Source organism: Taudactylus pleione, unplaced genomic scaffold (assembly GCF_031769625.1).
Source record: "Taudactylus pleione unplaced genomic scaffold, aTauple2 ptg001661l, whole genome shotgun sequence".
NCBI classification, from domain to species: domain Eukaryota; kingdom Metazoa; phylum Chordata; class Amphibia; order Anura; family Myobatrachidae; genus Taudactylus; species Taudactylus pleione.
Genome location: NW_028286058.1, coordinates 543,480 through 615,568, shown reverse-complemented (window position 1 = coordinate 615,568; position 72,089 = coordinate 543,480). Strand labels below are relative to the sequence as shown.

General features: G+C 48.3%; 1 protein-coding gene across 1 annotated transcript; it reads left to right on the top strand.

Annotated features, from left to right (window-relative positions):
- Nucleotides 1–33,236: 33,236 nt before the first annotated feature.
- On the top strand, nt 33,237–64,999 carry LOC148441998 (alpha-1-antiproteinase-like). The gene is made up of 5 exons (XM_088464342.1): nt 33,237–33,254; nt 52,873–53,537; nt 54,784–55,048; nt 57,735–57,882; nt 64,755–64,999. The coding sequence occupies exons 2-5, from the start codon at nt 52,877–52,879 to the stop codon at nt 64,941–64,943; spliced, it is 1,263 nt and encodes a 420-aa protein (XP_088320468.1). The 5' UTR covers nt 33,237–33,254; nt 52,873–52,876; the 3' UTR covers nt 64,944–64,999.
- Nucleotides 65,000–72,089: the final 7,090 nt, after the last annotated feature.

The following is a 72,089-nucleotide window of genomic DNA, read 5'->3' as shown; positions in this document are numbered from 1 at the left end:
TTTGTTGAAGGAAACGGGGGAGTGGTGGTGTGAACGCAGGCGTGCCTGAGCGTCTCAACGCCATTTTAGAGGCATGCATAATTAAGACGCAGCCTCACAGTACACGTCACTTGGCTGAATTTTATACTAACGCGCTCGCAGTGCTTGCAGTAGGGTATGGTCAGCCTCAAGTGCTGCGTATGCATCCGAAGGTCCTCGGTGTTACTGATGGTTGCATGATACATTCCTGGAGATGACATGTAGAAGTGGGCATCTTAATACAGGCTAGTGGGCGTCTAAATACACACCGCAATTGCACGCTAAGACATAGTGGGCGTACTAATGCCTTGCCGTGCAATCGCAGGATTTGCATACGCTGGCTGCATGCGAACGCATCTAGCGAGCGGGTCTGAACCGAGCCCTCAGCTCAGATAACAGACATAAGGGGCCTAACCATTAGCAGATGTATTTCTGAGCAGTGGCGTAACTACCGTGGGTGCAGGGGGTGCGGCTGCTATGGGGCCCGGACCAACCCGGGGCCCGGCCTTCCCCCTGCACCTACGGTGCCAGGCACTGTCCGCTGCCCTTCCCTCCGCACCCTCCTCACTCCCCTATCAGACTCCTCACTCCCCTCTACTGCACTTACCTGCTCCTTGGTTGCGTGCCCCCCCGCTCCGTGGTTGCGTCTTCCCAGTCAGCTCCGGCTCTCCCCATTGGCTGATACTGGGAGAAGGTGTGACCACCTCCTCCCAACATCAGTCAGTGAGATGGAGCCGACCGGGACGGAAGGTGGGTCTGCCCTGCACAGCGCGACCATGGATCAGGTAAGCCGGGGTGCGGGGTGCGGGGGGCCTCAGACCGGGGGGGGCAAGAGCAGGACAAGATTGGGGGCCGCGGGCTGAGAGGGGGGCCCATACATTTTTTTGCTATGGGGCCCCTGTAGGTATAGTTACGCCCCTGTTTCTGAGCGATGAAAGACAAAAGATATCCCTTGAAAATCCCGGTGGCTGTGCTGAACGATATCTCATGTACATGACAGATTTAGGCAAACGATGAACGATATCGCGTGACATCATTCAGGGCGTGGATTTTTTTTCTCTCCAGCTGCTGCTAATATCTTTCGTCGTTCGTCGATTACCGCATATAAACTGCCAGATATTTCTAATATCGTACAGCTATATGCGATAATTGACCAACATGTTGGAGGGATGATAAATGCGATTTATCGGCCGCGAGAGTGCGCATCTGTCATCATTCAGGGCCTCTCCATTAGCAGATACAATGAATGATTGAAGGATATATTGTTCAGTCGTTCATTTTATCTGCTAATGGAGAGGCCCCTTTACTTACTTTCTATTATAATTTCTTGCCAATTATCGCCATTGTCATGCATCCAATGAAAACAAAAGAACACCCAGAAAATGGTCAAAAGACTGTGAATAAGCTTTCTAGGAAATAAGACATTGATAACAACCAGTGGCGGATCTTACCTAGGGGCTGCAAGGCCGCAGCCCCCCCAGTAAAATCCGCCACTTCAGTGAGCCAGTGCAGTCCGTGACTGCACGGGCTTCACTGTGACTGGAGGTGGCTTCCGATTGGAAGCGCCACCTGCCAGTCACGCTGAAGACAGGCAGCCAGGGGGAGGTGTCTCCTCCCCCTGGGACTGCCTGTCTTTCAAACAGCTTCTCGGGGCTGCAAACAATGCAGCCCGAGAAGCTGGTGTTAAGAGTGGGCATGCACTTGTCCCGACGCCTGCCAGATTCATTCAGCAGGCGCTGGGCCCCAAGCCAGCAGCAGCGGTAGCCCTCCTCAGGTAAGAGAGCAGGAGCCGATGCTGGTTACAACTGATAAAGGCTGAAGTTATTTTGACCTTCAATTGTCCATCAGGTCAGCATGCGATGTGTCAGTGACGTCACCTTGAGAAATGGAACCATAAGTCCAGTCCCCTATGCATCACTGTCCTTAACAGCAGCAGAGGAAAATTATGCACGGCAAGTGTGGAGAAAGTGCAGCAAAGTAAGAATGCTTCCAAAAATAGAAGCGTTAATACTGTAGTTTATTTTTTATCAATTAGCAAAAAGCAAAGTGAATGAACAGTAAAGAAATCTAAATCACATCAATATTTGGCTTCAAAACAGCATCAATTCTTCTAGGTACACTTGCACACAGTTTTTGAAGGAACTCGGCAGTGAGGTTGTTCCATACATCTTGGAGAACTAACCACAGATTAGTAATACTGACCAAATCCCCAACTCCATTTGCTGGAATGCAGCCCCAAACTTGCAAGGAACCTCCACCATGCTTCACCGTTGTCTGCAGACATTATTGTACCGGTCTCCAGCCCTTCGGCGAACAACTGCCTTCTGTTACAGCCAAATATTTCAGATTTTAACTCATCAGTCCACAGTACCCCTATTTTTTAAAGCATTCTTATTTTGCAGCATGTTTTCCACACCTGCCTACAACTTTTACACAGTACTGTATATATATTATGGGCAGATGGTGTAATGGTAGCATTACTGCCTCACAGCACTGAGGTCGTTGGTTCGATACCCACTACGGCCCTAACTGTGTGGAGTTTGTATATTCTCCCTGTGCTTGCGTGGGTTTCCTCCGGGTACTCCGGTTTCCTCCCACACTCCAAAAAAATATACTGGTAGGTTAATTGGCTCCTAACAAAAATTACCCCTAGTGTGTGTGTGTGTTTATGTGAGTATGTGGTAGGGAATATAGACTGTAAGCTCCACTGGGGCAGGGACTGATGTGAATGGCCAAATATTCTCTGTAAAGCGCTGCGGAATATGGGCCTGATTCAGAGCCGGACGCAATTAGCGCTCGCTTGTCCAGAAAATAGGGGTGGATATTCAAATGAACCGTTCGCTCTTTGCGGTCTGTTCACGCCTCTAGGTCTGAACGAGCGAACAAAACTTGCGGTCGTTTTTTGGGAAACTACGCCCCCTGGCCGCTCGCATCCTACGTCATGTCCGCTATTTATTAGATTAATCGAGTACATCGACCAGCGTATGAACTGCTCGCTATTCTTGTGGTTGGTTTTTGCTACCACAATCTTGCGAGCAGTTCTGGCTATAAAATAACCCAGTGACGTTGTCAATGATGCTGCTGTTTTAATTACGCACACCCATACAACGCCCGTTTTGACCTTTAAGCACGCCTGCGATCTGATCTACACTCCCCGTATTCAAGCACCTTCCCCTGTTACCACCCACATACGCCTCCTTCTGTCACTCAAAATAGCAGGCATTCACTATTTTGCGAGCACATGAATTTCGACCGCACTGACTGGTTCGCGCATGCGTATAAAGATCCGTACGCATGCGCAGTTGGCCAAACATCGCTCGGAGCGAACAAGCTGCCGCTTACGAGTGGCTCTGAATCAGGCTCTATGTGTGCGCTATATAAATAACTGGTAATAAATAAATACTGGTAATAAATAAATATATTACACTTCTCGTCAGAGAGAAGATGCAATGCAGCAGCTCTTATTGGGGATGGGACTAGGTAAAGAATGCCATAAGGCCCCACCTTTAGTGGGTGTTTCTAGGTACTTAGGGTTCTATTTACTACAATCCGCATTGGGAATACAGATTGTAGTGTGATATTACGAATTGCGAATTCAGGCAATATCACAGGGATTTACTAAAAATCCCTTGCGGGGACAGAGCTTGCGATAAGTCCCTGCGAATCCCCTCCGCACACTTATCACGGTATTTTCACAAAAAATACAGTGACAAATGCCCACGCATGCGCCGACCGGCCACCGCTGCTACCCCCCAAGATGCTAAGCCCCACCTCCACACGATCGCAGACCCCCCTGCGACCCCCCCCCCCCTCCCTTAATTGCACTTACCTGCATGATCCGGGCTCCAGTGATGTCCTCCATGGCCCGGTCAGCTAACATCCCATACTGCACTGGGACCCGGTCACCTGATGACCAGGCCGCAGTGCAGTATGGGAGACCAGCTGACCGGAGGGAGGGCATCTCCGGAGCCCCGAACTCCGGTCCCTGGACTCAGGTAAGTACATTTTTTTTTTACTATATATTTTTTTTCACTGGGGCCAGCTCCGGGATCTACTCTGCATGTTAGAGCGGAGCAGGAGTCCGGTAACCGGGGGAGACCCTGGATAACGCCACCTCCAGGTGGTGTTATTATCACAGGGCCTCCGCAGGTATTTTTTCACAATTTATTTTTAGTAACTTGCACACAGATCGCATTTCCCATTACAATTATGGGAAATGCGATCTGCTTACTAAAAATAAGTGATAATTAGGGCTTGGAGTAGAATTTTACGAATTCTACTCCAATTGCCCTTTAGTAACTTTAGGTGATACTAAAATAATGTGAAAAGGGTGTGAGAACACCCTTTTCACTTTATTTTAGTAAAAATAATGTTAATAAATAGAGCCCATAGAAACCACCACTGTGTATGTCAGAGGGAGAGTTCAGGTTTTATGAAGGTGCAAAGGGCTCTATTTACTACAATCCGCATATTGAATGCGGATTGTAGTGTGATATTACCGAGTGAATTCGCATTGCGAATTCAGGCAATATCACAGGGATTTACTATAAATCCCTTGTGATAAAGCTCTGTCCCTGCGGATCCCATCCGCACTGTAGTCGCGGTATTTTCGGAAAAAATACCGCGACTAAGAGCCCGCGCATGCGCCGACCGACCACCGCTACTACCCCCCACCGACGCTAAGCCCTGCCCACGGCGCTAAGCCCCGCCCCCCGCGTTCGCAGACCCCCGCGACCCCACAGCTGATTACTGGGACCGACTCCCGGCTCTGCTCTCCCCGTTAGACCCTGGATAACGCCACCTCCAGGTGGCGTTATTATCACAGGGCTTCCCCCGGTATTTTTTTACAATTTATTTTTAGTAACTATGGTCGGATCACATTTCCCATTACAATTATGGGAAATGTGATCTGCTTTACTAAAAATAAGTGATACTGGGGGTTGGAGTAGAATTTTACTAATTCTACTCCAATTGCCCTATAGTAACTACAGGTGAAACTAAAATAATGTGAAAAGGATGTGAAAACACAAAACACCCTTTTTCACTTTATTTTAGTAAAAATAATGTTAATAAATAGAGCCCAAAATGAGAGCACAATGCTCCTCCAGTGACACTTTTGTACCCATGTGAATGGCCATCCTCCCTGTAGCAGAGCGTGCACATTGAATTTGCTGGACTGTTCTTGGACTGTATGTTTTTTATTGCAGTTGACACTCACTCCAAATAGCCTGAGATGATTAAAATAAAATCCACTACGTCAGAGAAAACGACATCTGTTCTTTGAACTATCTTTGCCAATATTGGGCCGCCAGAACGGATTTATAGCAATAATGGTGCATTGTTTGTGTCTGTTAACTTCCAGAGATTCAGGAAATAAATGAAATTAAACATTGATAACTTTCTGTTTATCTATTGCAACGTGGTACAATTCACTACTGGGCAATCACCCGCCATCTTGTTTCTAAAGAGGTCTCAGTGGAATTTAGGACCTGATTCAGATATTAGAATAGAGTAAAGCGACATTGTTTAGTGTGTCCCTGTCAGGGGTGTGATCAATGTCGTTATCGATATTGAGCACACACACTGAATGATATCATGAACGATATCGTTCAGTGCCGGGCACCCTCCCTCATCCCCGAACATGCAACAACCTGACAATATCATCAGGTTGGCCTGCATGGTCAGGCGATGAATGACAAAGACCAACAGTCTGTGGGAGCGCGCATCGCCGGTCATTATCATTCATCGTTTTTGCGTACACACTGGCCGATATGGTGAACGATTGAACGATAACGATATCGTTAATTCGTCTAAAATATCGCCCAGTGTGTACGTGGCTTAAGAAAGAGCAGATAACGGTGCATCTTAGTAAATCTATGCTGCACAGATATAAAATGTGCAGAGAGGTTTAGATTTGCGACGGCGTGTCCTAGTTCCAATCTAAGGGCTGTATTCAATTCGGAGCGAAAAGCCGAGATCTGCGAAAAAGTATCGCCAATTGCGACTTTTCGCCAGTCAGAAACTTATCTCCGTATTCAATTTCAAACACTTTTCGCATATGCAAAAACGCAATCCAATGTAATAGGCGAAAAAGATTCGGTGGAGAATAGGTGGAGAAAAAAAGTGCAAAATCGCTATTTTGGGGCTCAAAGGTGGGGAAACCACTCAGCACCCTTGCGACAGCCCCCCAAAGGCTGACTGCATAAAAAAAAAATATATTTTGCGGAACACCCCAAAAAAGCACTTCAAAAATGAGGGCGAAAAAGTGCAAAGTGGGGCTAAAAACTTAAAACTAGCATAAAAGACTTTTAGGGGGTCTACAAGTATGGGAGAGGTGTTTTCTGATTGCAGGTGTTCGCTGAAGGTGTGTTTTTTAAGTTTCTTATAATTTCACTTTAGCGATTTTTCTGACCACTCCCCCGTCACCACCCCCAAACGATGTAAGCCTGTCACTCACTGTGCAACGGATTCCTCTGTGCAAGCGCACTGCGATCACTGCACGCACACGCAGTGCGGCTTATACACATGTGCGATAGCAAAAAAATCGCTCGATCAGCATCCGTATTCGCTATTGCATGCGCTGCTGAAACAGCCCCTCTATTCCCAAATGTGATTCAGACCCTTAATGAGGCCGGATGTGAGGAGAGAGGTACGGGACTAAAAAATTCCATCAGGATTATACACTGATTAATATCACCTCAACATCTGGACAAAAAGTGCTTGTTCCTGATTTCAGAGCAGATGAGTAGAAAGCAGGCAGGGTGATCTCCAACGCTGGGCCCTGGATGTACAAAGTTCAGGTGGGAGGAGAATTGAGGTGATGTTAATCAGGTCATTGAATCCAGTGGGTGGGTTGAGTGCAACCTGCCCCCTAACTTTCCTAACCCAAAGGAAATTACCTTTCTGGTATATGCTTTAAATCAGTGGTTCTCAAACTCGGTCCTCAGGACCCCAAACAGTTCCCGTTTTCCGGGTCACCCAGCAGGTGCACAGGTGTAGTTATTACTCACTGACACATTTTAAAAGATCCACAGGTGGAGTTAATTATTTCACTTGTGATTCTGTGAGGAGACCTGGAAAACATGCACTGTTTGGGGTCCTAAGCACTGAGTTTGAGAACCTGTGCTTTAAATAAACCAAAGGGAACTGGCTACTGATTGGCTGTGAGTGGCCCATGGTTGCGGCCGCTGATTGGATGGTGAGGCTCCAAGTGCAGGAATACACGTGGCTCCTGTCACTTTGGCAAACAGTGCTATATGTACAGTATGCACATGTAGTCAGGGCCGGATTTCCCACTAGGCAACCTAGGCGCTCGCCTAGGCCCCTTTGCCCCAAGAAATCCGCCCGATCAAAGAGCTCCCAGATGAGCGCGGTCCCGCGCCGATGTCTGCACAGTGCTCTCTCAGAGAGTGACTGTGTGTGTACCTGCACATTTACAGAAGGGTCTCCGACATCACCTGGACCACTTCCGCGGCCCGCCGTCCAGTCCCAGCTTCTCTGGCTACCTCTGGTCGTGGCCTGCCCCAGCAGGATGTGGGGCCACTCTTCCAGGCCCACCGCCCACCAGCAGCATCAATCAGCGGCAGCACCCAGAACGGCCGCAGAGCAGAGGGACAGGCAAGGAGGATCTCAGGCCAGGAACTACTAAGCACAGCAGCCAGGCAGGTAGGGAATTCTACGGTATGCAATGAGCTGCAAGAAACTGTAAATACTGTGCTTACATCACAGGAGGTGTCACTAGGGCGAGATACACATATTCATATCATATACACATTATATATATATATATATACATACTGTATATATACTGTGTGTATATGATATGATTATGTGTATCTTGCCCTAGTGACACCTATTGTGATATATGCACAGTATTTACAACGTCACTATATGATTTTAATTATATATATAATATATATATATATATATACAAGGACAATGTGGACTGGCACTTCCTTCCACTAAGTAGCTGCTTGGTTGCCTTCAGTGTCAAACAAACACACACTAAAAGAAATCTGCGGCACTCCAAGGCTGGTAGTCAAAATCAAAAATGTATTGAAGATATGTGTAACATACACCAACGTTTCAAAGCCTCCAGGCTTCTTTATCAAGGTTAATCCATGTTATGTGGATTAACCTTGATAAAGTACAGACCCCCTCACAGCACAAATACCTTTCCTGACATCACTTACCCCACCCCCTGCTCAGACTGCTGTCCCCTTAGCACTGGGTCAGGAGCACCTTACTCCGCTCTCAGCTCCGCCCAGAGCCTGATGTCGGAAAGGCTCCAGCACAGGGGATAGGTGTCCTCTCGCCGGCCGGGCAGGTTTGTTCTCTCGCCGGGTCTAAAAAAAGACAGTGGTGGGCAGGCAGCGTGAGGGCAGGACGGCAGTGGGTGGGTCAGCGGCGGGTCTTTGAACAGTTTTGCCTATGCGGCGGTGGGTGGGCCAGCGGCAGTCACAGGGGCACAGTCACTTATTGACGGCCGGGTCCGGAATGAGGAGGAACGTAGTTTCCTTGGAAAGAGCGCAGCACACAGCGCCACCATCATTTCTAATCTGGGGCTGTCCGTTAGTTTATTAGCTGATGCACCAGCAGCCAATCAAGATCCGCCGCTGCGGCTGCTCCTGATTGGCTGTCTGTCCGCGAGCTCCAATTAGCTCGCGGATAGTCCCAGATTAATAATGATGGCTGCGCTGTGTGCTGCGCTCTTTCCAAGGAAACCGGTTTGTTCTTGCAATCTTTTCTAGTTGCAAGAACAAACATCTTCATGGCGGGCAATGGGAGGCACAGCAGGGCTCAGTGCTCGAAGGAAGTGCCGGTATATCATACCGCTGTATACCGGCACACTTCGAGCACTGGTGTGTATATATATATATATATACATACAATCAGTGTCGGAACTAGAGAGTGGTGGGCCCAGGTGAAGGAATATGTTTTGGGCCTCCCCCTCCATGTGTGTATGGTGAAGGGGATGTAACCCCGAAACATCAAAAATATCAACGTTTCTGGGTTACATCCCATCATCTTCCTCCATCCCCTGGCACCATCACCTTCCTCTGCTTCCAACTCCTGTCACCTTCTGCCCAGCCCCCCTCACCTTCCTCTGCCCCTAGCCTCCTTCACCTACCTCTGCTCCCAGCCCCCATCACCTTCCTCTGCCTCCTTCACCTTCCTCTGCCACCAGCCTCCCTCATCTTTCTCTGCCCCATCACCTTCCTCTGCCTCCCTCATCTTCCTCTGCCCCATCACCTTCCTCTGCTTCCAACCCCTGTCACCGTCTGCCCAGCCCCCTCACCTTCCTCTGCCCCTAGCCTCATTCACCTACCTCTGCCCCCAGCCCCCATCACCTTCCTCTGCCTCCTTCACCTTCCTCTGCCACCAGCCTCCCTCATCTTCCTCTGCCCCATCACCTTCCTCTGCCTCCCTCATCTTCCTCTGCCCAATCACCTTCCTCTGCTTCCAACCCCTGCCACCTTCTGCCCAGCCCCCTCACCTTCCTCTGCCCCTAGCCTCATTCACCTACCTCTGCCCCCAGCCCCATCACCTTCCCCTGCCCCATCACCTTCCTCTGCCTCCTTCACCTTCCTCTGCCCCAGCCTCATCACCTTCCTCTGCCTCCTTCACCTTCCTCTGCCTCCCTCATATTCCTCTGCCCCATCACCTTCCTCTGCTTCCAACCCCTGTCACCTTCTGCCCAGCCCCCTCACCTTCCTCTGCCCCTAGCCTCATTCACCTACCTCTGCCCCCAGCCCCCATCACCTTCCCCTGCCCCATCACCTTCCTCTGCCTCCTTCACCTTCCTCTGCCCCAGCCCCCATCACCTTCCTCTGCCTCCTTCACCTTCCTCTGCCACCAGCCTCCCTCATCTTCCTCTGCCCCCTTCTCCTTCCTCTGCCTCCTTCACCTTCCTCTGCCCCCAGCCCCCATCACCTTCCTCTGCCTCCTTCACCTTCCTCTGCCACCAGCCTCCCTCATCTTCCTCTGCCCCCTTCTCCTTCCTCTGCTTCCAGCCCGTTACCTTCTGCCCCAGCCCCCACCATCTTCCTCTGCCCCCAGGACCCATCATCTTCCTCTGCCCCTAGCCTCCTTCACCTACCTCTGCCCCCAGCCCCCATCACCTTCCTCTGCCTCCTTCACCTTCCTCTGCCACCAGCCTCCCTCATCTTCCTCTGCCCCCTTCTCCTTCCTCTACTTCCAGCCCCTGTCACCTTCTGCCCCAGCCCCCATCATCTTCCTCTGCCCCCAGCCCCCATCATCTTCCTCTGCTCCTAGCCTCCTTCACCTACTTCTGCCCCAGCCCCTATCACCTTCCTCTGCCCCTAGCCTCCTTCATCTACCTCTCCCCCCAGCCCCCATCACCTTCCTCTGCCTCCTTCACCTTCCTCTGCCACCAGCCTCCCTCATCTTCCTCTGTCCCCTTCTCCTTCCTCTGCTTCCAGCCCATCACCTTCTGCCCCAGCCCCCATAATCTTCCTCTGCCCCCAGCCTCCTTCACCTTCCTCTGCCACCAGTCTCCCTCATCTTCCTCTGCCCCCAGCCTCCTTCACCTTCCTCTCCCACCAGTCTCCCTCATCTTCCTCTGCCCCCTTCACCTTCCTCTGCTTCCAGCCCGTCACCTTCTGCCCCAGCCCCCTTCACCTTCCTCTATTTCCAGCCCCCATCATCTTCCTCTGCCCCCAGCCTCCTTCACCTTCCTCTGCCACCAGTCTCCCTCATCTTCCTCTGCCTCTTTCACCTTCCTCTGCTTCCAACCCCTGTCACCTTCTGCCCCAGCCCCGTTCACCTTCCTCTACATCCAGCCCCCATCATCTTCCTCTGCCCCCAGCCTCCTTCACCTTCCTCTGCCACCTGTCCCCCTCATCTTCCTCTGCCCCCTTCACCTTCCTCTATGTCCAGCCCCTGTCACCACTTCACACCCCAACCCCCCCCCGCCCTTTTTTTTCTCCTCTTCACACCGCAGGGTCCCGCCTGCTCTTACCGCCACTCCCTCCAGTCACGTATATTATAGTATATGAGATAAATCACAATGCAGGATGTCTCAAAGAAATCTCCGGCAAAGTTGTGGGGGTTAATGCTTTTGGCCAGGGGACCTCATCAAGTGTATCCCCTGGCTGTGGCATTCCCCCCCTCCACCCCTACTGGACACCGATACTGGTTCTAAAAGTACGGGGGATCCCTCCTGAAATTTTTCCTCGTTATTTTAGGACCAGGGCCAGATTCAAGAGCACAGTGTTGGTTCATTAAATTTAAAGGACCTCTGCACTTTTTTTACCGTATTTTTTTGAATCAGGGTCAGTTCAAAAAGCACAGGCCTGTTTATGCTTAGGGATGGGGGACCCCATGTAATTGTTTTTTTTAATTAACACTTTAAAGGCTTAAAAAAAAACTAAGAAGCATTCACAGATCATAGTGATCTGTGAATGCCTCTCCAAAGCTCCTGCTCTTCCCAAGCCATGGGAATGGAGGAAGTTATTAGACAGGTGGACTGAATGCCACCGGTTTAAATACCGATGCCTAAAGCCCGACACGGGACTTAAGATAGGCGTCCAAATACCGACGTCTATCTTAATCCCAACGCTAGAAGACAGACAGACGAAGGACCATTGGAGGAAAGTCCGGCGTGTCTTAACTGTTAGCCGCGGGGGGGGAGTGTTAAATTTAGGCACACCTGGGGGGACTAAGGGTTCGGCTCCACCGCGGGAGGGTTAGGTTTAAGATGCGGGAAGGGGGGGCTAGGATTAGGCACCCAAGGGGGGGGACTTAGGGTTAGGCACCACCCCAAGAGTTTTAGGTTTAGGCACCACCAAGGGAGGGTTAGGGAGGGGAAAGGGGAAGGTTAGAATACTTACCAGCCCCAGTCGGGCTTGTGCAGTCGGTATTTCAATCCCATTCCCATGGCAACCAGGGAGGGTTTTAAATGCATCCAAAACCCAAGTCTGGTTTTGAAATTCAAATTCTGAACTGAATGCAGAATCGAACTTTGACTCGATTCAACTCAGAACTAAGAGCCTATTTCAGACCGGGTCACAAGCGCTGAGTGCTCGCAACCGGGTCGATGGTGACCCAGAGCGCATGCGCGAGACCCGGATAGCAACAGGCAATCCGTTGCACCGGGTCTCGTACCAAAGGGGACGTGCTGTCGATGTTCAGTGACAGCATGCCCCCTTTGGTGGGCGGGCATGAGAACGCCTACCGTCTTGGGGCGGCCCCACTGACATCATGGGTGATGTCAGTGGGAGAAATTTCGGCTGTTAGAGCCGAAATATCTCTGAGGCTTGCGGCAACAAGACCCTACCACAAGGGTCTCGTCGCAAGCCCGATGGTCGCAATGGTCTTGACCATCGTGACCATCTTCCTGGCCGCTCGCTATAGCTGTGGGTGGTCACCCACAGCTTCGCGAACGGCCAGGAGGCCGTTCTATAAATAAAAAAGACCGTCCCTGATTCAGAGCGAGAGCTCTGTCAGAGCGAGCGGCTCTGAATCAGGGCCTAAGTTCAGGTGTGTTAGTATTTCAGGAAAGCTGAACCACACATCTCTACTTATTGCCAGCTTTATTAATATGCTGCTGGTATTTGACATAACTTACCTTTACAGTGAGGTCCAGAGAAGTCCTCCTCCTCGACGTCAGAGGGGGATGTGTAATTTGAATGCATGACTGACATCCTCACCCCCTGCGGGGACTCAGCAAAGCTGGAAAGGCTGGCAGCCAAAACATGTTACCTGCTCATTCGTAGTTCTTGTTACAGTATGTATCTGTTCTGTTCATAATGTGTAGTGTTTATCTCTTCTTACCCATTTGGGTGTTATATGAGACATGTACAATAAAGAAATGTTTATGGAGCCGTTTGCCTGTGGCTGGATAGAATCATGATGGGGGAACTCAAATGGTGCAGGTTCCCCTTGTATGGTTCCACCAGCGCCCAGGCTCATGTGCCCGCTGTGATCCGTAAGACAACGCTGCTGCTGGGAGCAGGTAAGACACCACTAGACGAGACCCCCATGGTTTGTTGAAAGCTATTATGTTGACATGTCATCCGTGTAGTCATAATTAGCGTCGACGTGGTCACCGTTGACATGCTGCATATCGGCATCTCAAGTCGACCTCGTGTCCACATGAAAACCATTCACCTAACATACTAGACCCTAAATATAATGTAAATCAATTCCATTAAATATTGGTCCCAACTCACAAATAGTTACGTGGATCTACAGTACGGGAGATTTGCTAGTTTCTAGAAAGCTATACCAATAATTAACACCAAATCCCAACCGTTCCTGGTCCTACAAACATTGCAGAGAGATTACACAACAGAGAGTGAGCAAAGACAGAAGGGCAAGGTTCTTACATGCGAGCATAACATTTGTCCAATATTATATAAGTGCAACGTTCAAGGCAGTGTACTCATTAAACAACTATGGCTTACACACCTGGGTTCCGTTTTTTTAGATGGGTATCAGATGTCATGTCTTCTAATATTTGATTATTTCCACAGTGACGAGAATATTCTCATTAATGATTAGCAGAAGATACACACAGAGGTTTCACATCTACAAAAGTGACTTGCAACCAAAGTTGGCAAATTTAGCTATGTGTATAAAGTATGAATCAGAGCAAATTCACTCACATAAGTACGTGTTCTAATATTACCTCTCTGTCGAACATATGCCATGCCTTGCATGTATCATTGTTGCTATTGCTGTGTGTGTGGATAAGGTGAGCCTATGGGGTATATTTACTAAAGTTCGGGTTTTTAGAAGTGGAGATGTTGCCCATAGCAACCAATCAGTTTCTAGCTATTATCTTCTAGAAGGTGCTACCGTGTTTCCCCGATAATAAGACCTACCCCGAAAATAAGCCCTACCATTACTTTTGTGACCCGGTCTAAATTAAGCCCTACCCCGAAAATAAGACCTACCAAAATCCCATTTTGAGCTGGGAACGCTTCAGAGCCCAGCGTTCCCAGTCATACAGTGCGCGGGTGACGTCATGACGTCACCCACGCGCTGAGGATCCTGTGTGGCCGCGCCTGCTGGATCATGATAGATCCAGTCAGCGCGCAAGTGAGAGGGACATCCCGGACGGCGGCGAGTCAGGTAAGTACTGTACTGGTGGCTGGGGGATCAATTACAGGGGGGCTTGCAATGCAATAAGGGACACTGCTACGGGGGGGCTGCATAAGGGGCACTTCTACAAGGGGGCCTGCAATGGGGGGCCTGCATAAGGGGCACTTCTACAAGGGGGCCTGCATAAGGGGCACTGCTGTCAGTGTTAATTAAAATAAGACCTACCCCGAAAATAAGCCCTATGGTGTTTTTTTTGAACAAAGAAAAAAATAAGACAGTGTCTTATTATCGGGGAAACACGGTAGATAAATGTTAAGCAGAATATGATTGGTTGCTATCGACCCGCTTGCGGGCACATAGGCGCTTGCGAGTGGGTCTGAATGAGGTCCTGAGTCAGTACCCGAGGGCCTGGTTCTGAGTCGGGCACAGCCGCATCTGTGTATTTGTTTATTGGCGGGCGCTCGTCTGGGCACGGAGCATAAGCTGATAGAGCCCATTATTTTACCAAAACTGCAACAATTTGGTTACATTTGTCTCCTTAGAGAACTGCTCCTGTTATTTTATTGTAACTGTTTTGTATTGGAAAGAGGATCATTATGTACAGTAAGTGGCATCTTGCATTCTGATAGTTCAATATATTTTCCTTTTATATCTATGTTTGTGCAAGGGAAAAAAAATGAACACACCCAGCACCATTATATAAATAAAGATGTTATACATATTTATCTTATAATATTATAAGTTTTACAATTCATTTTACAACTGGATAATTTGATAGGCACTCTTTTTATATATAGTACATAGGAATTTAAGGTTAAACTCATCGCCCCCCTTCTTTCCTATTTTGTACCTTTGTAACAGCTGCTCACACCCCTCATCACAGCCCCTCACAGAACCCCTCTTACTACAGCCCCCCTCATCACAGCCCCTCACAGAACCCCTCTTACCACAGCCCCCCTCATCAGAGCCCCTCACAGCACCCCTCTTACCACAGCCCCTCACAGCCCCCCTCATCACAGCTCCTCTCATCCCTCATCACAGCCCCTCACAGACCTCATCACAGCCCCTCACAGCACCCCTCATCACAGCCCCTCACAGAACCCCTCTTACCACAGCCCCCCTCATCACAGCCACTCACAGCACCCCTCTTACCACAGCCCTTCACAGCCCCCCTCATCACAGCTCCTCTCATCCCTCATCACAGCCCCTGACAGCACCCTCATCACAGACCTCATCACAGCCTCTCACAGGACCCTTCATCACAGCCCCTCACAGTACCCCTCATCACAGCCCCTCACAGCATCCCTCATCACAGCTCCTCACAGCACCCCTCATCACAGCCCCTCACATCCCTCATCACAGCCCCTCACAGCATCCCTCATCACAGCTCCTCACAGCACCCCTCATCACAGCCCCTCACAGCACCCCTCATCACAGCCCCTCACATCCCTCATCACAGCCCCTCACAGACCTCATCACAGCCCCTCACAGCACCCCTCATCACAGCCCCTCACAGCACCCCTCATCACAGCCCCTCACAGCACCCTCATCACAGCCCCTCACAGACCTCATCACAGCCCCTCACAGCACCCCTCATCACAGCCCCTCACATCCCTCATCACAGCTCCTCACAGCACCCCTCATCACAGCCCCTCACATCCCTCATCACAGCCCCTTACAGCACCCTCATCACAGCCCCTCACAGCAGCCCTCATCACAGCCCCTCACAGCACCCCTCATCACAGCCCCTCACATCCCTCATCACAGCTCCTCACAGCTCCCCTCATCACAGCCCCCTCACAGCACCCCTCATCACAGCCCCTCACATCCCTCATCACAGCTCCTCACAGCTCCCCTCATCACAGCACCCCTCATCACAGCCCCCTCACATCCCTCATCACAGCCCCTCACAGCACCCCTCATCACAGTCCCTCACAGCACCCTCATCACAGCTCCTCACATCCCTCATTACAGCCCCTCACAGCACCCCTCATCACAGCCCCTCACAGCACCCTCATCACAGCCCCTCACAGACCTCATTACAGCCCCTCACAGCTCCCTTCATCACAGCCTCTCACAGGACCCTTCATCACAGTCCCTCATAGCACCCCTCTTACCACAGCCCTTCACAGCACCCCTCATTACAGCCCTCACAATACCCCTCATCACAGTCCCTCACAGCACCCCTCAGCACAGCCCTCACAGGCCCCCATATCACAACCCCCTCCATTACAGCCCCTCACAGCCCCCACATCTCATCCCTCATAGCCCCCATATCACAACCCCTCCATTACAGCCCCTCACACCACCCCTCACCACAGCCCCCTCATCTCAGCCCTCACAGCCGCCTCCATTGCAGCCCCTCACAGCTCTCATCACAACCCTCCTCATTACAGCCCTCACAGACCACCATATCACAGCCCCCTCCATTACAGCCCCTCACAGCCCTCATCACAGGCCCTTATAGCACCCCTCATCACAGCCCCACACAGCACCCCTAATCACAGCTCAGCACCCCTCATTACAGCCCCTCGCAGCACCCCTCATCACAGCCCCTCACAGCCATCATCACAGTCCCCCACAGCCCTCTTCATCACAGCCCTCTCACCCCCCTCATCACAGCCCCTCACAGCACCCCTAATCACAGCCCTCACAGCCCCCTCCATCACAGCCCTCACAGAACCCCTCATCACAGCCCTCACATCACAGCCCCCTCCATTACAGCTCCTCACAGCCCTCATCACATGCCCTCATAGCACACATCATCACAGCACCCCTCATCACAGCCCCTCACAGCCATCATCACAGCCCCTCATGCCCCTCATCACAGCCCCCCACAGCCCTCCTCATCACAGCCCCTCCCACTCCCATCATCACAGCCCCACTTCTACCCCTCCTCGTCTCCCACTGCTGCCCAGACAGGTAAGAGGGTGGGGGAGCGGCGTCGGACCCGGGCCCCTGCCAGGTCCTTCCAGCAAGCTTGGGCCTGGGTAATTAGTACTCACTCCCCTCCTCTCGGCGTACCTGTATATTTTTTTTAGAGAAACTTGCTAAATTCTGCAGCAAGAAATGTAATTAGGCAAATATGCGAAAATAAGTTATCTCCAGTATGGCCATAAGTTTACCTCAAATTTCTAGAAAATACATGTTAAAGAAAATGTTACTAAGGGCTCTATTTATTAAAATTATTTTTACTAAAATAAAGTGAAAAAGGGTGTTTTCACACCCTTTTCACATTATTTTAGTTTCACCTGTAGTTATTACAGGGCAATTGGAGTAGAATTAGTAAAATTCTACTCCGACCCCTAGTCAGGGCCGCAACTAGAGGGGGGCTAGAGGTGCACATGCACCTGGTGCCGGAATATAGGGGGTGTAAAAGGGCTGACTCACGGTGGCTTGGGGACTGCAGATTCAGAAAACGGCCATCCAAAAATGGCCACCGCCAAGGAGGACCTCTAGTGTCTGTCTCCTCCTTGGTGGCGGCCATTTTTGGATAGGCATTTTCAGCAGATTCGATGCAGACTAGCCGTCCACATGGACTCTGCTGAAAATGGCAATCCAAAAATGGCCGCCGCCAAGGAGGAGAAAGACACTAGAGGTCCTACTGGACCTCTAGGGTCTGTAGGCCAGAGCAAGTGCCGGGAGAAGATGCTGAAAGCTGCATCTTCTCCCGTGAAACCCCCTGGCAACGAGCAATAAATCCCCTGGCAACAGGCATGAAATCCCCTGGCAACGAGCATGTAACCCCCTGGCAACTAGCATGTAACCCCCTGGCAACAAGCATGTAACCCCATGACAACAAGCATAAACCCCATGGCAACGAGCATGAAACCCCATGGCAACAAGCATGAAACCCCCTGGCAACGAGCATGGAACCCCTGGTAATGAGCATAAAACCCCAGACAATGAGCAGGTAATTTTAAAGTAATGTAGAAGCCTTACTGTGGGGTATAAAATGGTGTCGAGCAAATATGTAAGTGGCACTTTGGTAATAGGCATTACAGTGTGTTGCATAATGTAAGTCACTATACCAGGGACGTTTGACTAGTGCACTGCCTTATGGAGGAGCAAGGACAAAATCCAGGTACGGGAAGGGAGGGGGTGCAAAATTGCTGCCTTGCACCGGGTGACAGATACCCTAGTTTGGGCCCTGCCCTAGTATCACTTATTTTTAGTAAAGCAGATTGCATTTCCCATAATTGTAATGGGAAATGTGATCCGACCAGAGTTACTAAAAATAAATTGTCAAAAAATACCGGGGAAAGCCCTGTGATAATAACGCCCCTGGGTACCGGGCTCCCACTCTGCTCTAACGGGGAGAGCAGAGGCGGGAGCCGGTACCAGTAATCAGCTATGTGGTCTAAACAGACCGCAAGCTGATTGCTGTAAAAAAAAAAAATTTAAACATTTTTTTTTTACTTACCTGAATCCAGGGACAGGTGATCGGGCCTCCGGTGATGGCTCCTCTCCGGTCAGCTGGTCTCCCATAGTGCACTGTGGCCCGGTCATCAGGTGATCGGGTCCCAGTGCAGTATGGGAGATCACCTGATCGGGAAGACCGGAGAAGATCACCGGAGGCCAGGAGGATGCAGGTAAGTGTAATGAAGGGAGGGGGGGTCGCGGGGGGGGAGGGGGGTTCACGGGGGTCCGCGATCTTGGGGGGAGGGGCTTAGCATTGGTGGGGGTTAGCAGTGACGGTTGGTTGGCGCATGCGCGGGCTCTTAGTCGCAGTATTTTTTCAGAAAATACTGCGACGAGTGCGGATGGGATCCGCAGGGACAGTTTTATCAGCTTTATCACAAGCTCTGTCCCTGCAAGGGATTTATAGTAAATCCCTGTGATATTGCCTGAATTCGCAATGCGAATTCACTCGGTAATATCACACTACAATCCGCATTCAATATGCGGATTGTAGTAAATAGAGCCCTAAGAGTAGCAGAAGGCACATAATATGCTTGGCGACCATTTAAACACATAGGATGGGTCAGGCTTCAATGCTAAACGTTTTAGTATAGGTTCAGACTGAGATCTTAGAGGTTATTGGTTGTAATTTGTAGGGGTGGAGTTAGGGCGAGTTTTAAGATGTGTAACGCTGGTGGAACATTCTAGTGCGCCTTGCCTGCTTGGACGTCCTCCCTAGTTGTTGTCAGCTTTTTGGATCTTGCGGTGTCCTCTCCACCAATACACGGGCTTGGCTGATTCTACCCTACTGGGGTCAGCGGTACCACTGGAAAAAGGTGGGCCTTTGCTTTAGTGTCAGTGGGAGGGGAGTTGGATCCCTTGAGTGGAGCAGAAGGCCCCATAGCTAGGCCTGGTGTGTTGAGTTGTGTAGATGGTTTTTGTGAGTAGGGCCATTTACCACCATACTTCCCCTTACTAACATCTATTTACTAGCATTTAAATAAATAAAGCTGACCCTTTTTCCCAGCCAATATTTGCCTCTGCGTCTTTATTTTAGATATGATTTATGTTTGTCAAATGTCTGGGAAGTGTAGGCTGACATTAATTAAGTGTGAGGATATATAACCACCTGGGCTTTTACTGGATTGGATTGGATCGATAGACATTATGGGTTAAAAAGGGGTGGTTTGTTTTAGATTACCAGTTTTGAATGCCAAGGTTAGTTAGCCTATTAGGTGTTAGTGGGAGGGGTTGTTAGGCAGTCTATAAATACACAGGAAGAGCTTCCACCTTCCTCTTTTCCAGTTTTGATCCCCATCCGCTCACCCAAATTAACTTGGTTAATCACACTGATCTTTTTTTTTAAAGGGTGTGGCCACACCACCCACAATTAGGCCACACCCCCTTCCCCCGGGCCGGTTCTTAACGGCCCTGGCCACCCCATTTACTGTATATAAATATCTATATATTGGCCGTGGCCGAGTTTTCCACGCCTTTTCCTTGCCACCCTTCATAACTACAATTCTAATTCAATGAATTTGGCTGTGACCCCTTTAATGGCAATACAGTTGTCCGTGTATTTATTTCTAGTTAATTTGATAAGTTACAGTAAAGGAATAATAAAACCACTGGGTGACTTAAGGAGTAAATTGATTGATAATATTGAGTACTGCAATGGGTATATCGGAAAGCACCGTCGGGGCTGCATAGCCCCCTGTGTGTTGCCGTCTCTGCGTCCAGTTCATGTTGCTTTTCTTTCTCAGAGATGTGAAATAAGACTCTGCTTGCAATGTGTCTAATGAAAAGCTGCTGCGGCATTAGAGCGGTATTAGTCGCACCTGTTTCCCATTAACACAGGGACAGCTGACCAACAAAACTTTATGAAGCACAACAGAGACTCCTGAAAGTGCGTTACCTGCTGTTATATTTCCCCACAGACGTGGTTTGTAGAGTGTATAGGATTGGAAACTGTTGTGCAAGTAGAGGGGGCCTGTATTTACAGACAGAGTTCCGAGGTGTTATCAGTGGTAGAATTAGACTGTTATAGAGTGACAGGCAGACATTGCTTCTAGTTTACCATCTCGTAATGTCCATCATATTATAGGATTGGGAACGTCATGTGCGTTTTACTTTATAGAAGTGTCGTACATTCCAGTATTACAACAAATAAAAATGTCAGAGGCGTTCTTTGCAGGAGTTTTATTTGTCAGGTGTCAGTATGATTACTTTCAGTCTCATTTTCATGGCACAAAACTAGTGACCCAAATCTTTGTATGCAAATGCCCCATTATTATACCTTACTAATTATAGTTAAAATGTTGTCTCAGGAAACAATAAACAAAGTATTAAAATGAATAAAATACAAGATAGGCAAATTCTCACAAAATAACAAGGCCAGACAAAGACAGAGGTTCGTTCCCAAACTCGGTCCTCAAGACACCCTAACAGTCCAGGTTCTAAGAATATCCATGCTTGACCACAGATTACTTAATTAGTACCTCAGTCAATTTGATTTAACCACCTGTGCTCAACCATGGATATCTCTAAATCCTGAAGTGATGGGGAGCCTGCCACAAGCCGCTGCACTGACAATGTAGGGCGAGGCGAACGCCAGGCGATCGTTCGCTGAACTCCTCCCCATCAGCTGTCCATCATCCTTGGTCTGTCCTGGATTGGCTCCTTTGGCTATTTCCTGCTGCTCCGGTGCCGGTGACACCATTTCACGGGTTTCCGGTTGTGGTGTTGTCTCCTGTTATCCAGTCGAGTACCCAGTCCTCCTGTCAGCTTTTGTTACCTGCCGTTTGTGTCATCTAAGCGGCACTGTCCGCATATCTACTACCTGCCGTTTGTGTCATCCAGGCGGCACAGACAGCACTCAGTGCCTAGAGTGTGCAGTTCAGTGTCAACCCGGCGGCACAGGCCGCAATCCAGCATTCAAGTACGCAATCCAGCATACCACCGCTTGTGTCAACCCGTCGGCACAGGTCCTTCATCAGACCACCACAGCCAAGGCTGCTGCACGGCCCAAAGGCCGCATCTTGTTCTACGGCCCACAGGCCACAGCTTGCCAAGGTTTACCAGCCCACAAGGCTGCTGCACGGCCCAAAGGCTGCATTTTGTTCAACGGCCCACAGGCCACAGCTTGCCAAGACTGCTACACGGCCCAATGGGCGCATCTTGTTCTACGGTCCACAGGCCGCAATAAGCCAAGGCTTACTAACCCTCAAGGCTGCTACACGGCCCAAAGGCTGCATCTTGTCCTATGGCCCACAGGCCACAACAAGCCAAGGCCTACCAGCCCTCAAGGCTGTTGCACGGCCCAAAGGCCGCATCTTGTCTCACTGCCCTCGGGCCACAACTAGTTGAAAGCATACCAGCCCTCAAAGCTGCTCCACAGCCGCAGCTAGCCAAGTGTTCCAGCCCTCAAGGCTGTTGCAGGACTATATCCTCCAAAGATAATACCCGTTTCTTAACAGAGCTTTGGGGACCACGGTTGGGAACCTATGCCTTAAGACAGCACCAGGTGCATTCTCAAACATGTTGTTCTTAGTAAGGATTGCAGGATAACCCCCCCTGCCCCAACAACACTGCCAGGGATCCCTCTATAGGGTTTATAATAAGAGACATGTGGCGAGGTATGCGTTCGGCATCCCGACGGTCTGGATGCCTACGCTTACCTTACCGGTGCCAGAATACCTATGCCGAAGGTAAGTAGCGGGATGAGGGGGAGGGTTAGGCTTAGGCACTAAGGGGGAAGGGTTAGGTTTAGGGTACGGGGAGGGGAAGGTTAGGTTTAGGCACTAAGGGGGGGAGGTTAGGTTCAGGCGCCAGGGAGGGAGGGTGGGTTAGGGATAGGGGAGAGGGGGGGGGTTAGGTTTAGGGTGCGGGGAGGGGGAAGTTAGGTTTAGGCACTAAGGGGTGGAGGTTAGGTTCAGGCGCCATTAGGGATAGGGTAGGGAGAGGGGGAGGGTTAGCATACCGACCACCAAGTATCGGTATGTTAACCCTGTCGGAATCCAGGCGTCGGGATTCTGACTTCCTGGATCCCGTCTGACGGTATTACATACCGATTCCGTGCGGCAAACCCCGTGTTTTGGTTTTGGATCCGGATTCATCTTCGTGTTTTGGTTCTGGTTTTGGATCTGTATTCTTTAAAAAAAAAGCCAGCTAAAATGACGTCATTTTGACCTGTTAGCATGCAATCCAAAAACAGAGTTCGGTTTTTAAATCCGAGTTCCGAACCGCAGCAAGATCCGAACCATCGGGATTCTGACTGCCTGTATCCCGTCTGACGGTATTACGTACCGAATCCGTGCGGCAACCCTCGTGTATTGGTTTTGGATCCGGATTCATCTTCATGTTTTGGTTCTGGTTTTGGATCTGTATTCTTTAAAAAAAAAAAAAAAAAACAGCTAGAATGACGTCATTTTGACCTGTTAGACTGCAATCCAAAAACAGAGTGTGGTTTTTAAATCCGAGTTCCGAACCGCAGCAAGATCCGAACCGGGATACGGTTCAACTCGCTACCCCAAAGTGATTCCGAGCTCTGAATCGGTTCGACTCGGAAGCCTTAAATTCTGTTGTTGTCGGTTCTCTGAGAACCGGACCAGCACATCTCTATTTATTATCTTTAACCGTTCAGTAGAGTAATCACACCAGAACCTCTATGACAAAGGTTATCAGTTTGTGACAAAGGTTATCAGTTTCTTCAATAATTTCAGCGGTTCTGCTTTCTCCTCTGCTAACCTACCAACAGAGGTCTTCATGTCGACAAGCAGTAACCAGGGGTGTCCCAAACTTTACTCTGATGAGAGAGAGGTACTGTACAGGCACCCCCTTTAGTCTAGAAAAATTAAAGTGTCACTTCTGTTCCGTGGTCTGATTAAGGGGGAAGGGTAATGTTTAACACCCTGCAATGTTATCTTGTCAATGTTACCTTCAAAAAACAATGACCATTTGGAGACTTATTTGATGTTAACTGAAATTGGGCCAAATTTAGAGATGTACATAAACCCGATGGTTTACTTACTGTACATCTCCTATGGTTAGAGACCTGTGCATGTGCAGGATCTGTCCTGTGCATGTGCAGGATCTGTCCTGTGCATGTGGAGGATCTGTACTGTGCATGTGCAGGATCTGTCCTGTGCATGTGCAGGATCTGTACTGTGCAGGATCTGTACTATGCATGTGGAGGATCTGTACTGTGCATGTGAAGGATCTGTACTGTGCAGGATCTGTACTGTGCATGTGCAGGATCTGTACTGTGCATGTGGAGGATCTGTACTGTGCAGGATCTGTACTGTGCATGTGGAGGATATGTACTGTGCAGGATCTGTACTGTGCATGTGCAGGATCTGTACTGTGCAGGATCTGTACTGTGCATGTGGAGGATCTGTACTGTGCATGTGGAGGATCTGTACTGTGCAGTGCATGTGGAGGATCTGTACTGTGCATGTGCAGGATCTGTACTGTGCATGTGGAGGATCTGTACTGTGCATGTGGAGGATCTGTACTGTGCATGTGGAGGATCTGTACTTTGCATGTGGAGGATCTGTACTGTGCATGTGGAGGATCTGTACTGTGCATGTGGAGGATCTGTACTGTGCACGTGGAGGATCTGTACTTTGCATGTGGAGGATCTGTACTGTGCACGTGGGGGATCTGTACTGTGCATGTGGAGGATCTGTACTTTGCATGTGGAGGATCTGTACTGTGCATGTGGAGGATCTGTACTTTGCATGTGGAGGATCTGTACTTTGCATGTGGAGGATCTGTACTGTGCATGTGGAGGATCTGTACTGTGCATGTGGAGGATCTGTACTTTGCATGTGGAGGATCTGTACTTTGCATGTGGAGGATCTGTACTGTGCACGTGGAGGATCTGTACTGTGCACGTGGAGGATCTGTACTGTACATGTGGAGGATCTGTACTGTGCACGTGGAGGATCTGTACTGTACATGTGGAGGATTTGTACTGTACAAGGTCTCTTTCTGTGATTATGGTCACAGTGCTCCTAAACCACAGCATCATTGAAATGCTGCGGCCAGTTGGGGGTGAGATGGGCGGTGTTCCCAAAAACGGGGACGTTTTCTGGGAATGCTGAGGCCAGTGTCTTCCAATGTAGGTTTACTGGTCCAGAAGGTGAACAGCTCAGCCATCCTGAGTAACCCGCGGGTTACTCTAATGGTCAATTTTCACCGGATCACCAAAGCCGTCAGGAGACATCTATTTACACAAGACGTCTCCTGCAGGATTACCATATGTTAGCACAGTAGCTGCGTCCATCTCTGAATCAGATGTGTCCATCTCCAAATCAGGCCCATTGTACATCTCCCTACAGGTACCGACCACTAACTATATGGAGTACGGGACTTTGAGCACTAACAGTTGCCTATCCAGAACCCAAAGCCCTAGACCTATTTCTGTCATGTTTTCGGAGAAAATAAACTAAGGACCTGACTCTCGCAAACCTCAAGCAATGCCGATATTCATGTAGTTAGGTGATTGCTCCTGCGCATGCACAAAGTATTCTGAAAACCCCTTCGGTGCATGCATTACGCTAAAGACCACTGAGATCAGAAGAGGCAAAAGCAATGGGCGGTGACTGGGAGGTGGCCTGAAGTGAGGGCAAGAAAATCTATCACGTGGGCGTGTTATGGGAGTGTCGTGGGGGCATCAGTGACAGCAGCTGCGTTCTCAGATGCAGAGCCGCAGCCACAGAGGCCATGTTCAGATGGAGAAACTGCACCTGCCATAGGACTGGCGCAAGTATCAATCGTGCATATACGATTGTGCAGCGATGGTGGTGTGTCAAGAACCACTGGCGATGTTACAGAGTATATGGGTGTTGGAAGTGGGCAACCCAGGACTTGCACATTCCAGCGCACACTAGTTAGAGTGTCCTCAGTGAAGGCTACCGTTGCTGTCAGCAGTGCCAGCGGTGTCTTCAGTGCAGGTTTGCTGGCTGTGTCGGCAGTGCGGGGGTTGCTGACGGTGTCCTCAGTACATGGACTGGCGGTGCTGGCAGTGTCCTCAGTGAAGGGTACCAGCGATGTTGGCAGTGCCAGCGGTGTCTTTAGTGCAGGTTTGCTGGCTGTGTCGGCAGTGCGGCGGTTGCCAGCGGTGTCCTCAACGCAGGTTTGCTGGCTGTGGGCCTGATTCAGAGCCGCTCATAAGCGGCCGGTCATTTGCTCCGAGCGATGTTCGCACATCTGCGCATGCGTATGGGTCGTAATGCGCATGCGCCAACCAGTCAGTGCGGTCGGAAATCATGTGTTCGCAAAATAGCGAGTGCCTGCTAATTTGAGTGACAGGATGAGGCGTTCGTGGGTGGTAACAGGGGAAGGTGCTTGAAAACGGGGAGAGGAGATCCGCAGGCGTGCCAAATGGTCATCTACCACGTCACTTGGTTGTCTCTTAGCCTGAACTGTTCGCATGATTGCGGTAGGAAAATCCTACCACAAGCACTGCGAGCAGTTCAGACGCCTTTCGATGTACTGGATTAATCTAATAAATAGCGGAGATGACGTAGGATGCGAGCGGCCAGGGGTCGTCTTTACAAAATAGCGAGCGCATGTTTCGTTCGCTTGCTCAGACATAGAGGCGTCAACAGACCGCAAAGAGCGAGCGCTCAATTTAAATAGCCGGCCCCTTTTTCTGAACGAGCGAGCGCAAATAGTGTCCGGCTCTGAATCAGGCCCTGTGTTCGCAGTGCAGGAGTGTTCTCATTGCAGGGTGCCAGTGGTGTCAGCAGTGGGGTGCTGACATCTGGTGTGTCAGCAGCAGGTGTGTCGGCAGCAGGGGGTGCTGGCCTTGGGAACCAGCTCCATCTTTTCCCCTGCATTCAATGGGCTTAATGCTGATTGGCTGAGAGCCGTGACAGATGTCTCTGTCAGCCAATCAGTGGTTTGCCCATTGAAGGCAAAGGGATTTTTTAAAATGGCGCTCGAGGCAAAACCTCGAGATCCGACAGAGGATCTCGAGGTTTTGCCTCGATTAGGGATCTGGGGCAGAAGGAGAGATCCGAGGGGCGCTTCGGATCGCCCCGGATCCTCGATGGTCGGGTGGGTCTGGTTCTCAGGGAATCGGACCCGCTCATCTCTAACACTTGTACACAAGGGGACGGCTGAAAGTAACATTTGCATTATATATCACCCGCGACTCAGACTCCAGATCCTAGAACAGACACAGCAGCAACCACCTCTGAATCAGACCCTAAAGGTCTAACCTACGGCCCAGTTCAGGGACTTATTATGTTCAATCCAAATTATTGTTCAATCCAAACCCGCAAAGTTTATAAGGAGCCCTAAGAGCCGAGACTCTCATCTACATGAGGGATGGGGATCACAGACACCTCTAGAAATGTATGAACCACCAATTCTGATAATTGGGGACAGCAACTCCAGAAGTACCCCATTACACATGGACCATGGAAATCCTAGGGTGCTTGAAAAGAGCCTGTCAGGAACATCTGAGGAGCCCTCTTATTTGGCAGTACTGGCTGGAGGCTATGGGTCCTGCTGGACCGTCCAGATTCAGCACCCCTACAGGAATGGCAAATGACTTTAAGGACCTTATCATTACTTCTTCCACTTAAGGCTGAAATCACTTTTATGTTCCTTTCAATAGAAGGAGAAACAGGGAAACCCTGGAATTCCTTCTGGGGAAAGGAAAACTAATGTGTTGGTGTCCAGTGATCACCTACGTAAACACTGTAACTCTTTTACGTGCTGTACTGTTGGACACCGTGCACTGTAGGGCTCGACAAATCCCGGTCACCAGGTCGCCATGGCGACCAAGTTTTCAGACTTGGCAACTGGATTTTGCAAAGCCGTCCTGGGATGAAGTGGCTGATCCCAGCATCGGCACAGCTGCAGGGGCAGGCAAAGGAGATGTGTCCCCTGCAGGACACATCCCTGGTCGACGCTGGGATGCTGTTTCTGCTCCCAGCACCAGGTAAGCAGAAGCGAATGGTACCTGGTGAAGGGACCGCCTGGTCCCTTCCGCCAGCACCAGCGGTAAAGTAGCAGCGGGCAGGACTTGGCTTCCGGGTGCGGGCTTACTGTAGCCCGTCACCCGGTAGCCTTGATACAGCGGTGGGTGTGAGGCAGACGCGACGAGCCAATCACGGCTCGCTGCATCATAGCCCCGCCCACTCGCGGCATCTTGGATTAGACGCCGCTGAGCAGGAAAGAGCAGTGCAGCAGTGGAGGGGAAGGAGACAAGACCTCCCGAAGAAGACAGAAGCATTCCGGCGGCTGCGGAAGAGGCCAGAAGATACCGTGAAGAAGACAGAAGGCGCCGGCTGAAAGAAGAGGCAGCGCCACTGGCCAGGATAGGCTAGCGGCAGAAGAATGTGGCTGAGGACCGGAGAGGACTGCGGGGGTGGAAAGTGAAACAAAGCAGCCTTTTCCACCGTAGCAGGTAGGCACTCTGTGAGGCCTACTGTTAACCCCTCCCTAGACCACCAGGGTTGTCGGGCACTAGGCCCGAGGGGTAAATCAGACAATAGGCCTGTGTGTATATAGGCGGGCACGAGGCCCGGACTACATAGGGGGCATTAAGCCCAAAATAAGGTATCTGCCGTCCAAAATAGGTGTGAGTGACCTGGGCATTAGGCCCAGGTCACTAAAAGGCATATAGGTGGGCCACCCCAAGCATGTGGGGTAGTGTATGCAAGGTTTTGGTTTGGGATGATGGTGTGGCTCCTATATTTTTAAGCTGACTACTGGATTTTAGAAAAATTTGTCGAGCCCCGCTGTAATCAATCCTAAAGTGTGTTACAGAGGAGAGAAGAGCTCAGGTCTCAGGGCCTGATTCAGAGCCGGACGCTATTTGCGCTCGCTCGTCCAGAAAAAGGGGCTGGCTATTTAAATTGACCGTTCGCTTTTTGCGGTCTGTTGACGCCTCTATGTCTGAACGAGCGAACAAAACATGCAGACTTTTTTTGTTAAAAACGCCCCCTGGCCGCTCGCATCCTACGTCATCTCCGCTATTTATGAGATTAATCGAGTACATCGAAAGGCGTCTGAACTGCTCGCTATTCTTGTGGTTGCATTTTCCTACTGCAATCATGCGAGCAGTTCTGGCTAAAAGACACCCAACTGACGTGGTCGATGACGCTGCTTTCTTAATTATGCACACCCTTAAAACGCCCGTTTTGATCTTTTGGCACGCCTGCGTTCTGATCTCCACTCCCCGTTTTCAAGCACCTTGCCCTGTTACCACCCACAAACGCCTCATCCTGTCACTCAAATTAGCAGGCATTCGCTATTTTGCGAGCACACGATTTTCGGCAGCAATGACTGTTTCGCGCATGCGTACTAACCCATATGCATGCGCAGATGTGCGAACATCGCTCGGAGCGAACGAGCGGCCGCTTAGGAGCGGCTCTGAATCAGGCCCTACAGTACCCCTAATTCTAGCTCATCCTCACTAGGAACCCCCCAGCTACCTGTCTCCAAGAGAACCTCAATGCAGGGAATGTGATGGGGTGTGATATATTCATTCTTCATGTCGACATCAGAATGCCAACATGGTCATAATGTAGGGATGTATTGCGGAAGACGACAGTCTAAATCCCGACCGCCGGCTTCCAGACACTGTAATCCTGGTGTGGTACTAATGACAGGCGTCGAAAACTCGACGCCTGTCATTAACCAGACGTCGGAAGACCGACGCCCGGCATACCGAACGAAGGGGGGAGGGTTAGGTTTAGGGCTCCCGGGGGGACTTAGAGTTAGGCACCCCCCCAGGAGGGTTAGGGTTAGGCTAGGGAAAGCGGGGGTTAGGGTTAGGCACCCCCGGGGGGAGGTTAGGGTTAGGAACCCCCCCCAGGAGACTTAGGTTTAGCCAGCGTTGAAGGGGGGGTTAGGTTTAGACACTTACAGGGGGGATTAGGGTTAGGCACTTGGGGGGAGGTTAGGGTTAGGCACCCCTAAGGGAGGTTTAGGGTTAAGGGGTAGAATTAGGTTAGCGATACTTACCTTAAGACGATCGGGATTTTCACCCTTGCCTGGCAGCCACTGTCGGGATTTGAACCGCCGGCCGTGCGTCCAGCGGTAATACTTACCACACCCATAATGTCAACATGGCCATCAACATGATTAGAATGTCGACAGAACGTCCCTGGAGGTCTAGCGGAGATTTACCTGGTACAGCGGGTATGGCGGCTCCAGCGTTGTCTTCCGGGTCCAGCAGTCATTGGATGATGATTTCTGGAGCTTCTGGCGGTGAGTATGCCTAACCCCTAGCCTCTATCCATAATCCTCTCTCTAGTGCAGGGATGGGGAACCTCAGGCCCCGGGAACCTCAGGCCCCGGGATTCATTGGTTCTGGCCCTCGGAACATTTTTCTGCTAGCCTCATCTGGCTAGGAGGGTGCCCAGAATGGCACCCTACAGGCAGAATCTATACAGCAGTGCCAGCTGGAGCATCCTTAGGATGCTTCAGACGGTCACAACACTGCCCTTACAGCTGTAATCAGTGGCGATTGTGGCCCCGCTTTCAGCATCCCCACCCCTGCTCTAGTGCCTAACCCTAACCTCAATTTACTCAGCCTAGCCTACTCTGCTGCCGGTCCATGCAGAATGTCGGCATTTCAAATGTCGACATTGTGAACATGTTTATTTTATGCATATGCCGACATGTTCAATGTCTAAATTTTAACAATGTCAACATCACAGCTGTCGACATTGCGAGATTAGTGTTATGAATGGCGACAACAACTTGACAACATTCCGGCGCATTGCCGACCATCTATAAATGCATGGACAGGCTTCTGTAGAGCGCCATTGTGAGCCACAGGAGCCAGCTTATCATAATGATAACAGGTGCTCCATTTACCCACCCGCATGACTGAATAAAAACACATGACTAAACATGGCTACTGGGGATGACTGAAACCCGCCAGCAATCCTCACTCCCTGTACTGATGTACTCCCAGCCGCACTCCTGCTTCCACCCGTGGTCATAAACTGTCTTGTGCCTCCCAAGATGTGACGGTCGCATGAAGGGTCTGATACTGCCGATGTCAAATGCAGTTGAGAATTTATTCCTCTGCACAGGCATCTAAGTTACACTGCGCATGCTTCCAGAGTTGCAGTTGCATTTGAGGCGCACAATTGACGCAAGGTCTCAGAAATGGTTTGAAAATGTATTGGGCGCTAGTGTTACTGGGTGGTGACAGGTAGGTGGCGAAGCGGACGCACAGAGACGGTCTGTCTTTTGGGAGTGTTTTTTTTGAGCATACATAAATCTCAAACATTTGCAGATCTGCGCACGGGCAGGAGCTGCACTGAGCGCGGGCGGGAGCCGCACTGAGCGCGGGCGGGAGCCGCACTGAGCACGGGCAGATGCTGTTTCTGCGATGTCGCTCACAGTGCCCCAAAAGCAGCAACATGATTGACATGCTGCTGGCGTTTGGGGGCCAGCGTCCTGGAAAACCGGGGGCATGTCTGCCCCATTGTAAGGCCGTGCCGAAGCAAGTGGCTGCATCTTTGGACGAGGCGTCACTGGCCCCAACAGCTTGATTTCACTGGATATACTGGACGCCTGAGGGTTGCTAAGATCTCCGATGTTCGCGCTGTTGATTCGATGCTGCATCTTCAGACACAGAAGCAGATCTCAGAAGCCACAAGGTTAGTAAGAAGATGCCTCCTGCGACTTTTGCATCATTTTGCTAAGCTGCTGCGTACAAGGTTGTGCCTTTAGCGTGCATCTCTGAATAAGCCCCTCTGTACGCAGAGCCATAACTAGGGATGTGCGAGTGGTGCCAAAGCATAGGGTGCAGAGCCCTGGAATGGCACCCAGGGGTGTCGGGAGGGGAGCGGGTACTAATCACCCGGGTCCTATGTCACCACCTCCTTCCCTTATACCTGTCAGCAGCCCAGCACCACGCTGCTGTGTGCTAGGCTGCAGTGAGAGGCCAGAGGAACTGCTAGCTGGCGCTTACCAGCAGCAGCATTCTCCTCTCCCTCTGGGGTGGAGCGATCACAATGATCGCGCCCCCCTCCCCCAGGATTTGCGCTGGGCTGAGGGGCTCACAGTGCCCTCATCCCCAGCACACAGCGCCACTTCACGGCACTGCATATAGGTATTTTCTTTTTTACCTAAGGGGACGTGGCCACTCCTGCGATTAAGCCATGCCCCCTTCCCTCCGGGACCCGTCCTGATGGCACCCTGCAGCCAGTAGTGTGACTGGAGCACCACTGAGGTGCCCAAGGGATGCTCTGAACAGGTGCCCTGCAGCATGTGGAGCTGACCGGAGCATGATTAGGATGCTCTGGGCAGTGCCCTACTTTCCAGAGCCCGTGGCCCCGCCCCCTAGGTGTGGTATCATGAAATCATGGGTCTAGGGGATGGGTTGGGCACAGGGCACGCTGCTGCTGTTTTATGCTGCGGTATATATGGAGACACATACACGGTGCAACTTAATCTGCACAGACTTAAAACATCAGGCAACTGTGTGCGACATCGACACCACTTTTACCTCTGAATCAGACCCTATATTTATAGCATGTCCCAGTAAGTGAAAAGCTCTTTTAAGTTTAAAAACCGTATTAGCTGTGGCCACAGATATCTGGAATATTATTTATCCTAATTACAAATAACCTTGCATAGATGTTTGTTTTTCACCCAAATAAATAGAACAGAAAGGGGAGATTCATACTATTGGAAAGTACAGTACTTTGGGGCCCAATTATCAATGATGGCTTTTGCAACGCGATCAGGACATGCCAGTAACACCCCTAATCGCATTGCAAAAAGCAATCATATTGGCCGGATGTATCATCCGGGACATAGAGGGACACGGGCTCCAAAAGGATCGCGTCCCTGCGATGTCTCCGGAGAGCTGCCGGCCAGTGCAGGGGGTGGTGCACATGTGCAGTCCCATGGACTGTGACATGCACATCCGCCATAGCCGGGGAGGGATCCGGCGTATCCCTCCGCCGGCTAATAGTGTACGGTGTAGCCCATAGGCTACAGCGGCTAATGCCATCTTCAGGGGCCAATATCCGGAATGCATCGCATCCCGGATATTGGTAAATTTGGCAGCATCCCCCATAGAAACCTATGGGGAATGCGGCTGCTAGTGGTAATGGAAGGATCACAGCAAGTATCGGTACCTCCTGCTGTCCCTCCTTCATAAGGGGGATGCCTAGCATTTGAGGTAAACCACCAAGATTTTACCTCAAATACACTTTGATAAATGGGCCCCTTATGTCACAGAACTTCCCTTACACGCACCTCTTTGCCATCAGCTAAACACTGCCGTAGGTGCGGTTTATACAATTTCAAATCAATATTGCAATAGACGATCTTCTAATCTAATATGGGGGTTTATTTATTAACGGCCATTTTGTCAAAGCTGCCAATCACCAGCCGCTTTGAACATTAGTTTTAGAACAGCAACGGGCACCAATGATAAATCAGGCTGGTTTATCATTGATTCCAGTCGCCATTTAAAAACTATTCTTGAAAGCCAATAATGATCAGCAATTGCCCATTAGTACATAAAGGCCTTGGGGTCCAAAAGAGGCAGCAATAAAAAATTGTGACTGATTTTTTTCTGACGCTGAGACAACGTAGAAGCAAATAGATGGAACTGGTCAGTATTTACTCCCCCAGCTGTGAACCCGCAGCCGGAAGGTTATCTGGTTAATGTTTAGAGAGGTCTCAGCTTGCACAATAATGTGGATACATAATCCTATATAAGTCATCATTGCCACTGTGAGAGCCTGACCGCTCCTGTGAAATCCCTGAAAATAGTGAGTATACCGATTTATTCCTTAGAAAATAACTGCTCTTTTATAACCTCAGGTGTATTTTGGTCCTACGCTGCATTGGATGTTTAGGGGCAGATTTAATTCTCGTTCTGACTGCAGCTGTATTTCTCTGGGGAGCAAACTGAAAACAAGCGATACCTCTCTGACCAGATATCATGCAGAGCATTATGCCATAAGGTTACAACGGAACCTCAAAGCTAATTGTATTCTTCCCATAATGGCTTATTTATCAAATAATACTTGCAGGATATCCCCTGAAAATACACATTTTCTGGTGATTCCCATTGAGGGACCACAGTAGATATCTCAGTATCTTCTATGAGGGCCACTCTTGGATTTACCAAGCTTGGCCCCAGCAGCTAATGCCATCTTTAGATGGCATTAGCCGCTGTAGACTATGAGCTACAGATCGCAAAAATTACTGAAAGAGGGTTCTGTAGGAACCCCCACCCCACCCCCACATCTGGCAATGGTCACTGCCCATGTGCGCTCAGCAGTCTGCAGTGTCCTGATAGAGTAGTGAAGTGATCGCATTAACGATCACTTCATGTCTTACACATCGCAGGGACAGGAGGAGCCTCTGAGTATTTAGATACTTTCAGGCGAATAATACTTTCCTATTGCTGCTAATAGTGTTGATAGGAAATTATAATTTTGGGGCCTAAAACCTAATAATTGATGACCCATAATGACTTCCTGGGTTTCAAAAATGATTCTACATTTTGGATTGTGTCATGGTGGGTACACAAAGGGTCTTATTCAGCAGTGCACGTAAGTGTACTGCCAAACGCAGATTCCCGATCGTCTGGAATCTGCGCGGGCGCCGGATCCGTTTCCCAAAATGGAGACGTGTGGCCGCCATCTGGGGGGGGGGGAAGGGGGAAGAGGCCAGGATCTCCGTCGTCTGATGGAGATTTCCTGGCTCCTTTGTTGTATCTGCGGCAGCTGGCTTGTTTGCGTCACCTCATGGGTCACTGAACCCGGCTGATGGGAACGCATATTATTCGATGCTGCTTCTTTGGATGGAGCTTGGATAATTAATGCATGTGGGAGGTTTAGATGCCTCCTGCTGCTTTACCATATTACAGCTATCGCAGCTGCTTTAGCTCCTGCGTTCTTTGCTGAATCACCCCCAATATACGATTTTACCCAACAATACTCAATTCCAACCGAACAAAACAATCCCAAAAACAGCGACATACAGTGCACACACTACCCAATAATCCAAATGATCCTTTCTATTCCAAATTGTCTCACTGATATAGTGTCTCAGTACACCATACACCAGACAGCGGCCGAGGTCGGCACACACTGAAGGATATCAATACGACATGAACAACATAGTGAATGCAGCACTCACTATATTGGGAGCAAAAACAACCTCTTTTTGCCTGATGGTGCTGCGTAAACCCTACACAATTATTGGTCCTGTCGGCGGAGCGGCGATGATAACATATGCAATAGCACAGGAGGCGTCTGTAGTATAAAGACGACTCCTGCACACTTCAGGGATCCCCAGCTGTGTCCGAGGACGCAGCCATCGGATCACTTGCGTTACCATCGGCCACCTGAGTAACCCTCAGGTTACCCAGTATGGCCGGTGGTTTCATGCTGCCGGGACCAGGAAGTTTGTGTTGGAAGACGCAGACCATGGTCTCCGTTTTGTAGAACGGACCCGGTCGCTGCCCCCTCTCTGCCCCCAAGCAGCCGCAGACTGTCAAACAGGTTGCGGCTTAGGGGGCACTGTATGTATAATCTATTTAAGTTTATTTTATTACTATATATTTGTATTTATGTGTATATATATATATATTAAGGAAAATATATAAACATCCCATATTATCCCAAGCAATGAATACTAGAACTTCTTATGTAAAGGCCCCCAAACACGCTGCGATAAAGTAGCCGATCTGACTGATTGGTACGATTTGGCTGCTATATCGCACCGTGTATGGGCCTGATGTCGGACCGAGCGCGCACCCGTGGGGTTGTACTTCGCACCCCCTAATCTTACTGCAGGTTCAGTTGATCAGGGGATGCGATGTGCGATCCCATGCAGCGCTATGCGGGTAGAGGAAGGGGAGCCGTAATTTTGGGCGGTCGGCCACCCGATTGCACCATGTGTAGGAACCGCCTGATATGTCGGATGTCGGATCCCCCATTACATTGCACGGTGCCTATCGATCGCACCGTGTATGGCCGGCATAACTGGAAAACAAATTGTAACAACTGTAAATTGTATCTCTTCTAGCTACGGTGCTCATAATAAATACCTAATAATTTAAAAGATACTTGCAGAGTTCCACATCTATATACCAACTGGTATTATATATGAAGAAAGTATCAACTTGTTAGTATCCCTATACGTATTAGGCGGAGGCAGGGGCGCCGAGAGGGGAGGGGGGAGCAGATACTGTTTACCTGGGCACGGGCTTCCTGAGTGGCCCGGCGGGGGGCTCGGTGCCGCTCCCCCCTCCCTTCTCTCTCCCTCACAGCAGCCACAGCAGTCTCCTATGCCTGTGGGGGGGAGCAATCACACTGATCGCACCCCCCCTGGCTTTGCGCCGGGCTGAGGGGTTCACAGCACCCCCTCCCCGGCGCGCAGCGGCGCTGCAAAACTGTGTTGTTGTTTTTTTGCTCAAGGGGGCGTGGCCATGCCTCCTGCGATTAGGCCGTGCCCCCTCTGTACCTGGGACCGGCAGGGCTCTCTACGGCCCTGGGCAGAGGGGGAAATTTTAACAAACCTTTCAGTGTATATTTACCCATAGTAACCAATCAGATTCTAGCTATCATTTTATAGAATGTACAAGATCACAGGTTCTCAAACAGTGCATGTTTTCCAGGTCTCCTCACAGAATTACAAGTGACATAATTAGCTCCACCTGTGGATCTTTTAAAATGTGTCAGTGAGTAATGACTACACCTGTGCACCTGCTAGGGGACCTGGAAAATGTAAACTGTTTTGGGACCTGAGGACCGAGTTTGAGAACCACTTCAAGACCATTCCCCCTGTCTCTCTAGCCTACTCCCCTGTGTTTATTTCCAGCCATTGACTCACCCCACTGTGTCTCTCAACCTCATATCTCTTGTGTCTCTCAGTCTCATCCCTGTGTCTCCCAAGCTCACCCCACCCTGTGGGGTCTATTTACTAAGCAGTGTTAGGAGACAGAGTGAAAAGTGATAAGAAAGTGATAAGGTGACAGCCAATCAGCTCCCAACTGTCATTTTTCAAACACAGCCTGTGAGATGGCAGTTAGGAGCTGATTGGCTGGCACCTTATCACTTTTCACTCTGTCTCCTAACACTGCTTAGTAACTAGACCCCTGTGTCTCTTAGCCTCATCCCTCCCTGTGTCTCTCAGCCTTATCACATCCCCTGTGTATCCCAGCTTCCCCCTTGTGTCTCTCAGCCTCATTCCCTACTGTGTCTCCTAGCCTCAGGCTCATCCCCCTATGTATGCCAGCCTTATCCCAGCTGATGTCTCTCAGCCTCATCCTCCCTGTTTCTCTCCAGCACATCCCCCATGACTCTCAGCCTTACCACTCTTGTGTCTCTCAGTCTCACCCCAGTCTCGGGAGATTCTAGAGAGTCCCCCTTTTACCCCTCTGTCACAGAAATATTAACTATTGATTTTCAAAAACCTCCCAAATCTCTGCAACAACTTTTCTCTCCAAATTCCCCTTTCACTTATCCTGGTGATGATAACTAACCAAACTCTAGAAATAGCAGTCGCTCCAGGTACAGATTCACAATCCACTTAGACTTAGATGTGAACCATTACATTCTAAAGTAACAAGACACCTCCTAAGATTCTCACATGAAGTAGAATGTCATTGGCGTTATCCTCATGCTCCTCACATACGCAATTTACAACTCCTACTAAAAAGATCTGGACACTGCCAAAAACACACATTTCCAATGTCTCATCTTTGCTCAAGCTTCTAACCCAAAGCATCTTTTTTACTACATTTAAATCTCTGCTCACCCCTGAAACACCAAGCCCACTGGCTACTATAAGTGCCCAAGATATAACTTCCTACTTCAAAGAGAAGATTGATGAAATCTGATCTGAAATAATATCTTCTTCCTCGTCTGGCAATCTCCTCAATTCCTTCCCAGATCCACCTGGCACCTTCTCTCTATTTATTCCCACAAATGAAGATGACGTTATTTCCTCTCTTATCATCTTCCTACTCTACTAGCTCTCCCTTTCCTGTACTGTCACATATCAGCTTCCTACTCTACTAGCTCTCCCTTTCCTGTACTGTCACATATCAGCTTCCTACTCTACTAGCTCTCCCTTTCCTGTACTGTCACATATCAGCTTCCTACTCTACTAGCTCTCCCTTTCCTGTACTGTCACATATCAGCTTCCTACTCTACTAGCTCTCCCTTTCCTGTACTGTCACATATCAGCTTCCTACTCTACTAGCTCTCCCTTTCCTGTACTGTCACATATCAGCTTCCTACTCTACTAGCTCTCCCTTTCCTGTACTGTCAGATATCAGCTTCCCACTCTACTAGCTCTCCCTTTCCTGTACTGTCACATATCAGCTTCCCACTCTACTAGCTCTCCCTTTCCTGTACTGTCACATATCAGCTTCCTACTCTACTAGCTCTCCCTTTCCTGTACTGTCACATAGCTTCCTACTCTACTAGCTCTCCCTTTCCTGTACTGTCACATATCAGCTTCCTCCTCTACTAGCTCTCCCTTTCCTGTACTGTCACATATCAGCTTCCTACTCTACTAGCTCTCCCTTTCCTGTACTGTCACATATCAGCTTCCCACTCTACTAGCTCTCCCTTTCCTGTACTGTCACATATCAGTAGAGTTCTGACTCTGTTCTCATTCCAACCATAAGACCTGGGGCGGGGTGCATGACGCATCACAATTTGCAATGCATCCCGCCACTCGTTACATGCATGCCGGTGTTAATTACGCCCGTATGCAGAAAGAGAAATGGCAGCTGTCTCGGTAATAGCGACCCTTTGTGAGTGAGAGACTTCCAGGTCTATGAGCCAGAATTCTCACTGGGGTCCTTCTTCACATGCGCAGAAGGTCACACGCGCCACAGGGGTGATGTGAGGGATCCCTCCCAGGGGGGCATCATGAATAGAAGTCCATAGGCTTCTATTGGGCAAGATGGCGTTGCCAACTGCATCCAAGCCCCGGAATGTATCACATTCTTGGGCTTGGTATATATGAGAAATGTGGTCAAACCACCAACACTTCATTTTCAAGGGGTTTGACCACATTTCTGACATTGCTGCACCCTGCCCTTACAATCTCTCTTTCTCTAATGATATCTATCTGTCATTATTCCAGCATGCAGTGATTACTCCTATTTTGAAAAAAAAAAAACAATTCTGACCCTAATGGGTACATTTTCTAAGATGGGAGTTCTATTACGAGGTGATGTTGCCCATAGCAACCAATCAGATTCTACTTCTCATTTATCTAGCACCTTCCAGAAGATAATACCTGGAATCTGATTGGTTGCTATGGGCAACATCACTTCTTAATAGAACTCCCATCCAGGCCCGCCAAGAGCAACGGCAGGGGAAGGAGCGGGGTTGGACACGGACCCCAGCCAGGCCCTGCCAGCAAGCCCGGGCCCGGGTAATTAGTACCTGCTCCCCCCACCCCTCGGCGCACCTGCTCCCATCTTAGTAAATTTACCCCTCTCTCTCCCTAAAATTACTGTCTTATCTCTCAGCTCTCTTGTTCCTCAAAGATACCTGAGACACTTTCTGTACTTGCAAATCTTACTAGATCCAATTCAGTCAATCTTTTCCATCACTTCGCAGAGACTGCACTAATTAAAATGGTGAATGATTGCATCACTTCTAAGCATGGGCGCCGAGAGGGGGGGGGAGCGGGTACAGTTTACCCGGGTCCGGCGTCGCCCCCCCTCCCTCACAGCAGCTCAGCACACAACTTGTGCTGGGCTGCTGTGTGAGACTGCTTGGAGCAGTCTCCTATGGTTGTGGGGGGGGAGCGATCACACTGATCGCGCCCCCCCCTCTGCTTAATGCTGGGCTGGGGGGCTTACAGCGTCCCCCTCCCCGGCTTGCAGCGCCGCTAAGCGGCGCTGAAAAAGTTATATTTTTTCTATTTTTTTTCAAGGGGGCGTGGCCATGCCTCCCACAATTAGGCCACGCCCCCTCCTTTACCCGGGCCCAGCCAGGCTCTCTATGGCCCTGCTGCTAAGTGCAAAGGCCACTACTCACTTCTGATTCTCCTGGGTATCTCTGCTGCATATGACACCATTGACCACTCACACAAACATTACGAACCCTAGGTCTTCCGGACACAGCCTTACCTTCTTTCTTATCCTACTTATTAAATCTCTCTTTCAGTCTTACGGTCTGATCCATTAAGGATCGCTATTGCTATCGCAGCTCCGTAATTGCACGCAGGTCTGCTGCAAAAGCATGCTAATGATTGCTATCGCCCTGCCAGCATAGAGACGCCCACTGCCTCCCACTACCTCTATCTCACATCCGTAAAACCTTAAAGTCCAGAGTATACATCGGTAACATCGAGTACCATCGGCCCCTCATGTAGAATTACAGCAGCCCTGACTTAGAAATTACTAACCTCGTTGCACGCAGTAAGCACTCAAGCTGCGTACGCCGTCGCAGTGGCTAATTTATGCACGCCCATGTAACGGTGTTCAACAGGACAGACAAGCCTGCACTTCTCCAGCCACTCCCCCATCACCACCCCCAAATGCTGACTACATGTCACTCACTTTGCGATGGCTTACCGTGCTCTGCGTAATTGCAGTGCGATCGCAGTGTAGCCCTCGCACATGTGCACTGCAATGCATGCGCAGTACGCAACAACCGGCCAACTGCGTGCGCTGGTGCAGTTGTAATCCTTACTGAATCAGGCCCTTAGTTTCTCCGTATCCACCTCGTCTTCACTTCCTCTATCAGTCGGAGCAAGGCTCAGGGTTAGGTCCTCTGCTTTTCTCTATCTATACATCTCTCCGCAAATTAATCAACTCTGTTGGATTTCAGTATCATCTGTACATGAATTATACCCAACTCTACGTATACTCTCCAGATCTCGCATCATTCATATTGTCCCGCATTACTATAATGCCTATCTGACTTACGGGGTATATTTATCCATAACAACCAATCAGATTCCACTTAACATTTAACTAGCACCTTCCAGAAGATTATAGCTAGAATCTGATTGGTTGCTATGGGCAACATCTCCACTTCTAAAAACACTCACTTTAGTAAATATACCTCTACGTCTTGGATGGCATCTTGCCACCCCAAACTCAATCATTCAAAAACAGAGTTGTTAATGTTTCCACCAGCCAATAGTAGTTACCAACCTAATATCTCTATTTCTGTTGAAATGCTAATAAACCCCTCAAGCCCACTGAGTAGGTTTCATCATTCATTCTGAATTGTCCCCAATGATCAAATTTATAATGCAATATTAAGGGATATCTTTGCCTACTTACCTGCAGAAAGGTCCACTGGAATGCGTCATCTTCCTTTTCCATGATACTGTCCTGGTGATGTCTTCACTTCCAGGTTTATGACCTGAGTAAACCAGAGCCGTAACTAGACTTTTTGGTGCCCTGTGCCAGAGAGAGCATTCCCCCCCACCCCTACCCCCTCCATTTTTAAATAGGGACATGAGATAGTGCACCTAAAAAAGGGCCATGGTTTCATGGGGAAGGGCCAGGGAAGAGATAGGGGAGGCCAGGAGATGCTGGGGATGAATAGGGACATAATATAGTGCACCTGAGAGAGGGCCATGGCCTCATGGGGAAGGGCCAGGGAAAAGATAGGAGAGGCCAGGAGATGCTGGGGATAAATAGGGACATAATATAGTGCACCTGAGAGAGGGCCATGGCCTCATGGGTAAGGACCAGGGAAGAGATAGGAGAGGCCAGGAGATGCTGGGGATAAATAGGGACATAATATAGTGCACCTGAGAGAGGGCCATGGCCTCATGGGGAAGGGCCAGGGAAGAGATAGGGGAGGCCAGGAGATGCTGGGGATAAATAGGGACATAATATAGTGCACCTGAGAGAGGGCCATGGCCTCATGGGGAAGGGCCAGGGAAGAGATAGGGGAGGCCAGGAGATGCTGGGGATAAATAGGGACATAATATAGTGCACCTGAGAGAGGGCCATGGCCTCATGGGGAAGGGCCAGGGAAGAGATAGGGGAGGCCAGGAGATGCTGATGATAAATAGGGACATAATATAGTGCACCTGAGAGAGGGCCATGACCTCTTGGGGAAGGGCCAGGGAAGAGATAGGGGAGGCCAGGAGATGCTGGGGATAAATAGGGACATAATTAGTGCACCTGAGAGAGGGCCATGGCCTCATGGGGAAGGGCCAGGGAAGATATAGGGGAGGCCAGGAGATGCTGGGGATAAATAGGGACATAATATAGTGCACCTGAGAGAGGGCCATGGCCTCATGGGGAAGGGCCAGGGAAGAGATAGGGGAGGCCAGGAGATGCTGGGGATAAATAGGGACATAATATAGTGCACCTGAGAGAGGGCCATGGCCTCATGGGGAAGGGCCAGGGAAGAGATAGGGGAGGCCAGGAGATGCTGGGGATAAATAGGGACATAATATAGTGCACCTGAGAGAGGACCATGGCCTCATGGGGAAGGGCCAGGGAAGAGATAGGAGAGGCCAGGAGATGCTGGGGATAAATAGGGACATAATATAGTGCACCTGAGAGAGGGCCATGGCCTCATGGGGAAGGGCCAGGGAAGAGATAGGAGAGGCCAGGAGATGCTGGGGATAAATAGGGACATAATATAGTGCACCTGAGAGAGGGCCATGGCCTCATGGGGAAGGGTCAGGGAAGATATAGGGGAGGCCAGGAGATGCTGGGGATAAATAGGGACATAATATAGTGCACCTGAGAGAGGACCATGGCCTCATGGGGAAGGGCCAGGGAAGAGATAGGGGAGGCAGGAGATGCTGGGGATAAATAGGGACATAATATAGTGCACCTGAGAGAGGACCATGGCCTCATGGGGAAGGGCCAGGGAAGAGATAGGAGAGGCCAGGAGATGCTGGGGATAAATAGGGACATAATATAGTGCACCTGAGAGAGGGCCATGGCCTCATGGGGAAGGGCCAGGGAAGAGATAGGAGAGGCCAGGAGATGCTGGGGATAAATAGGGACATAATATAGTGCACCTGAGAGAGGGCCATGGCCTCATGGGGAAGGGCCAGGGAAGAGATAGGGGAGGCCAGGAGATGCTGGGGATAAATAGGGACATAATATAGTGCACCTGAGAGAGGACCATGGCCTCATGGGGAAGGGCCAGGGAAGAGATAGGGGAGGCCAGGAGATGCTGGGGATAAATAGGGACATAATATAGTGCACCTGAGAGAGGACCATGGCCTCATGGGGAAGGGCCAGGGAAGAGATAGGAGAGGCCAGGAGATGCTGGGGATAAATAGGGACATAATATAGTGCACCTGAGAGAGGGCCATGGCCTCATGGGGAAGGGCCAGGGAAGAGATAGGAGAGGCCAGGAGATGCTAGGATGAAATAAGAGGAAGCTACAAGTGAGAATCATAATAAACAGGAAAATTGACAGTCCCAAGCAGCGCCCCCTGCCCTGCCATGGCACTGGTCGCACTACCCTAGTTACAGCCATGGAGTAAAGTAACGCACATACACGGGCATCGGGCTATGCATGTGCTAGTGGCCACTATCAGGGCCTCTCTGGGCCACTGTGTCAAAAGAAGTGCGTAGGCTTCTATATGCATCGCCAGGGCCGGTTCTCCCGTTACGCATGGTACGCAGCTGAGTATGGCGCCACATAGTGGAGGGCGCCTCAGCTGCGTACCATGCGGGCCGCAGGCAGAATGTGTCTCTGTGACACAGCTGCACCACTTGTGTAGCGCTGACTGGACGGAGTTCGGGCAGCACTACACAAGTGACAAACACACAGCCGCCGGCGCCGGTAGCTGTGTGTTTGTTTTGATTAGCAGCCAATGAGAGTCTGTCAGACTCTCATCGGCTGCTGCGCCCGCTGCCGGAGCCATCTTCCCGCTCCCGCAGTGGGTAATGGGAGAGACATCATGATGTCTCTCCCGTCATGCAAAGCGGCCTGGGAGGACGGACGGAAGGAAGAGCTGATAGCGGCGGCGGGACCAGGAGCAAGAGCGAGGTTTCAGGTAAGTGTTTTTTCTTTTTTTATTACGTGTCTCAACTGGGGGGGGACTACTACTGGGGGCACTACAAGGGGGCTACTACTGGGGGCACTACAAGGGGGGCTACTACTGGGGGCACTACAAGGGGGGCTACTACTGGGGGCACTACAAGGGGGCTACTACTGGGGGCACTACAAGGGGGGCTACTACTGGGAGCACTACAAGGGGTGAATACTACTGGGGGCACTACAAGTGGAGGCTACTACTGGGGGTACTACAAGGGGGTTATTACTGGGGGCACTACAAGGCGGGCTACTACTGGGGGCACTACAAGGGGGGTTACTATTTGGCTCACTACAAGGGGGGATTACTACTGGTGGCACTAGAAGGGGGGGCTACTACTTGGGACACTACAAGGGGGGATTACTACTGGGGGCACTAGAGGGGGTATTACTGCTGGGGGCACTACAAGGGGGGATTACTACTGGGGGCACAAGGGGGGCTACTACTGGGGACACTGCTTAGGGGGGCCTCCACTGGGGGCACAACAATGTGGAACTACTACAAGGGGGACTACTACTAAGGGCACTATATAAAGGGCAATACTGGGGGAACTACAACTGGGGCCACTGTTTAAAGGGTGCTGCATAAGGGGTACCACTATTGGGGGCACTGCATGGTGGGACTACTACTGGGGTCACTATATAAGGGGCTTACTACTGGGGGCACAAGGGGCACTGCACAGGGGGGACCACTACCCGGGGCACTGTAAAAGGGGCACTGCATAGGGGGGCGCCAAAAAATATACTCGCTTACCAAAAAATTTGGGCTAGGGCTGGCCCTGTGCATCGCCATTTATAGACGGTGTTGCCTATCAGGCAAAAGCTCCAGAAAGTTACGCCTTCCAGAGCTAGATGCATATGGACAAATTTATCACTGATATGGGGAACCATATGTAATGTGATACAGTTACGAAAACTGCAGTAAATACTTCCCACAATCTCTTTGCAAATCCTGTTATATACAGTTAAGAAACATATCCAGAACAGGGCCAGATCCAGGAGTAGCCGTGCCCTGTGCAGAATGGGACTGAGGTGCCCGTTTATCCTGCTCGCAGTGAATCCACGCTTAACTGTTAAGGGTGTGTGGCCTAATTACCATAGGCCACACCCCCTGAATTGCGCTATTAAGGGTGTGCCCGTATGGCACGCCTCCTGTTTAACGTCAGGGTGGGGGACAGCCCAGCACTCCCTCAGTAGCTGAGCTGCCCCGAGCCCTCTTCCTGCACTAAATGGACACCGAGTGCATGCGCGCAGCATCCGTTCACCTTCTCCGGGGTCTGGAACCACCTTTCAGTTGCGGCGGTGGGGGTGCCCAACCTCCCAACAGCCTGTGGGACACTTCGGCCCACAGGTGGAATAGCGGGGCAGTGCCGGAAACACAGTACTGTCTGGCTGAAATCGGGGTGGTTGGGAGGGGATCGCCCTCTATGGGGTGGCGCTCCTGTTTGGCCGCACTGGTCAAATGTGCCTTGAGGCTCGAGCTGGCCCTGATCCAGAATATGCCCATACTGCAAGAAAAAGCATCATGGAGACTGCGCAGTAGCACACTCCATATCTCAACATTCTTTAATCTCAAAATATATCCCTGCTTCACCTCTCCACTCTGCACAAGATCTGTGTCTCTCATCCACACTCATTACCTGCTCCCATCCATGGTTACAGGACATTTTTCAGGCCGCTCTGTGGAATGCCCTCCCTCACACAACAAGACTTTTCTCTATTCCCCAAACCTTCAAGCATTCCCTAAAAACTCACCTTTTCAGACAGCTTATTAAATTCCAGAACCACCCACATAACCTCCGTAAGATATTCTACTAATTACCTTTCCTCTACACAGTTCACACAAAACGTACTTGTGTTCTCTTTTAAACACTCACACAACTTTCTGACCCTAGGCTAACATTGCTTTGTGACTGGATCACACAGCACACCAAGGACCTCATTCAGAGCCGCTTGCAAAATGCGAGCGCTCGCTCTGAATGAGGGCGGTCACATCTAAAAAATTATCCGGCCTCCTGGCCGCTCGCTAGGCTGGTTTGGTTAGCACCCACAGCCTTAACGAGTGGTCAGGATGATGGTCGCGATGGTCAAGACCATCGTGACCATCGGGGCTTGCGACGAGACCCTTGTGGTAGGGTCCTGTCTGCCGCAAGCCCCAGAGAGCTTTCGGCTCTAATAGAGCCGGAAGCTCTCCCACTGACATCACTGGTGATGTCAGTGGGGCCGCCCACAAATGGCAGGCGTTTGCTTGGGAACGCCTCCGTTTGTGAAACCACCCCCACGCCACGCCTACAAAACGGGCGAGCGTGCGCACAGCCAAACATCAACCCGCTTGCGAGCGCTCAGGCACTTGCGAGTGGGTCTGAATGAGACCCCAAGATCCTCTGCAATCTGGCTGGGACAATGTGTCTGTTATTACCTAGTTTTGTTTTATTATTGCATTTCGAATACTCTTTTTTTTTTTTTAATAATACAATTTAAAATAAATTTAAAAAAAATGCATCTAACATCCATGGACATTTTCAAGGACAAATCTGCTAAAACAGGGTCTATCTCTGGAAATTAGGGGCAACTGAGAACTATGCAAACAGACATGTTTAAATAAAATGTTGCAGATTAACTTCTGTAAATCATGAAAGCTGTCTTGAAGCCCGATGTACAACTTAAAGTCTGTTAGCAATGCCACCCAGCTCTGCATTTGTATGTATAGGCCATTGAAATAAATTACCTATAGAAATGAATGGGGTAAAGTTCTACCAATCATAAACAACAATTATATACTGATGAGGAGGTTCTGACCTCTAGGGGGGAATGTTAAAGTGTCCGACTTTGCTAAGTGACAATGGGCCTGATTCAGACCCACTCGCGAGCGGCTGTCCGCTCGCAAGTGGGTCGATGTTATGCACTGAGCATGCGCACGACGGAGGGAGCTCCGCCGTGCGCATGCGCCAGACGCGACAAGCGAAGGAAAGTCCTTCGCTCGTTGTGTCCGATCAAAGGGGGCGTGCTGTCAATGTTGATTGACAGCACGCCCCCTTTGGTGGGCGTGCCGGGGGCGTGCCTCCCTGACGGGGGCGTTCCCACGGGAACGCCTCCCGTCAGAAGCCGGCCCACTGACATCACTAGTGATGTCAGTGGGAGTGATTTTGGCTCTGATAGAGCCAAAATCACTCCGGAGCTTGCGGTTGAAAACCTCAACCGCAGGCTCCGGCTCGCAATTTCGATGGTCGCGATGGTCTCGACCATCGCGACCATCACAATGCACGCTCGTATAGCCTGTGGGTGGTGACCCACAGCTATACGAGCGTCCAGGAGGACGCTCCATGAAAATGGAGCCCGGCCCTCATTCAGAGCGTGCGCTCTGCTCAGAGCGTACGGCTCTGAATGAGGGCCAATATTTCAGAGATTTTTTCCACCTGGATTTAGTGCAGCAACTTGGTTTTGCTATAAAAAATAAAATGGGCACTTTAAACTAGAGATGTGTGTGGACCCCCATGTTTTGGTTTTGGTTCTAATTCATCATCGTGTTTTGGTTTTGCCAAAACCACCCTCAAGTGTTTTGGTTTTGGTTCTGGATTTTTTAAAAATTTTTTATAAAAACAGCTAAAATCATGTAATGTGGGCCTAGTTTTGTTCCTACAGTATTATTAACCTCAATTACATTAATTTCCAAAAATATAGGGTAAGAGGGCTACCTGGCTGATACATAGTACTACAACATAGAAAAAAGGACAGCAGGTGCACCTTACAACCATTTAATAATTATACTTTATATAATCATATACTAGGTTTTTGGCATAAATTTGGCCAAAGTATATACACCTGAAGGCCTGGACTAGCCCCCCTCCCACTTGCCTCCATTTTTTTAAATAGCATTTATTGACTGCACACATAGTATAGTATAGTATAGTATAGTATAGTATAGTAAGAACTTTATGCATTATAACTATATAGCAAGTCAGTTGTGGGGTGAACTTTGGGGAGGTGGGCCCCTTAAACTGCTATAGCTGCATTTCTTCAGGGCATCACCACCTAACACTTATTTTAAACACTGAGGGCTCTATTTACTACAATCCGCATATTGAATGCGGATTGTAGTGTGATATTACCGAGTGAATTCGCATTGCGAATTCAGGCAATATCACAGGGATTTACTATAAATCCCTTGCAGGGACAGAGCTTGCGATAAAGCTCTGTCCCTGCGGATCCCATCCGCACTCTAGTCGCGGTATTTTCGGAAAAAATACCGCGACTAAGAGCCCGCGAATGCGCCGACCGACCACCGCTACTACCCCCCCCACCGACGCTAAGCCCTGCCCCCGGCGCTAAGCCCCGCCCCCCGCGATCGCGGACCCCCGCGACCACCCCTCCCCCCCCCCCCCGCGACCCCCCCTCCCTTCATTACACTTACCTGCATCCTCCTGGCCTCCGGTGATCTTCTCCGGGCTTCCCGATCAGGTGATCTCCCATACTGCACTGGGACCCGATCACCTGATGACCGGGCCCCAGTGCACTGTGGGAGACCAGCTGACCGGAGAGGAGCCATCACCGGAGGCCCGATCACCGGTCCCTGGATTCAGGTAAGGAAAAAAAAAAATGTTTAATTTTTTTTTCTTTTTTTTACAGCAATCAGCTTGCAGTCTCTTTAGACCACATAGCTGATTACTGGTACCAGCTCCCGCCTCTGCTCTCACCGTTAGAGCAGAGTGGGAGCCCGGTAACCGGGGGAGACCCTGGATAACGCCACCTCCAGGTGGCGTTATTATCACAGGGCTTCCCCCGGTATTTTTTTACAATTTATTTTTAGTAACTATGGTCGGATCGCATTTCCCATTACAATTATGGGAAATGCGATCTGCTTTACTAAAAATAAGTGATACTGGGGGTTGGAGTAGAATTTTACTAATTCTACTCCAATTGCCCTATAATAACTACAGGTGATACTAAAATAATGTGAAAAGGGTGTGAAAACACCCTTTTTCACTTTATTTTAGTAAAAATAATGTTAATAAATAGAGCCCTTTATATCACTCAATGCTTGTTTTTTATTTATGTAACATTTCACACATTTTTTTTTTTACTTTTCTAACACTTCTAACACCAAACAGCTACTTTCCCTTACCTAACACTTTAACACTTCACTGCTATCTTTTATTTGTGTAGCACCCTGGGGTGGCTTGGCTGTGCTGTTTTGGGGTTGCCCCATGCCCCAGACATGAACCCCTATAACGTTAGAGACTTACCCGATGAGGTTATTTTGATGTTGGGAAGCACAGATGGTGTAATGGTTAGCATTACTGCCTCACAGCACTAAGGTCGTGGGTTCGATTCCCACCACGGCCCTACCTGTGCGGAGTTTGTATATTCTCCCTGTGCTTGTGTGGGTTTCTTCCAGGTACTCCGGTTTCCTCCCACACTCCAAAAATATACTGGTAGGTTAATTGGCTCCCAACACAAAAATTAACCCTCGTGTGTATGTGTGTACATGTGATAGATTGTAAACTCCTCTGGGGCAGGGACTGATGTGAATGGCCAAATATTCTCTGTAAAGCGCTGCGAAATATGTATGCACTATATATATACTAGAGTGTGCCCAGAGTCTATAATGTCTGCAGAGGTCACCAGGAAAATGGCTGTGGCGGCCATTTTCCCTGTACTGCGGAAAAATGGCCACTGCGGCCATTTTCCAGTCGTTTTACAGCGACGGACCCCCGCGCCGATGTGGGACTTCGGAGAGGTAAGTAATATTATGGGTGCAGGGTGTGCGGTGCGGGGTCCCCCTGGACCCAGGGGCCCGTGTTCCCCGCACACCCTGCACCCATTATAGATAAGCCCCTGACGGCAATATAATAAACCATATGGCCCCATAGGAAAATGTTTTCATTAATCAAGAACTATATCTAATGCATGCACTCATTATTTCCCAAATTGACTATTGCAGTAGTCTCCTTACTGGTCTCACCACAAACAGGTTCTCACAACCACAATCCATTTTGAATGCAGCTGCGAGGCTGATCTTCCTCACCAAACGTTCATCGTCTACTGCTCTGCTCTGTCAGTCCCTCCATTGGTTACCGGTTTTCTATAATATTCAGTTCTAAATACTGTTACTTACACATAAGGTTATTAACAGGGGAATATCTCTAATGGGTGCAGGGTGTGCAGTGCACATGGGCTCCTGGTTCCAGGGGGGCCCACATAGCACACCCTGCACCCATAGAGTCTTACACTTACCTGTCCGTAGTGCTACTCAGCAGCATCGGCTCAGCGCTGCAGAGCAGCAAAAATCACTGGGAAAGTGGAAGCAGCCATTTTCCCGGTGACTCGCGCATGCGCAGTGCCGCTGTCGCCAGGATAGGATCTACTGCCAGTGCAGAGCTGCGGGACAGCCGGAGAGAGCAGGGGGCTCGCACTAAGTCTGCACACAGGCCCCCTTCTCTCTGGAAACGCCCCTGGCTATTAACCAAATCACACCAACAAACATGTCTTCACTTATATCAAAATATCTACCAACCCGACCTCTCCGCTCTGCACAAGATCTGCATCTCTCATCCACATGTATTACTTGCTCCCATTCATGGTTACAGGACTTTTTTCTGGGCTGCATCCACCCTGTGGAATGCCCTCCCATACACAATAAGACTTTCCTCTAGTCTCCAAACTTTCAAGTGTTCCCTGAAATCTCACCTCTTCAGACAAGTTTATCAGATTAGAGAACCGCCTACATAATCTTCATAGCTACCCAATCTAATTACATCCCCTCTTAAAGTCCACACATAACCTCACATATTTTCTTCTTTCATGTTCACATCCTCCTGTCCTTTGGCCAATATTCCTGTGTGACTGGGTCCTACAGCTCACCAAGAACCTCTGCAATCTGGCTGGACCAATATGCAATAAGTAGCACCCACCCTTATGTATTAATTACTATTTCCCTATAGATTGTAACCTTGCAAGCAGGGCCTTCCTACCTCTATGTCTGTCTGTTATTACCCAGTTTTGTACTACTAAGGTTTCCAATTGTAAAGCGCAATGGAATATGTTCCACTATATAAGAAACTGTTAATAAATAAAATGAATAAATAGATCAGACAGAGGTCAGAGGACAATATAGGGAATGGAGGTGGAGTATGAAGTGGAAGGCAGGTTGAACGATCAATTGATTAATTGAAAAAATTAAAATTGAGCCGTGGCCTTGCAAGAGCTGTTTTGCAGCAACTGAGAAGAGAGAAGGCCATAAAAGAATACAATGTTAATAGCCAAGGATTCCTAACAAGGGTTGCAAAAGAAGCTGGCCATACTACCCTCCCCCTTCCTTCTTCTTTACTAATTGTGTAACACACCTCTGTAGTACATTTATGAGGTGCACCAGAGAATTGGAGTATGAGAGGAACTAGCTCAGAGGCCCAAGGGCAGAACAGGAAATGGAGGTGGAGTATGTAGTGGAAGGCAGGTAAAAAAAGGAATGATCAATTTATCCATTGATTAATTAAAAAAATAAAATTGAGATATGGCCTTGAGAGAGCTGTTTTGTAGCAACTGAGAAAAGGCCATAAAAGATTACAATGTTAGTAACCAAGGATTCTTGACAAATGTTGCAAGAAAACTTGGCCATACTTCTTCACCTCCTCATCCATCCTTTATAATTGGGTAACACACCCATGTACAACATTTATAAGGTGTACCAGAGAGTCTGAGTATGAGGGAACTAGAAAAACAAAGAAAGAAAAGTATTCCTGTTATGGGGCACTTTCTAACTGATCAAATATGATCACCTTTATCTTTTCAATATTTAGTGACCCGTACTGAAATAATAAGCCAAAAAGATATATAAACTTAACCTTTATTCTATTCCTAAAATTGGATCAGCAAAATATCTATTACATATCTTTACATTTTTATACATATAAGCTAGAAAACACAAAATGTGAAAATGAGTTAAAATATTGCCTCCTGCTATATCTGTAGTATTATGCCGTAGTGTATATTCTATATATTTTTTACCACATATGAGCATAATCCAAAATATAGATTGGGTGTTATCAGGGTAATATACTGATATATTTCTTACTTAGGTCCCAAGTGATATGGGCTTATATTGTGTTGGTAATTGCTATTATACTGGCAATTCCCACTGCTATATAAATATTGTGGTCAGAGGGGTTGCTCTTACCTGAATTGCCAACATTTCTGTGGGATCAGCTCTCTCCAAGGGAGGCTGGAGTGAAGCCTGTACATTCTGCATTAGCAGTGGAGGTGTGGAATTCCAGGGTTACTGCGCAAGGTGGAGATAATTACCATTAAATATAAAATAATAGTTAATAATATTTAACGCTCTCTGATGAAATGTACATGAGACTTGTTGAAAATAAAAATCCTAGTTTAATATACATACATTAAAACACATATTGCACTAAATCAATTGAATACATCAAATTGGAACTGTTATTACAGAATAATTTCTAAATAGATACTAAAAACAATCCTGTGGCAACTAAATATAATCTACGTGTATATTATTAGTATAAAATTGCTGGCGTCCCAGCACTAAAGCATAATGTCTCAATTGTATAATAGATGATCAGTTATTGTATAATGAACTGTGGCCACACTACTGATAAATAATATACGATCCAGTATATAAAAGTACTGATTGTAATATTGGTACTCCAACCTAATAAAGCCCGTTTTGTATAAAGTTAATAGGCAACTTTCCTTAGGCGGCAAACTCTCTACCTACTCCGGCACCGACCGAGTACGTGTGCATCAATAGCAGGTGTTGACCGGGTATACAGGGTCCCAGAATAGGACCTGCTGACAATCCTCCGCTTTCTCCGATCACTGCCCGCGGCAGTGATCTTTATTGCACTTTATTGCACTAGGAGGTGCCTTTGTCGTTTGGATGTATTAAAAAATATATATATAATACAATAAAGTCTCAGTCATTGACCATTGATGGGGCTTTTAGTTCCACAAGCACCAGTGCGTCCAAGCTGTCAAGGGCTTGATGAGATTTGTAGCGTCCCAGTATAGAACTTAATCCTCTTTTCTTACTTATTTTCTTTTAAATAATTTAGCAAATTGACCACTGCTTCATCCTTCTTTCACTTCAATTAGGAGCGATGCAAAATTGCTCCATTCTGGCATGATGTACAGAGGATGTGCAGAACCTTTGGACCTACGATATCGATTAAAGCTAAAAAAAAAAAAGTCAACTTTTAAAGTTAACAGGGAGGCTACATTTAAAAAATAAAGAGGAGAAGTCTTTAATTCCTCTAAAAAAAAATATATACAGTATACATTTAATAATGTTGTACTTTTTTGGAGCTCGACGGTCTATTGTATTTCAGACTTTGGTCTGCTTTTCTCTTTTCAGAAAAATGAAGGTCATTCTGTTTCTCTCCTTGACTGTGGTGCTCCTTTGCAGCATAGCCTTTGCTGACCATCACAAAGATCATCATGGTGACAAAGATGACCATCACAAGAAAGGCGACCACCACAAGCACCATCACCATTCCAGTGATTCCTTGGCCTGCCACAGAATAGCAAACCAGAATCTTGGTTTTGCATATAAGCTTTTCAGGCAATCAATTTCAGATCACCCCACTGAGAACATTGTCTTATCCCCAATTAGTATTTCTACATTATTAGGTCTATTACTCCTTGGTGCCAATTCCAACACCCATGATCAGATCTTAGAAGGACTTGCTTTCAACACCTCTGAGATCTCAGAACATGACATCCATGATAGTTTTCACCATCTCATCAAACTGTTAAACAACCAAGACAGTGAGCTGCAGTTAGATGATGGGAATGCTCTCTTCATAGAGCAGACACGTAAAATCCTACCTAAGTTCTTAGAGGACGCCAAGAATTTCTACCACTCTGAGGCATTTTCTACAGACTTCAAAAGTTCAGAAGAAGCTAAAAAGCAGATCAACGAATACGTGGAAAAGAGAACCCACGGCATGATTCCTGAGCTACTAAGCAGTGTAAACCCTGAATCGGCATTAGTTCTGGTTAACTATATTTATTTCAGAGGTAAGCCACTGTACTGAGAGAAACTGTGTCCTACATTTTGTGAAGGGCTTAATATATATTTTGTTAGCCTTTTTAACCTTTTCATAGTTCATTAATATAAATATAAAAGTCATCATGCCTTGACTGAACTTTTTATAGTTGCAAACCAGAATATAAGTAATTTAAAGCCAATGTTTTGTGTTGTGTAATTAGCTATAATATGCTTGATGTTTTTTCTTCTACATCATCTAGGGCAGATAATCATAGGATATGTGCACTAACTGCTATCTGGTGACAGTGATGGTGACAGGTGGACTTGGTGTCTCGGCCATGGTCATTGCACCATGCTGAGCATTAAGTAGTTATAATCCCGAATGACCCTGGCAACTGAGTTTCCACATGGTGCTCTCATGCAACTGGTCTGCAGGTTCCAGGATCATTCAGGACCAGTCTGTACTCATATACTTGAAGTGGAGGTGTAGGGTGTATATGAAGAAGAGCCCACTTCAAGGTAACCGGTATGGGGCAAGGGAGTGGGGTGCAGGCAGTTGGGGTGGGGGATGCAGTCCCTCGGGACAGTTGGGAGGTATGTATATGTATATATTACCGGCCTCGGAAGCATGTCATTTAGGTCTGTGAGTCTGCAGCAGATTGGTTGATTATTGTGGTCTGTCTGTGCAACATATCCCTTGGAGATGGTAGGTATTTATACAAAATAGAGGTGTCCTTATTCATCTTTGCTGCAGTTACGTCAAACAGCCCCTCTTTGTCCACACAGATGTCCTTAACCAGACTGCTGGGTCTATTATGGTAACAGCGAAGTACAGAGGTAACAGCAGTGACAGCGGTATACACAGTAGTAGTATAGCAGTATCTGAAGTGGTTATGGCAGGTACTAACAAGTTTCACTGGAGGAGTTAGGTACTGTATGCTGTGAAGGAACTGCGGCACTCTACGGAGTGGTGCTAATGGGGTTCGCATGGGCAAAAGCCTGACAATGACATCAACCTGCCAGCGCATCAAAGCGGATCTAACAGAATGAGAGTCAAATTAGAGATGTTTTTGGAGACAATCCAATGAAACTGTAGCTTCATGTTTGTAGCAGAAAGAATACTTGATCCTATTAGCTGTAAATCCCTTTGCTCCACAAATAAAGGTTGCTATAGCCCACACTTACAGTACAGGCTGTCTCCTGACAGCCATTGACTTGGTGGGACATTATCGATTGTAATTAAAAAGAAAACATTTTCTCTCCGTTTCTTAACAGGGAAGTGGGAGAAGCCATTTGAGGAGCAATTCACAAAGGAAGGAGATTTTCACGTGAATGAGAACAAAACTGTGAAGGTGCCTTTCATGACAAGAACTGGTAACTACTACCACAGCTTCAACAAGGACGCCACTGTGATAAAACTCCCCTATAAAGGAAACGCTACTGCGTTATTTATCTTACCAAATGAGGGAAAGCAGAGACAAGTGGAAGAGAACCTTAGTAGAGAAACAATGCACAAGTGGAAGAAATCAATGCACCTACGGTAGGGAAAACATTTCACTAACACATTGGTCGTGGGAACCCCATGATATAAATATAAGTAATGCTATCGTGGGCAGAAGTTACTGCACATAGGGCCTGATTCAGAGATGTACGCAATGCCAACGTTTGCGCAGATTGAGCCATTGTTTGCCATTGCACAATGCGTGACAGCTGCACTAGCAGCGGTTGTTTCGCTATTACACTCGCACAGAAGATTCACTCACAGAGTGAGTGACAGGTACTCGGCATTTGGGGAAGATAATGAGGGATGGCTCGGCAAATGTCTGATTGTTTAAATGGAGTTTCATGGGTGTGCATAAATTAGCCACTACGATCTCCTTTGCAGCATGAGAGCTCTCTGCGTGTCAGGAGAGATAATGTGTTTGAGACAGGTGACAGCTGCCTGAACGGCACGATGTTACCATTTGTTTACGCTGGTGCGTGACATCCAGAGCAGTAACTTGGGCTCTGAGCTCTCTTGCCAGCCCTGCCCCCATTGCACGTGATGTCATGATGTCATGCATGAGGGGGCGGGGCAACGTCTCCTGAAGCTGCAGCAGTAATTATGGCAGGGCACCTGGATGTGGAGTCCAATGGATGCTACAGGCAGCACTGCTGCAGCCAGGAGCAGGGGCCGTGGTTTGGCGACCGTGCCACCCACAGTGCCCTGTGCTCTGTGCAGCCGCCGCGGCTGCACTCCCCTAGTTGCGACCCTGGTGGCATCAGACGGCTATGAGAGGGTAGCAGTGGGCGTGTCTATGCTCGGGTAAGATTTGGAAACATTAGCAAATATTCTCAGCTGTGATTGCATTAACGTCCATCTCTGAAGCAGGCCCATAGTCTGTAAAAACAGCGAGCTCTGATGTCATCTCTTATAATCTGTGACTTTTTTATGCCCTCACTTCAGTGTTTATTAGGGAAACGTGTAATATATGGAATAATGAGTCACTTACTGTAAAATTATTATTGCATTATAAGGAATAACACATTCCCTATAGTAGATTATTATGGTATTATAAGGAACAACAGATCCATTATTGTAAATTATGTCACTATGTCCTGTTGGTGTAGACTGTAGAACAATAAGCACCAGCGTAATGTGAAAAGGAAGTTAGTCCAGACAGTTTACCTAAAGCAGATTTGGAGATTTATTCAGATTTAACAGCGGTTGTCATCGGTAACAGCGGTAACTTAGTGTAATATAGAGTAAGTGTTTGTCATCAGAGATAGCTGTAGTGGTAGTGGTGATATACGGGGAACTACTTGTCTGGACGTCCCTGCAATACATTACACATGTACAGAGACCATGCTGTGGAGTTGCTTGGACATGCATTCTCAGTAAGGGCTTGCAGCGGCCATCTTGGTAAAGGTAGCTGCCTGGCTTCAAACAGCAACAGGAGATGCACCGGGTTGCTGTTGCTATTCCTGTCCATCTCTTATTCTGCACAACACATTTTACCTCTGCACACGTGACCTTGAAACCTTTCTGCTCTAGCATACTTATGGCAATGAGGTTTGCCCCATATCTGTTGTGATATGTTGGAAATATGTGTGTACAGGTGCGGTGGTATGGCAGAGTTATGTACGCACCAGTGAAATGTCTTTTCAATACAGACAGCCCAGATGCCTAACCGGATAGATGGTTTATTCGGTGTTAACTGTTGTACAGCCGTACTCAGGGCTGATTCAGCAGTGAACAGAATTGCAAAGCCACGCACACAAGCTGCTTTGCAGGAGACATCTGAAGTGAAGAGACGCCTTCTGTCAGCATCTGCGATCCCAGCGCTGCGACCGAGGTGGCAACCTGGGATCACCATCGTGACCATCAGTTGTGATATTGTCAGGCACCGGCCAGCTGAGCAAGGCCAAGAATTCTGCGTCCGTGGACACACACCCTAGCCTCAGAACTCCCAGAAAACGCGGATTGTTCACCCCCGTTTCCGGTAACACAGGACGCCTCCGTCCAGCAAACACCTCTGCCTATCAATCAGGCAGAGGCATAAGGGGGCCTGCGTGAGATCTCGCAGGACCCCTTCTGGACGTGCGTAGAACGGGTCCTGCGCATGCATAGATTACTGATAATCGGGATTCTGCGCAAGTAGCCCCATCAGCATCCGTTGCTGAATCAGCCCCTCAGTCTGATACACTGGTTAAGACAGAGTGGAGATGGCGTTCGATACACCTCACCAGCCGGTCAGTGTATATTGGATACTGGTGCAGGGTGCTGGAACAGTGGTAATACTGGGTAATATATCATGTCTTTGATAGAGCTAAGAGGGAGAAGTCCATCTTCCACTGTCACATATAATAACAGTAACATGAGGACGACGCAGCGCACAGTATACCTGAAAAGTCACCGTGGTGATTGCACAATAGCCCCAGGACTCTTGAATGTTATTAATGACTGTGCTAACTATCACCAACGGTTCCATATATTATAGGACAGCCCCATCTTTAACATGGACAAACAAATTAGGATGTGATCAGGGAATATCAGGGGAATGATGTGGGAGCAATATCAGTGACCCAAAGCTGGCATCTGGGATATTGGGAAGAATGAGGATTAGTTTAAGTAGAGACTTTATCTGGGAATAGAGTGATGGATGGTTGTGAAGTTCCAGAAAAAAAAAAACTAACAACAACATTTGTGCCAATCACAATTTTATGTTTCTGTTCATTTTACACAGGGTAGTGCAACTATCAATCCCGAAGTTCTCCCTCTCTGGCTCGCAGGACCTTAAGGAGATATTAAGTAAATTTGGTTTGGTAGATATGTTTAGTGACAACGCTGACTTTTCTGGCATCACAGGAGAGCGCAATCTGAAAGTTTCTAAGGTGAGATTTGGTGCTGTCAATTTTCCTATATATATATTTATTATTTCTTTTTTGGGTCCCTGAGGAAAATCTCCAATAAAGGAAATTTAAACATTGGTATTAATATGACCTGATGTTAAATTTCTTTCTGTCCTCTGAGTGCTGCCCGCTTTGCTGGAAATATTATGATGTAAGTTTGGTCTGCCGGGGAAAGGCACCCGGGGCAAGATACATCCAGCTTTACTTTTGGAGTCTCTGGTCTGTCTACACGCAAGCATATACAGGTTGAGTCTCCCATATCCAAAATGCTTGGGACCAGGGGTATTTTGGATAACGGAATATTCTGTATTTTGGAATATTTGCATATCATAATGAAATATCTTGGGAATGGGACCCAATTATACACACAGAATGCATCTATGTGTTATATACACCTTATACACACAGCCTGATGGTAATTTTATACAATATTTTTAATAATTTGTGCCTTAGACAAAGTTTGTGTACATTGAACCATCAAAAATCAAAGGTTTCATTATCTCAGTCATGCCAAAATTATTCCGTATTTCGGAATATTCCGTATTTCGGAATATTTGGATATGGGAGACTCAACCTGTATATATATTTAAGAATACTGAATGGCGGCACTCCAGGGCTTAAGAAAATGTAACACTCCTTAATTCCAAAGTTTCAGTAAGAGTTTTACAAAAGTCAAAACTGTTACTGAAACATTGGTATTAAGGAGCGTGTAGTTTCAATTTTTCTAAGCCCTGGAGTCCTGCCATTCAGTATTGTTATTTTACACATTCCTTTTGGACTGTGTTGGAAGGTAACCTGGCAAGTATTACACTTTACAAGCTTATGAGTGCCAGATTCATTATATATACATGGAGTGCGGCACTTTGGAGGATCGGTATGATTATGTGGGGGCAACCAGCTAAGTAATGTATAGACAAATAAATATAAAAATAGAGCGCTGATAAATTGTAGATCTTTTTAATAAAACATAAAGTAACAGTTTTAATATCGATCAATCATATAGCAAGAAAGGTCACAATAAAAATGGCCAATAGAGCATATATAAATAACTAAAATAGTACCATATACCAGCTAAGTGCCAATATGAAAAAATAGTCAATAGAAAATAATAATCCGGATTAATCAGAAGTACGCTTCATTAAGCGTGTATAAATTCCACTCCTTTCCTCACCACTGGTTATATTATACTCCCATGTGTCATAAATCCAAGGAAGGAAAAAACACAGTGGAGGTCCAGTAATCCTTAAGTAGAGTTTCCTTGAATTAATTATTAATCACCGGCTTACTCATAAAATCGGCCCGGTGATAATGATGGTAACAGCACATCAAAGGAGACTTCTGGGGAGTAATATGGAGTTCCACTTGTCACCAATTGATCACCGGCTTACTCACAGCATCAGCCTGGCTACGGTGAATGGGGTCGCACATCCAAAACTAGTAGCTTAACAGGTAGTCGCGACTCCACTTGCGACGTGCTCTCCATGCTGCCCAGAACTCAATGCCTCCCGGATTAGGTATATCAATCGATCTGCTGTTGAATAGCAAATAACTGGTATAGATAGCTCTAAATCCTTAACGCGTTTCTCCGTTTTTGGCAATTTTAACGGTTTCATTAGAAGGTGATGAAACCAGCTGTACTTACCATCTAGAAACCGACTGTCAGGAACCTGGCATCGGCATCTCCCCTCATGTCGGATTTCCGGTGCCAGTGTACTGTCCGTGGTTCGTGATTTCATCAGCCGGCATCCTGATGGTCGGCAATTTAACTACATCCCATTTTTGACTAGGAATATCTGCCTTCCAACATTTAGTAATGCAGAATTGGGATATATTAGGTTCCAACACTAATCCAATAACCCCAAGAGCAACATAGTCTGGTGAAACTCCGCCCAGTTCATTATATGACCCACCCCTTTTGGTATCCACGGATTAGGACTATCTTGCTGCAGTCAGGACATTTGTGAGATATGAGTTGACTACATAGTGCTCACATGTTACACACTGCTTTACAGGCAATGGGGCTGGTTCAATAGGGATCGCAACTGCAACAGCGTATGCAGATCGGCTGATGATTCGTACTGCGCATGTGTATGCACCGCACTGCACATGCGTGTGCACCGCAGTGCGCGTGTGCATCAGCTGAACTGCAATCGCACTGCAATCACGCAGAACATGGGAACCCATTGAAGAGTGAGTGACAGGCAGTCAGCATTTGGGGTTAGTGACAGGGGAGAGCAGTGGCGTAACTAGGGCAGGGCGGGCGGGGTTCGTGCCCTGGGCGCCGTTGGACCGGCGGCGCGGGGGGGCACCATCCGGCTCCTGCAGTGGGTAATGGGACTGACGTCATGACGTCTGTCCCATAATGCTGAGCGCGCCCGCCCGGGCGGGAGCGGCGTCGCGACCAGGACCAGGAGCAGAGATTCAGGTAAGTATATTTTTATATATATATATATATATATATTTTTTTTTTAACCTATCTGCACAACGGGGGAGGGGGGTGGCTACTACCAGGGGGACCTCTATTGGGGGAGGGGTGACTACTACTGGGGGGACCTCTACTGGGGGAGGGGTGGCTACTACTGGGGGGACCTCTACTGGGGGAGGGGTGGCTACTACTGGGGGGACCTCTACTGGGGGAGGGGTGGCTACTACTGGGGGGACCTCTACTGGGGGAGGGGTGGCTACTACTGGGGGCACCATTGGGAGGACCTACTCTACTGGGGACTACTACTTGGGGGGGAACTACCACTGGGGGCATTATAAAAGGGGCCTACTAGAGGCACTGCACTCGGGGGACCACTACTGGGGGCAATAATAGGAAGGGCCACTAGAGGGGGCACTGGATAGGGGGGATCACTACAGGGTGCCTGCATAAGGGGACCACTACTGGGAAAACTGCATGGGGGGGACTACTGCTGGGTCACTATATAAAGGGCACTGCATAGGGGGGGACTACTGGGGGCACCATATAAAGGGCACTGCATAAGGGGATACTGCTACTGGGCGCACTGCATTGTGGGGACTGCTACTGGGGGCACTGCATAAGGGGGAACACTACGTGGGGCACTGCATTTGGGGGGCCACTACTGGGGGTACTGAGTAAGGGGAACTAATTGGGGGCTGTATAAGGGGGACCACTACTGGGGATACTGTATAAGGGACACTACTATGGGCCTGCATAAGAGGGACCACAACTGCATACTGGGGGTACTGTATAAGGGGTACTACTGGGGTTAAAGTGCATATGGATAGGAATGTTCAGCGTGAAAATAAAGGGGTGTGTCATGTTGACACGCCCCATTTTTAAGTGACCACGCCCATTTTTTTTCGGCGCACGCACATATCGTTGTGATAGGGGTGGGGGGGGCTCCGTTTTCAAATTTCCCCTGGGCTCCAATTACACTAGTTACGCCACTGGGGGAGAGGTCAGAGAAACGAAGGCGTGCCTGTCCGTTTGAACGCCGCTGCATGGGCGTGCATAAATTAGCCACTGCGACGGCATACGCAGCTTGTGTACTCACTGCGTGCGGCGGAGTCAGCAATTTATGAGTAAGGTCAGACCTGCTGTCATTGTGCGTGAGGGCTGGATGGTATTACGGATGTCAGATAGCGCTAGTGGGCGTCTCTATGCTGGCTGTGTGACGGCTTTGTGATTTCATTCATTAGCATATTTTCGCAGCAGACCTGCGTGTGTAATCACAGCCATGAATGGCAATAGCGATCCGTAATGAATCAGGCCCACTGTTTGAATTATTCACATCAGTCCCTGACACAGTGGAGCATATAACCTACATGTTCTACAAAACAAATGGACTATGGGAGTTAACCAGTTTTTGGGCAACTGGTTTGCTATGAGTCATCTTTGTCAGAGTGCAGTTGCACTGACCCTGCACTATGGCCCTGATTCAGACCCGCTCGCTGCCGGAGGCAGCTCGCAGGTCTGAAGGGCGTTTTGTTTTTTTATTCTGGCCGCTCGCTATGCTGTGGGTGACCACCCACAGCTTTTGCAAGTGGCCAGGTGATGGTAGCGATGGCAAGCCCCAGTGAGCTTCCTGCTCTAATAGAGCAGGAAGCTCACTAATGACATAACGAGTGATGCCAGTTGGGCCGCACCCAAACGGCAGGGGTTCCTTTGGGAACACCTCCGTTTGGCAAGCCCCCCCCCCGACCCCCTACAAAACGGGGCGAGCTGACGATCAACATCAACAGCCGACTCTTTTGTAGGGAGCACCGGAGCGAGTGAATTTCTCACTCGCTCTGGGGTTCGCGCACTGCCCGGCCATCGACCCGCTTGCGAGTGCGTCTGAATGTGCACATAAAACGTTGGGAAGGTGTGTGTGTTTCTATATATATACTGTATATATATATATATATATATATATATATATATATTTACGTCTAATCCTGTAGAGTCCACAGTTCTGACAACACACCCTCAGTGAACTTGGACTATGTGAGAGCGCTCCATTGCCACCAAGGTAGCAGAAATAAATGTAGATAAAGCATACGACTTGCGTTACGTTAGGTAATTCCTGAAGAACCCACAGTGCGGAAAACGTATAATATATACTCTGCTTATAAAGATTACACTCACCTCTGCATAAGGCACCACGTGTTAGCAATACAAAGTAAAGCATAGAGAAATGTAGCCTGCCTGCCTGTGGCACACTCCAGTGTTCATTTTAGCAATATTAAGCCGCTGGAAACCAGCAACACTTTGAGACCTGCTTTGGGTGTCGTGTTATGGGAGTATCGCGGACATGTTGCCGAAGTGTTTGCGTACACAGATACCCAGTTGTTCACTTCGGAGGCCATACTCAGACGAAAACTCTGCACCTGACATAGGGTTGGTGCAGGTTTTCCATGCTGCAACAGATGGTGGCGTCTACAGACGCACTAAGCGGTATTGCACCATCTGATGACGCTCACAGCGGGGGTCTGGGTTCTTGCACATGCAGACACACGGATGTACACCAGGGAAAGGATTTGTGTCGGCATTGGCATAAAGTCGCAGGCGGGCGACCTACAAAAGACTCAGCTGTGGCAGTTGGGAGCTGATTGGCTGGCACCTTATCACTTTTCACTCTGTCTCCTAATACTGCTTAGTAAATAGACCCCTTAGAGACGTGACAAAAAATCTGCTCTATTTATTATTTCTTATTTACAGGTCATTAAATTTACAGAATAAAAAATGCACAGTAATGATAAATATGATTTTACATGATATTATATTTACGCTTTCTTATTTAATTACATAACAACAGAAATATGTCTTCCAAATTTAAGCTACAGGCATTACATTACATTACATATTTAGTATCACTAATGATTCCGAAATATTATACATATCTACCTTATTCCTATTCTTAGGATTATTCTTTGTCTGTGTCCCTCTGTCTGTCCATCTACTTCTCTCCAGCACTGACTTCAACTGACCTACTCTAAAATCATTTATATATAACCCTAAACGTTACCATCCGGCTGGCGTGATTTTCACGATACCGTAACCCAGTATGTAATCATAGCTATGTCACAGGGGAACGTTACAGGGTATCATAAAACTAGGATGGTATTTCTACCTCACAGTGACCCACAGGGTATTATATCAGTTCACAAACACAAAAAAACAGACGTCCAACAATGTACAATAAAATGACCTGAAAGAAGCCACCAATGAATACCTCAATGGTCTGAAAAACGTGGAATTTATTCCCTCATATAACCAACCACCTTGATATGTAGGTAAGGTCCTTGATGCCTGAGGTGGGTCAGACCTTGAAACCTTGATTTTTCAATAAATAAGACCTCTTGCTGTTAGCAAATGGACCTACGGTGACCATGTCGCCCTGATCAGCCTGCACTGGGCAACAGACAGACCAGGTTATAGATGCCAAAGGTATTTTGAATTGCAGTTATGATGTAAATACATACACTCCCCAAACATGTGCCCATTCCATTACTTTCTGGTCTAAGCAGAAGAACATGTTCAGACCTATACGGTACTCCGCTGTTTTATGTCAGGAGAGTGCTTAGGGGTCTATTCAGCAATAGTGACGATGTTGTCCAGAATATTATCGGGGCAACACCGTCATGATTTTTTATCAATTATAAATATTTATGGAAGCTATTCAGCAATATTTTATGCAGGCTACAGCGCTTGTGATAACGCGCTGTCCCTGCGAGGTTACTGAAGGCATTGTTATCGGTTTCCAAGAAAAATACCTTCTGTTTCTGCTTCTGTGCACGCTCAGTCATGCGCTTCCGAACAGTCTCCGGCCCTACTTTGAGGTGACCGCCGACGGGTAAGTGCACCTCCAGCCTGTCCAAAGTGATTGAAGTGTGTACACAGGCTTTATATTAGCCTGTATACATGTATATTTATGTGCTTTCATATGTAACATATATAAATGTTAAATATAATAGCACCTAAATATACATGTATACAGGCTAATATAAAGCCTGTATACACCTGTCAATCAATTTCGTCAGGTGTAACAGGCTAGTAATAGTAAAAATAGTCACCTGTCGTGATCTTCTGTTGCCGGTCTTCCGGCGTCCGGCGGTATTTCATACCGATCCCTGCTACAAACTATATAGAAACTAATCTCTCGTTTCTACATATTGATCAGTTCCTAACTGATCCTATTTTTAATTTACCAATCTTGGTATTATTTATTCCTAATTTTACTTACTAAATTATATATATATTTTTTTTTAACCAATCTACCTACCTGGTAACGCAGCATGAAAGTTGAAACTTGTAGAATATATGTATTTTGTACATACCTATATAAGTAAGTGGCACAGAGTACGGCCTTTCTTTTCCATATGATGATTTTCATTGATCTTTGCAGGCTCTCCATAAAGCTGTACTGAAGGTTGACGAGAAGGGAACAGAGGCTGCTGGGTCCACAGCCTTCGAGATGATTCCCATGTCGCTTCCGCCACACATTACCTTTAACCGTCCGTTCATAGTACTGATATACAGCCAAGAAACCAAGAGTGTCCTCTTCACTGGAAAGGTTGCAAATCCTGAGAACTAACTCTATTCACATCTTGTGCCTGGTTCCCTCTGAATAAAACATTATACTGTCTCTGATGATTTGTGGACTTTGTTTTGTTATGCCGGTGACACCCCCAGCCCCAAAATGACCCACACACCCGAAAATAATTTAAAATAGATCAGGTCACATCATTGGACATGTTGGTAAATCAATACCGTAAGAAGATGAACATCATTAGCTTCACTGATGATGGAGAAGATCTGGCCAGCATACGCGCCAAACTGACGAATCTTCTCCGACTTGGCCAAGTCTGTGCCTGGCCAGCATCAAATTGGTTATAGGGTCTGATTCACTAAGGATCGTAACTGCGATCGCGGCTGCGAATACGCACGCAGTCAGACTGCAGTAGTATGATAATCCATTGCGATCGCTATGCCGTCACAGCACTACATAGGGACGCCCACCTTACCTTACACACATCCGTAATGTTTAGCAAGACTGCGAAACCATCGGTAACATGGAGTACCATCGCAGCCTCACGCACACCGGCACAAGCTCTGACCTTACTCAGGAATTGCTCACCTCATCGCGCCCTATGAGTACTCAGGCTGTCTATGGCATCTCAGTGGATAATTTATGCACGCCCCTGCAACGGCGTTCAAGTGCACTGGCACGCCTGCGTTTTACCGACCACCCCCCCTGTCACCTCCCACAAACGTCACTTCCTGTCAATCACTCAGTGATGGGTCTGCATGGTCACTGCGATCGCAGTCCTAATCAGGCATTCGCACTGCGATACACGCGCAGAAGGCAACAATTGGCCGATTGCATGCATAATCGCAGTTGCAATCCGTGGTGAATCAGGCCCGTAGTGCGGTAGCTCTTGTTGACACACTCCATTCAGGTGTACAAAGCCCAATCTGAGTATGTGACTGCTCCGCAATAATGACCAAACCTGGGTATATTTATAAGACTGTTGCATCTGCTTGATAGAACACTATTGTTACAGGCTCTTCCACAGTGGAACAATTAACAGATAACTGTGAGACCTACAATGACAAGGTTTGGGCAGCACCTGATCATTACAGAATGGGTCTTTAGTTATCAAAAACTTTCTCTACCTATGCAGTAATCTTGCTAGACTGCCCGTAGGCTGGCCGCTAAAATAGGGTTCTCACCGGGTGGCAGTGTTAACTCTAGATGGGAGAAGGAAAAATGCATTTAAAGGCTATAATCCATTCAACGGTCTCACTGTCATAATCAATATAGAAACATCAAAACTGACGAATGGCCAATTTCCAAGCAGCCACTAAAACTGCATCACCCATCCCTGTCTCCATGCCCCCCCCCCCAAAAAAAAGAGGTGACTATGAAAGGCAACATCTGCGGCATGAACTGTCTGTCTAAAAAATTATTAAAATCCCTCTTTTATCACTCACTTTCCAATTCCTGCCACCACTAATGTCTGATTCCGGCAGATGCCCATTTTACTCATTAAGCCTTCTGTTCTCAATGGCGTATCTCATCTATCATTTCATATCTTACTTTAATCAGAGATAACATAAACCCGAGTGACCTCTCTTGCTTCAGCTACTGCAGGTTGCGATATAATTTCCAGAACTCACTAGAACGCAGAGACATAGGGGCCATATTCAAGTTGGAGCGAAATGTCGTCATTTTCGCCTATTTCAACCATCCCTGTAATCCATTTCGCATTTTCGAAAAGTCTTTGAAAAAAAAAACGGGGGTAACTTTTCACCACTGGAATAGGTGGCGAAAAAAAGTACAATCCAATAACCCCAAGCGCAACATAGTCTGGTGAAACTCCGCCCAGTTCATTATATGACCCACCCCTTTTGGTATCCACGGATTAGGACTATCTTGCTGCAGTCAGGACATTTGTGAGATATGAGTTGACTACATAGTGCTCACATGTTACACACTGCTTTACAGGCAATGGGGCTGGTTCAATAGGGATCGCAACTGCAACAGCGTATGCAGATCGGCTGATGGTTCGTACTGCGCATGTGTATGCACCGCACTGCACATGCGTGTGCACCGCAGTGCGCGTGTGCATCAGCTGAACTGCAATCGCACTGCAATCACGCAGAACATGGGAACCCATTGAAGAGTGAGTGACAGGCAGTCAGCATTTGGGGTTAGTGACAGGGGAGAGCAGTGGCGTAACTAGGGCAGGGCGGGCGGGGTTCGTGCCCTGGGCGCCATTGGACCGGCGGCGCGGGGGGGCACCGTCCGGCTCCTGCAGTGGGTAATGGGACTGACGTCATGACGTCTGTCCCATAATGCTGAGCGCGCCCGGGCGGGAGCGGCGTCGCGACCAGGACCAAGAGCAGAGATTCAGGTAAGTATATTTTTATAGATATATATATATATATATCTTTTAACCTATCTGCACAACGGGGGAGGGGGGTGGCTACTACCAGGGGGACCTCTATTGGGGGAGGGGTGACTACTACTGGGGGGACCTCTACTGGGGGAGGGGTGGCTACTACTGGGGGGACCTCTACTGGGGGAGGGGTGGCTACTACTGGGGGGACCTCTACTGGGGGAGGGGTGGCTACTACTGGGGGGACCTCTACTGGGGGAGGGGTGGCTACTACTGGGGGCACCATTGGGAGGACCTACTCTACTGGGGACTACTACTTGGGGGGGGAACTACCACTGGGGGCATTATAAAAGGGGCCTACTAGAGGCACTGCACTCGGGGGACCACTACTGGGGGCAATAATAGGAAGGGCCACTAGAGGGGGCACTGGATAGGGGGGATCACTACAGGGTGCCTGCATAAGGGGACCACTACTGGGAAAACTGCATGGGGGGGGACTACTGCTGGGTCACTATATAAAGGGCACTGCATAGGGGGGGGGACTACTGGGGGCACCATATAAAGGGCACTGCATAAGGGGATACTGCTACTGGGCGCACTGCATTGTGGGGACTGCTACTGGGGGCACTGCATAAGGGGGAACACTACGTGGGGCACTGCATTTGGGGGGCCACTACTGGGGGTACTGAGTAAGGGGAACTAATTGGGGGCTGTATAAGGGGGACCACTACTGGGGATACTGTATAAGGGGTACTACTGGGGTTAAAGTGCATATGGATAGGAATGTTCAGCGTGAAAATAAAGGGGTGTGTCATGTTGACACGCCCCATTTTTAAGCGACCACGCCCATTTTTTTTCGGCGCACGCACATATCGTTGTGATAGGGGTGGGGGGGGGGCTCCGTTTTCAAATTTCCCCTGGGCTCCAAATACCCTAGTTACACCACTGGGGGAGAGGTCAGAGAAACGAAGGCGTGCCTGTCCGTTTGAACGCCGCTGCATGGGCGTGCATAAATTAGCCACTGCGACGGCATACGCAGCTTGTGTACTCACTGCGTGCGACGGAGTCAGCAATTTATGAGTAAGGTCAGACCTGCTGTCATTGTGCGTGAGGGCTGGATGGTATTACGGATGTCAGATAGCGCTAGTGGGCGTCTCTATGCTGGCTGTGTGACGGCTTTGTGATTTCATTCATTAGCATATTTTCGCAGCAGACCTGCGTGTGTAATCACAGCCATGAATGGCAATAGCGATCCGTAATGAATCAGGCCCAATGTTTGAATTATTCACATCAGTCCCTGACACAGTGGAGCATATAACCTACATGTTCTACAAAACAAATGGACTATGGGAGTTAACCAGTTTTTGGGCAACTGGTTTGCTATGAGTCATCTTTGTCAGAGTGCAGTTGCACTGACCCTGCACTATGGCCCTGATTCAGACCCGCTCGCTGCCGGAGGCAGCTCGCAGGTCTGAAGGGCGTTTTGTTTTTTTATTCTGGCCGCTCGCTATGCTGTGGGTGACCACCCACAGCTTATGCAAGTGGCCAGGTGATGGTCGCGATGGCAAGCCCCAGTGAGCTTCCTGCTCTAATAGAGCAGGAAGCTCACTAATGACATCACGAGTGATGCCAGTTGGGCCGCACCCAAACGGCAGGGGTTCCTTTGGGAACACCTCCGTTTGGCAAGCCCCCCCCCGACCCCCTACAAAACGGGGCGAGCTGACGATCAACATCAACAGCCGACTCTTTTGTAGGGAGCACCGGAGCGAGTGAATTTCTCACTTGCTCTGGGGCTCGCGCACTGCCCGGCCATCGACCCGCTTGCGAGCGCGTCTGAATGTGCACATAAAACGTTGGAAAGGTGTGTGTGTTTCTATATATATACTGTATATATATATATATATATATATATATATATATATTTACGTCTAATCCTGTAGAGTCCACAGTTCTGACAACACACCCTCAGTGAACTTGGACTATGTGAGAGCGCTCCATTGCCACCAAGGTAGCAGAAATAAATGTAGATAAAGCATACGACTTGCGTTACGTTAGGTAATTCCTGAAGAACCCACAGTGCGGAAAACGTATAATATATACTCTGCTTATAAAGATTACACTCACCTCTGCATAAGGCACCACGTGTTAGCAATACAAAGTAAAGCATAGAGAAATGTAGCCTGCCTGCCTGTGGCACACTCCAGTGTTCATTTTAGCAATATTAAGCCGCTGGAAACCAGCAACACTTTGAGACCTGCTTTGGGTGTCGTGTTATGGGAGTATCGCGGACATGTTGCCGAAGTGTTTGCGTACACAGATACCCAGTTGTTCACTTCGGAGGCCATACTCAGACGAAAACTCTGCACCTGACATAGGGTTGGTGCAGGTTTTCCATGCTGCAACAGATGGTGGCGTCTACAGACGCACTAAGCGGTATTGCACCATCTGATGACGCTCACAGCGGGGGTCTGGGTTCTTGCACATGCAGACACACGGATGTACACCAGGGAAAGGATTTGTGTCGGCATTGGCATAAAGTCGCAGGCGGGCGACCTACAAAAGACTCAGCTGTGGCAGTTGGGAGCTGATTGGCTGGCACCTTATCACTTTTCACTCTGTCTCCTAATACTGCTTAGTAAATAGACCCCTTAGAGACGTGACAAAAAATCTGCTCTATTTATTATTTCTTATTTACAGGTCATTAAATCTACAGAATAAAAAATGCACAGTAATGATAAATATGATTTTACATGATATTATATTTACGCTTTCTTATTTAATTACATAACAACAGAAATATGTCTTCCAAATTTAAGCTACAGGTATTACATTACATTACATATTTAGTATCACTAATGATTCCGAAATATTATACATATCTACCTTATTCCTATTCTTAGGATTATTCTTTGTCTGTGTCCCTCTGTCTGTCCATCTACTTCTCTCCAGCACTGACTTCAACTGACCTACTCTAAAATCATTTATATATAACCCTAAACGTTACCATCCGGCTGGCGTGATTTTCACGATACCGTAACCCAGTATGTAATCATAGCTATGTCACAGGGGAACGTTACAGGGTATCATAAAACTAGGATGGTATTTCTACCTCACAGTGACCCACAGGGTATTATATCAGTTCACAAACACAAAAAAACAGACGTCCAACAATGTACAATAAAATGACCTGAAAGAAGCCACCAATGAATAGCTCAATGGTCTGAAAAACGTGGAATTTATTCCCTCATATAACCAACCACCTTGATATGTAGGTAAGGTCCTTGATGCCTGAGGTGGGTCAGACCTTGAAACCTTGATTTTTCAATAAATAAGACCTCTTGCTGTTAGCAAATGGACCTACGGTGACCATGTCGCCCTGATCAGCCTGCACTGGGCAACAGACAGACCAGGTTATAGATGCCAAAGGTATTTTGAATTGCAGTTATGATGTAAATACATACACTCCCCAAACATGTGCCCATTCCATTACTTTCTGGTCTAAGCAGAAGAACATGTTCAGACCTATACGGTACTCCGCTGTTTTATGTCAGGAGAGTGCTTAGGGGTCTATTCAGCAATAGTGACGATGTTGTCCAGAATATTATCGGGGCAACACCGTCATGATTTTTTATCAATTATAAATATTTATGGAAGCTATTCAGCAATATTTTATGCAGGCTACAGCGCTTGTGGTAACGCGCTGTCCCTGCGAGGTTACTGAAGGCATTGTTATCGGTTTCCAAGAAAAATACCTTCTGTTTCTGCTTCTGTGCACGCTCAGTCATGCGCTTCCGAACAGTCTCCGGCCCTACTTTGAGGTGACCGCCGACGGGTAAGTGCACCTCCAGCCTGTCCAAAGTGATTGAAGTGTGTACACAGGCTTTATATTAGCCTGTATACATGTATATTTATGTGCTTTCATATGTAACATATATAAATGTTAAATATAATAGCACCTAAATATACATGTATACAGGCTAATATAAAGCCTGTATACACCTGTCAATCAATTTCGTCAGGTGTAACAGGCTAGTAATAGTAAAAATAGTCACCTGTCGTGATCTTCTGTTGCCGGTCTTCCGGCGTCCGGCGGTATTTCATACCGATCCCTGCTACAAACTATATAGAAACTAATCTCTCGTTTCTACATATTGATCAGTTCCTAACTGATCCTATTTTTAATTTACCAATCTTGGTATTATTTATTCCTAATTTTACTTACTAAATTATATATATATATTTTTTTAACCAATCTACCTACCTGGTAACGCAGCATGAAAGTTGAAACTTGTAGAATATATGTATTTTATACATACCTATATAAGTAAGTGGCACAGAGTACGGCCTTTCTTTTCCATATGATGATTTTCATTGATCTTTGCAGGCTCTCCATAAAGCTGTACTGAAGGTTGACGAGAAGGGAACAGAGGCTGCTGGGTCCACAGCCTTTGAGATGATTCCCATGTCGCTTCCGCCACACATTACCTTTAACCGTCCGTTCATAGTACTGATATACAGCCAAGAAACCAAGAGTGTCCTCTTCACTGGAAAGGTTGCAAATCCTGAGAACTAACTCTATTCACATCTTGTGCCTGGTTCCCTCTGAATAAAACATTATACTGTCTCTGATGATTTGTGGACTTTGTTTTGTTATGCCGGTGACACCCCCAGCCCCAAAATGACCCACACACCCGAAAATAATTTAAAATAGATCAGGTCACATCATTGGACATGTTGGTAAATCAATACCGTAAGAAGATGAACATCATTAGCTTCACTGATGATGGAGAAGATCTGGCCAGCATACGCGCCAAACTGACGAATCTTCTCCGACTTGG

Excerpts from the sequence above, each read along its gene's own strand:
- LOC148441998 (XM_088464342.1), top strand. The coding sequence starts at position 52,877 with ATGAAGGTCATTCTGTTTCTCTCCTTGACTGTGGTGCTCCTTTGCAGC. Across the intron at positions 53,538-54,783 it reads TAACTATATTTATTTCAGAG|GGAAGTGGGAGAAGCCATTT; the intron begins GTAAGCCACTGT and ends GTTTCTTAACAG. Across the intron at positions 55,049-57,734 it reads AAGAAATCAATGCACCTACG|GGTAGTGCAACTATCAATCC; the intron begins GTAGGGAAAACA and ends CATTTTACACAG.